A 72,089-nucleotide genomic window follows, 5' to 3' on the forward strand; every position below is an offset into this window, starting at 1 on the left:
AGGACCGAAAGAAGCTGCAGAGGGTTGTAAATCTAGTCAGCTCCATCTTAGAACCTAAGCCTCTGATGCTCTCTTTGGCACCTTGGGTGAAGTAGATATGCATCTGAGTCCGACTAAACGTCGAACATTATCTTTTGCCTCGCTTTTGGCTAGATGGTTAGTTCTTCTTAGGTGGAGAGATGTTACCCCACCCACTCATGCTCAATGGCTTAGTGATATTATGTCCTGTTCAGACCTTGAAAAGATTCATTATTCACTTCTCAATTCAGACATAAAGTTTCATAATGTGTGGGGACCTTTTCTTGAATACTTTCATAACTCCTCTTTAGATTAAGTTTATCCTTTTTTTTGGTACTACAATCCCTTACTTTCAGCTTTCTTTTTTCTGTAAGTTTTATGTTTTTTATGCAAATTACAATATAGTTTTGGTAGTAGGCATTATATTATTTTTAATATATATTTACAGCTCTGTGGGGTCCAATGCTCTGATTAATTTTTCTTTTACACATTGAAATGGTGGCCTGGAGTTTTGTAGATGGGGAGGACACTAACTTTATATGATTTTATTTTGGGTGCTTTTTCCTTATTGTTATGAATTATACATTAGACATGTTTGTTTTGAACTGTGTAAATCTCCATTTTGTTGATGGTTTTTTTTGTAATTGTATTGTAGAGACTCATAAAAAAATAATTAAAAAGTTCCTTACAAAGCCTTACAAAGTTCCCCAAGATAACTTTGGGCTACACCTTTCTACACTTATTCCATAAATAATAATCTGCTTATCATTATTCCCTCCGTGAACAACTTCACTTTTTCTAAAATTATACTCAAATTGTACAATTATTATACTCAATACTACAAAAACTAGCGGATATTATCCAGTCTATCGCAGATAAAACCCTCCCTACCATAGGGAGCATCTACATGGAGTGTTGTCACAGTTAAGCGGCATCCGTCATCAGGAATCCCCACCACCCAGGTCATCCTCTCTTCTCACTGCTGCCATAGGAAAGAAGGTACAGGAGCCTCAGGACTCACACCACCAGATTAGCAACAATCAGGCTCTAGAACAAAAGGGGATAACTTCACTTGCCCCATCACTGAACTGCTCCCACAACTTGTGGACTCACTTTCAAGAACTCTTCATCTCATGTTCTTGATATTTTTTTTATTGTTGTATCTTTCTTTTCATATTTGCATAGTTTGTTGTCTTCTGCACACTAGTTGAATGCCCAAGTTGGTGTGGTCTATCATTGATGCTCTAATGGTTCAGTTGACATTTTAGGCCAAGATCATGAGTATTGATGAAAGGTCTCAGCCCGAAAAGTGGACTGTTTATTCCCCTCCATGGGTGCTGCCTGGCCTGCTGAAATCCTCCAGCATTTTGTGTGTTGCTCCTCTGAATTCATGTTTCTGCTTCAAGTTAACTATGCCAATGCAGACACAGCATTTTCAGATTCAGATTGATTTATCACATGCATTTGAAACACAGAGTAAAACATACTTTGTGCGCTGCTTGGATTTCCAGCATCTGCACATTTTCTCGTTAGTAAAATGTACCTTTCCTCTTGACCTAATATTTGTACACACATTATGAAATATCACTTGTGATGAATGGGATCTTTGTAAATATATTTAATGTTTAACAGATCACGGCTGAAGTCAGAGTCGATAAAGGGATGACCCAAGATGACCCAAGGATGGGCTGTAGGCAGCCAGCAAGGGTCCACACATTCCGGCACAACATAGCATGCCCATCACGTCCATCACAAGCAACAGCAACACAACAACAAAACAACAACAGCAAAACAAGTCCCTTTCCCACACCATGACCCACTCCAACCCCAGGGCGGGCAACCTCCGGGCCTCTGACCACCAGCCCTTGGTTGCAGACAGTGGGCCTCCGTCTTTCAGTCCCTGCCGCAGACTCGCAGATGATGACCCAGGGGCTTCAACCTTTGGGCCTCAACCTCTGGACTCACCAGCTTTGGTCTTTCACCTTCAGGCTTGGATCTCCACACTCACCATTCCCTGGACTTCTACCTCCAGCTTCAACTTCCAGACTTCACTGACCTCTGGGTATTGACCCCAGGACACTGTAAATTGCCAATGCTGTCCTTGTTCAAACAAAGTTGTTCACATCTTTCAAGTATGGGAAAACACGAGCCCCTGTAAAATGGCTGAAATCAATACAAACTATTGAAGCAGTTCAAGCTTAGAAAGGGAAAGATATATTTTTGTAGCTGGGACTTAACAACATTGAACAGCTTGAGCAGATAATCAGGGCTAATAATCAAGAGAATAAAAACAACTTGTAGAAATGTTTGAGGCAATTGAGAAGTATTACTCTTTTGTATCAGAGGATGACATTTTCCATATCTGTCCTGCTATCACCTCGCCTAAATAATTCTCACAGTATGAAGAGAAATACTTAAAACAGATACCGTCAACCATTGGGAATGTTGTTTCCATGGCAATCGTCTGATAGTCACATCAGCGAGAAAAGCAAAATGTCACCTTGTGTCTAAGCTTCAGTTGAAAAGATCATTGTCACCTCATTTGGCCATGAGCCAGGAGAGCTCAAAAAAAAAATCAAAATTCCAGATGTTCATTGAGTTCACCAAGCAGAGGTAAACACATTTATTTGCTCTCAGAGCACGATAAATTGTTAGCAGTACCAATATTCAGATCAAGCTCCATTTTAATATGGTGCAAATACAGTAACCAATCAGGGCTGGTTATTGTAAGAAAAATCAAACAACTGGGAAACAATCATTTTCCTGTGATCTGTTAAACATTAAATATATTTACAAGGATTCCATTCATCACAAGCAATATTTCATAAGATGTGTACAAATGATAGGTCAAGAACAAAGATAAGCTGAAATAAACTACGGATTGAAGCGTGTGCACAATGTTCAAGGCTTCAAGTGCACATGTATCACAAAAGACATTAAGATGTAAGAAGAACAAAGACAAATTTAGCAACGTCTTTATTTGTAAGACCAGTTGAACAGCATTGTCATGACCAGAGATGTGGAAATGCACAAATGAATAGCACTGTGTAAAAGATAACAGGTTTAATTCTTGTGCCCCAAAGTGCATTATTAATGTCAGCAAGTGTTTCAGCAAACTGCCCAAAAATCAGTATGTTAGTACAGCATGGCAGAATGAGTCAACTTGGATACCAAATCAGAATCAGGTTTATTATTACCAGCTGTCATGAAATTTGTTAACTTAGCAGCAGTAGTACATGATAATATAAAAAGAAAAAAATAAGTAGATCTATTAATGTATATATATATATTATATATAATAGTATAAAGTATTAATATTATTTATTATATATATTTTTTAAGTAGTTAGATTAAAAATAGCACAAAACAGAAATAACATTAAAAAATGAGGTAGTGTTCATGGGTTCAATGTCCATTTAGGAACCAGATGGTGTGTGTGCCTTCAGTTCCTCCTTTCTGATGGTAACACTGAGAAGAGGGCATGTCCCAGGTGATGGGGGTTCATGAGTAAATGGACACCAACTTTCTGAGACACCATTCCTTGAAGATGTCTTAGATTCTACAGAGGCTAATTACCAAGATGGAGCTGACTAACTTTACAACTTTCTGTAGCTTCTTTCGGTCCTGTGCAGTTGCCTCACTCCACCCCCATACCAGACGGTGATGCAGCCTGTCAGAATGCTCTCCACAGTACATCTGTAGAAGTTTTCAGATACAGGAAACCAATCTGCATGTTACACCATCTATACAGATAGAGGCATAAAAATGATGTGAGCTGTAGATGGAGTAGAGTCTTGTTCTCAGGGTAGAAGTGTCAGATACCAGAGAGTGTGGGTCTAAGGTGAGAGAGGGAGCGTTTAGAAAATGTGCAAGGCAAGATGTGCCTGACCACACTGCAAGGGGAGGTGCTAGAAAGCAGACTGGATAGCAACATTCAAGAAGCATTTAGACAGGCAGAGAATGGAGGGATGTGGACCAGGTGCAGGCAAAGGAGATCCATTTAATTTGGCATCATAGTCACACTGCCATCGTGGGCTGAAGGGCCTGTTCCTGTGCTGTACTGTTCAATGCTTTGATGTTTCTAACACCTGCAGTGGTGAAAGGCTGGAAGTTGTGCATTTTAACATCAGAAGGCAGCATTTCAAGAAACCAGGTCACCAGCATCTTCTCAAGACCAACTTCTTAGGACAGTAACTTCTGGCCTAACAAACTATGTCCATATCTATAAATGAGCAAAGATAGAGAAACAAAGCGGAGAAGATTCAATTTCCATCCACTCTTCAAATGAGTTTGTTATCAATAATGGAGCAATCCTTCAATAGCTACACACTCAATGACTTAATTTAAAATCTCTCCTGGATTCCAACCTCCCCACCTTCACTCGTCCTCCTTCCCAAAGGAGTGAACATATTGGCATGGGTAGAAGACTGAAAAGTCTAGCAAATAAAACAGGCAAATTTGATCTCTTCTTGGTTGGCACAATGTAATGAGTTGAATTACCACTAGACTAGTGCCGAAGCCCATTTTTGGCAATGTATATAAATGATGTACGAAGGGATGGAAATCATAATTATCGAGTTGTAAAGCATAGAAATATGTGTTCAGACCCAGCACGCCTATGTTGGCCATCATGCCCATCTATAAGTGATTTCACCTGCCTGCAATAATTCTCATTCAAGTACCTGTCCAGATGCCTCTTAAATGTTCCGATTCCACCTCCTCTGGCAGCTCATTCTAGAAAATAACTACTTCTTGTAGAAAACATCTATGCTAAAGGTCCCCTTTAAACCATCCTTCCACCGTAAACCAAGGTCTTCTAGTTTTAGACACCCGTACCTTGGGAAACGAACTCTGGTTATCTATTCTATATGTGCCCCTCATACTTTTCCATACCTCTGTCATGTCACCTCTCAGCCTCTTTGCCAAGGAAAATCAACCCCGCCTATCCCCTTCTCTCCAGATATCTCAAGTCCTCCAGTCTCCATGGACTGAAGGTATGGTTGCTAAATTTACTGACAACATAATAACAGAACTAATTTGTGAACAGTTCATAGGAAAGCCACAAAAGGGATACAGACAGGTTAAATGAGTAGATAAGGATCTGGTAACTGGAGTACAATGTGGAAAAGACCTGAAAACGCCCACCTTTGGCAGGAAAAATAAAGAAACATATGGCACGAGATCGCATGAATCTGCGCTGAGGATGTAGATGTCCCAGTACATCTGGAGTTATTGAGTATAATAGTAGTCTTATTTACTGTAAGTAAGGGATGATGTTATGCAATAGAAGCAGTTCAGCGAAGGCACAGCTGGTTAATATTTAGAAAGGACAGGTGTCTTTTGAAGAAAGGTTGGACAGTCTAGGCTTGTATCCTCTGGAGTTTAGAACAGCGAAAAGGAAAATGATTGAAAATTTTAACATTCAAAGGGGTCTTGACAGGGCTGGTGTGAAGAGTATGTTTCCTCTTGAATCCTTAGCTAGGGAATTTATCTTCCTCCTATATATCCTATCAAGTATTTTCTCTGTCTCAGTGAACTTGCTTCTCATTGCTCCAAACCTAGAAAATGAATCCCAGCCTTCATTATCTCACATGACAGACCCACACTGCAGGCAAGTGGAAAATCCTGTTGAAACTTATCATGATGCAGTGGATCGTCAACACAGGAGATTCTGCAGATGCCGGAAATGCAGAGTGACACACACAAAACTCAGCAGGGTCAGGCAGCATCTATGAACAAACCGTCAACACCTCAGGCTGACACTCTCCATCAGGTCTGGAAAGGAAGGGGGAAGAAGCGGGAGCAAGAGGTGGGTGCAGAGGAAGGAGTACAAGCTAGAAGGTGACAGGTGAAGGGGGGTGGGTGTAGCAAGAAGGTGGGAGATGATAGGTAGAAAAGGTAAAGGGCTGGAGAAGTAGAAATCTTCTGGGAGAGGAGTATTGACATGGAGAAAGGGAATGAGGTGGGGTTCCAGGGGAGGTGATAAGCAAGCCAGAGCAGGGAATTGAAGAAGAGGGAATGGGGAGGGGGGTGGCGGGAGGAATTATCAGAAGTTGAAGAAATTGTTTATGTTATCAGGTTAGAGGCTATCCAGATGGAATATGAAGTGCGGCTCATCCAAACAGAGAGTGGCTTCATTGTGGCAGGAGTGGAGGCCATGGGCCAACATGTTGGAATGGGAATGGGAATTGAAATTATGATGTTTGGCCAATGGGAATCCTGCTTTTTGCGGATGGAGCAAAGGTGCATAACAAAGTGGACCCCAGACTACGTCAGGTCTCACTGGATACAAAAACCACACCAACAGATTCACAGTTAAAGCACTGCCTCACCCGATAGGACTGTGGGGGGCCTTCAATGGAAGTGAGGGAGGAGGTGAGTGGACACTTCTCCCTTTACACTTCCTTCTTGGTCTCTGCTGCATCTGTTCCCAGGATGAGCCTTTCCATTCCTGGACATCAGAGATGTCCTCCTTCTTCAAAGAACAGGGATTCCCTTCCTCCCCCACTTCCTCCCCCACTGATGCTGCCCTCACCTGCATCTCCTCCACTTCCTGGACATAAGCTTGCAACTCATTTGCCTGCCATTTTATTAGGGATAGAGTTCCTACCACCCCATGGGCCTCTGCATCCAACACATCATTCTCTGCAGCTCCTACCATCTTCAACAGTACCCTACCACCAAACATATCTTTACTTCCTCATCCCCCCCCCCCCCACTCTCCACAGGGATCACTCTCTTCCGGACTTCTTTGTCCATTCATCCCTCCCCACTGACCCCCCCCCCCCCCACTCCTGGCAAGAAGTGCTACACCTGCCCATTTACCTCCTCCCTCACCTCCACTCAGGACCCCAAACTGTCCTCCCTGGTGAGGCAACACTTCAAATGCAAATTTGTCAGGATTATTTACTGTATCCGGTGCTCCCAATGGGGCCTCCACTACTTTGCTGAGTCCTGGTATAGACTGAGGAACCACTTCATTGAGGACCTTCCTTCCATCTGCAAAAAGCAGGATTTCCTTGTAACAATGCAGCTGGGTCTAAGCACTACAGACAGAGACAGCGACAGGGTTGGTCAAATTACTTCAAACTTTACTTCAACAGGCAGAAGCACTCAGTACAACTGTCTTCACTTGTTCAGATTCGAACTATAATATACAGGCAAATTAAGAGTTCACTGAGAATATAACAAAAAGGCTTAAAATAAGCTGTCTCACAAGATCCAAGGCTTCAGGAGAAAATCAGGCAAGTCAGTGGACAAGGAAAAAAAGGGTGGTTTCCACAGGCCAGATCACAGGTAAGTCTCTTCATAGAACCAGCACAGGAGATGACTAACTTTAGTAGTTGATTCTAACTAGCAGAGCGAGTATCAAGACTGAGCAACTGGCAGACACAGCCACTAGCTTTCAAGACCTCTCAATCAGTCTCAGGTGTGTCTCGTAATCCAATTGAGATTCCTCCCAGTGTATCGGGGTGAGGATCTTCGCCCAGAAAGGTGACATCAATGGCTTGGAGGTGTCAGCGTCCCCTACTGGCCATTTCAGATGTTATGTTCTTGGTGGCCAACCATTTTAATTCCAATCCCCATTCCCAGTCTGACATATCTGTCCATGGCATCCTCTACTGCCATGATGAGGCCACTCTCAGGTTGCAGGAGCAACATCTCATATTCTATCTGGGTAGCCTCCAACCTGATGGCACGAACATCGATTTCTCTAACTTCTGATAATTTTCCCCCTCTCACTTCCTGCTTCAATTCCCCACACTGGCCCCCCCTTACCTCTTCTTTTCCTCACCTGCCTATCACCTCCAGCTGGTGCCCCCCTTCCTTCCCTTTTTCCCATGGTTCATTCTCCTCTTCTACCAAATTCCTTCTTCTCCAGCCTTTTCCACCTACCTCCTCCCAGCATCTTACTTCATTCCCCTCTCCCACCCACCTGGCTTCCCCTATCACCTTCCAGCTTGTACTCCTTTGCCTTCCTCCACCTTCTTACTCTGGCTTCTTCTCCCTCCCTTTCCGGTCCTGAGAGGAAGGGTCTCGGCTGAAACGTCAACTGTTTAATCATTTCCCTAGACGCTGCCTGACCTGCTGAGTTTCTCCAGCATTTTGTGTGTTTTCCAATTTCAATGTTTTCGGTGCAGCTGGAAGTGAAAGCTCGCCTCAAAAAGAACAGCAGAGAAGCAAATTATCAAGTACAGGACACAATAACTGCTTGTCAAATCAAAGTTGATTTGAATAACCACTCAAGCATGGGTCCTTATTATCTCTTGCATTTGCAAGTCCATTGACGTCAACACTGACACACACTTAACAGTTTAACAGGAGATCATTGCATGTGTGAGAAATGGAGCTGTTTATTCTCTTTTCTGCACATGGACAGTTCTGTGTTGAACAAACACTGAATCAGCTCATCAATGCAACTGAACCATTCCATCAGTTCACAGAACACACATCCTTTCTGGGTTCAATCTGAATACATCCACTTACAATGTTCTTGCAACAGAGTATATGGACAGACATTTTCCTGTTTAATTCATCATCCCCTAATTCTATGAACCCCACCATAAATTGAATGCTAAGTTTTCCTCGATCAAGTTTCCTACAAGAATGACATTCAGGAAGTGTTCAATAGCATGTTTTCCATTAGCTGACTTTGTTCACTTGCTCAGTCATCGTGCTGAATTGAGTACCCATTGTTTACCGTTACAACGTTGTTTATAATTCCATTCTACAGTATTCTGGGTGAGAGAGCAGGGTTCGACTGCGGTCTTTACAGTAGACTGGGGTGTCCAGCTGGCAGTCTGACAGCATCCTTTCTGAGGGGAATAGCTTCAATGTGATCAGTGACTCTGCTGAGCATCTCACAGTTCAGCCACACCATACCGGCCTGAAGATGTTAGTAAGAGGTTACATGACTCACCCTCATCTGCACCACTGATGCCAATCTTCATAATACACACCCCCAGTAATTTGTTTTCTCAAGTCCTGCACTCTTCAAATTTTATCTCCCCATTGGGCATACTTAATGTTTAATACTTAATATCTCATTTAATGTTAAGTATATTGATGCACCATCAATAACTCACGCCGAGACTTAGGAAGTGAGATATCGGCTTTTATTGACTGAAGGACAACACTACATCCTGGGGAAAATGAGGGAGAGCAGCAGGCCACAGTCGCCTTTATACAGGGGTCTGTGGGAGGAGCCACAGGGGCAGTCAGCAGGGTCTTGGGAGGAGCCACAGGAGCAGTCAGACAGGTATATCTAGTTCACCACATATATATAAATCTGGGTAAGCTATCTTAATGGCATTAACATAGGTCATTGATTTGGAACAATGGCTCTGTTTTTCTCTCTAAAAATGCTGCCTAACTTATTAGGTTTGCCCTGAGCCCTCTGCTTTTACTTATAGTCCTCTCTGCCTATATTTCCTCTATTTGCTGGACTTAATGAAAGAGCACAACAGCCTGTTTCCAAAGTGAACTACAATAAGAAATACTGGAACCAGCATGTAAGTGCCATTTTAAAGAAGGCACAACAGTGTCTCTACTTTCTTAGAAATTTGCACAGATTTGGCATGTCATCTTAAACTTTGACAACTTCAATAGATGCACGGTATACCAACTGGTTGCATCAGGACCTGGCATGGGAACACCGATGCCCGGAAAAGCCTACAAAAACTGGTGGATGCAGCCCAGCCCATCGCAGGAGAAATCGTTCCCACCATTGAGTACATCTACAAGGAGCTGTGCCTTAAGAAAGCATCATCAAGGACCCCACCATCCAGTATGCGCCCTCTTCTCACTGCTGTCATCAGGAAGGAGGTACAGAGGCCTTGGGTCTCCCACCACCAGGTTTAAGAACAGTTGTTACCCTTCAACCACTGAGCTCCTGGATAACTCCACTCACCTCAACACTGAACTGATTCCACAACCTACGGACTCAGTTTCCAGGACTCCTCAAATCAAGTTCTCAGTGTTGCTTATTTACTTAAAGTTCAAAGTTCAAAACGTATTTATTATCAAAGTATGTATCCAGTATACAACCTTGTGATTAGTCTTCTTGCAGGCAGCCACAAAACAAAGAAGCACAATGCAGTCTATTCTTTAAAAAAAAACCACACAACGCCATCACACACACAAAGTGTGAAAAAAGTAAACCGTGCAAACTATGAAAAGTAAACAAATAGCATTAACCGCGGAGTCCGCAAAAGTGAGTCCACGGACAGGGAGCTGCTGAGACTTTGTGACTCTGAGCCGCAGTCAGTTCAGCACTGAAGCGCCTTGATCAAATCATACAAATAGTAAAAAAAAAGTAAACAAAAATTTATTATTTTATAATAAAACTCATTATTATTACCTTTGATTTTGCACACATGATCATCTTTTGTCATGGGTTGCTTGTCAGTCTTTGTGTGTGGTGTGTGTAGTTTTTCACTGATTCTGTTCTATTCTTTGTTCCACTGTGATACCTTCATGAAAATGAATCTCAGGATTTACATTCTTTAATAATGTTTGCTTTGAACATTAAGGTCAGGCAGCATCTGTGAATAAAGGAACAGGGTTAACAATTTGAGTGAAAGCCTCTTCTTCTGGAGAGAAAACAATTCATTTTAAGTAGTAGGGGGAGTAGGAGGAGGGTGAATAGGACAAAGTGGATATTTCTGATCAGGTGGCCAGGGATACCATGCGGATAAGTTATTAATAAAGTTATTAGTTATGGCTGATAGGTTAACAAGGTTAGAGACAGCAAACACAAATAAAGGATCAGAAAACTTGGGTTGCCATGGTAAGTCAGTGGGTTATGTTTTCTTTTAGTGAGAGATTAATCAATTTCCTCTCAGGGGGATTTAAGAGAACCACTGCACTATTTTGAAGTGTACATTGCTGGCACATATTGTCTCATTCCCTGTCAAATACTTATCACTCAAAAAGCATCAGTGAAGTTGGTCGACCGGTAATTTTTACTTATTCTCTTTCTGGAACTTTGCCATGCACAAGTGGCGGAGTTGTTGCCTGTATAACTGGCTGTAAAGAACTCAGGGATACCATGAAGTCATCATACAGCATATAGAAATCTTGTGTTGGTTCTTCTTTATCATGGTAACATGAGCATTGGCATATAGTGTCAACAGTAACATCCCTGAACTTTACTATTAACATTATCACAAAATAAAACAACGTCATTTTTGATCAAATTGTTCCACCATGCTGTGATTAACATCCTGACATACTTACAATTAATTTTCAATTATACCTAATTACCTCATCACACAGAAGAATAGCTGGCTGATCATTTGTCCTGTGAACATTTCCATGGTGGAGATGGTGTGAGGTGGTGTTAATTGTATTTCCATGACAACATTTACTTTACCTGTTACACAACCTCAACACTTGGCTTCCTCTAATCATAGATTTCACTTACATTCAAACATCTGTTGGAGCATTTCCTTAAAAATGTCTAGAACAGTAATAATACACTAAACGTGAACATCAGCTTCTCCAGCTTCTGATGATTTCTACCTGCTCTCCCTTTTTTCCATTACCCAGTCTGGCTCTCTTATCCCTTCTCCTCACTTGCATATTACCTCTGCACACTGAGGCTGGTAGGGTGGTAGATGAGGACAAGAGGAATCCTATCTCTGGTGGAGTGTAGGTGAGGACAAGAGGAACCCTATCCTTATCCCTGGTGGGATGGCAGGTTCCAGCACATAGTTCTCCATAACTTCCACTATCTCCAACGGGATTCCATCACCTAGCACCTTTCCCTCCCCCCTCTCCCCCACTTTCTGCTTTCCACAGGGATCACTCCCTACATAATTCCCTCGTCCATTTGTCCCTCCCCACCGATCTCCCTCCTGGCACTTTTACCTGCCCACACACCTCCTCCCTCACTACCATTTGGGGTCCCAAACAGATCGTCCAGGTGTGGCAACACTTCACCTGTGAGTCTGTTGGGGTCAAATACTGTATCCACGCTCCCAATGTGGCCTCGATGTAGAGTGAGAGACTGTTTCACCAAGCACCTACACTCCACCTGCCAAAAAAAACAGGGATCTACCAGTGACCACCCATTTTAATTCCACTTTCCATTCCCATTCCGACATGTCATTCTATGGTCCCCTCTACTGTCGCGATGAGGCCACACTAAGGTTGGAAAAGCAACCTTTTATATTCCATCAGGGTAGCCTCCAACCTGACGGCATGAACATCGATTTCTCGGACTTCCAGGAATGTCCCCCCCCTCCCGCCTTCACCATTCCCATTTCCCTCTCCCACCTTACCTGCTCCTCCCCTTCCCTTTCTTCCAAAGCCTTCTGTCCTCTCCTATCAGATTCCAGCCCTTTATCTTTTTCACCAAACAACTTCCCAGCTCTTTACCCCTCCCCCTCCCTCTCACCATCTACCTTGTATTTTTTACTGACCTCCCACCGCCATCTAACTCTGACTTCTCAACATTTTTCTCCAGTTCTGATGAAGGATCTCAGCCTGAAACACCAACTGATTGCTCTTTTCCATAGATGCTGCCTGGCCTGCTGAGTTCCTCCAGAATTTTGTGTGGGTTGCTTGGATTAGCAGCATCTGCAGATTTTCTCTTGTTTGTGAAACTAACTGTTCCTCCTCTCTCCTCTCCAGTAATCTGCTCACTGTTGTTGCTTAAATCTTGGAAATATCAGGAAGCTTAATGACTACCGAAGCCATCAAGCCCATGCCATGGTTCCCTAGTGTTCATTCATTATCACCTCCACAGCAAGAGCCGTCAATGACAGATCACGAAGGGTATTGGACTCCACAGAGTTGGACGTTAATCACGCTGAGGTGGGATTTGGCCAGCTGTTTGTCCAGGAGCAAGGACACACACAACCTAAGATTCTCAAAAGTCATAGCAACAAGGTGTTCAGAGTGCAACATCGCAGCCAATGGCAATTAAAAAGAATGTGGGAAAGTAATCATGGGAAGTTAACTAGAATGGTAATTTAGGGCCACCCAGAAAAGCAAGAAAGCAGGGAAGAAAATATGAAGCCATGAAGAAAAGCTCTTAAGAAAAAAAATTATCATCCTTTAAAAGGCCATATTCTGAGGTCTCTTCTGTTCATTTCTTGTCACCTCATTATAGGATGTGGAAGCTTCAGAGAGGGTGCACAGCAGATTTACCAGGATGCTGCCTGGATTAGAGAGCATGCCTTATGAGGAAAGGTTGAACAATCTAGGGCTTCTCTCTTTGGAGAGGAAGAGGATGACAGGTGACTTGATAGAGGTGTACAAGATGATAAGAGGCATATATACAAGCAGAAAGCCAGAGACTTTTTCCCAGGGCAGAAATGGCTAACACAGTGGTGGGGGGGAGGAGTATAGGGGAATGTCAGATATAAGTCTTTTTTACACAGGGAATTGTAGGTGCATGGAATGTGCTACTGGCAGTGGTGCTAGATACATTAGGGACATTTGAGAGACTCTTAGATGGGCACATGGATGAGAGAGGGCTATGGAGGAGGGAAGGGTTAGATTGATCTCGGAGTAGGTTAAAGGGTTGGCCAATGACCCTGTACCATCTTCTGATGGACTTTGTTCCGTGATGTCAATTTTTATTAGCCAAAATAAATTTTCTTCATAAATAAAAAAAATCCCAAGAATAAACTGTGCTTTGCCTTTTCATTCTTACTGTAGCAGTTACTTAACTGAAGACTGTAAACAGGGGTTTGGCACTGTATGACATGCTCCAAAATAACAAAATTCCAAAGCTCAAAAGGGTACATTTGATCCTTTATTCAGAAACCACAAAAGACAAACAGCTAATGAAACTAAAACTAGCGATATCACCAAATTAGCAATCTAAGAGGTAGTGTAAGCAATCATAACGTACATAACAAAGAAAAATCACTCCAAGCCTACTCTGGGGCTAACTGAACTTAGACAAAGCGTGAATACATAACTATACTCATTTGCTTCTACCACACCCCAAAACACATGACAAATCACCCATAATAAATGCGCAAAGCAAATTACAATACAGATCGAAAAACAAACAATACATGGTTCTTGCACTTACATTTGTAAACAATGTGGTGAATATAAAATCACATATTTAAACACAATACTGTTGTTACCACTCATGTGGGCTCCTGACATGGCACACTACTACAATAATTGAGGGGCTTCATCTCCCAACTGAGCACCTCCCTGCCAGAAGTGAAAGAACCCTTTGCTGTGATCCTTCCCCACCAGGTCCTTACAGTGCCAGAACCAAACTGCAGAGCATTGCTCAGCACCTACTCCAGCACCTGGAATGTGCCAGTGGCAGCACTCCTCCATCAACATCGACGTGCTGGCAGACCACAAGTTTCAGGCAGATCAAAAGGCGTCTTTCACTGAGATGGTGATCTGCCAGCAGCACTTGATGTCCATTTCTATGTGTGTCCTTTGGGAACAGGTAAATCAGAGAGTCCTCGGTCTTGCACTTGCTCAGGATGAACCCTAATGTAGGCCGTTGCATCTTCCTCCACACCCCTTTCACAAACAACGGCCTGAAAAGAGGTGAGCACCATCTCATCCCCAGTACAGTCATCCCATGGGTAGTACGCAGTGGAAGTCACGGTCCAAGCATGCAGGAAGGAGCTACCATGGACCTCACTCAACCCACTTCCCAGTCAGAAACCCCTTGAGGGCTGATCTTCAATAATAAGCTTCTTTACATCTGCAATGAGCTGAACGGCTCACTTCCGTGACTTCTGATTCTAATGACGTTCTGCACACTTCATCATGTGACCCAATTTGCACCTCATAAGAACATGTACACAATGAAACCTGAGACCACAGCACAGCCCTGATGCCATTGGGCTTTGAATTTAACCTGATAATTCCTCTTTATGAACTACACTCCAGAGGGAACTTGAAATCTACAGTTGCTTCTCAGCTACCTGATCTCCTTCATGACATTTGCCAAATTAAGTCTTCCTTTTACCAGCTATTTTCTCTCAAATGGGCTTCAGGAATGACGTGTCAGCCCTTTGCCATTTGTTTTATTTATTTATGTCAGGCACAAGGATAAGCCCTGGGACAATTCTGAATGAGGTATCCTGTCTTCCCTCAATGCCCTTGCGTGTCAGAGGTAATAATTAGCTGGTGAATCACCTCATTAACTTCAGCTGCTCGCCTCTTTTAAATACTACTCTGAATGCTGACGATCTTGCCGATGGGGTTCAGCTGCTAGCAGTCACTACTGTTCTCAGAAAGACGTGCACAGTGAGCAGATCCCATTCCTAATTTGCTGAAGTGCTGATGAAAGGGTTTCTGCTCGAGGTGTTGACTGTTCATTCCCTCCCCATAGATGTTGCCTGACTTGCTGAGTTCCTCCAGCAATTTTGTGCGTATTTCTATTTTGCCATGCTTTTATACTTTGATTTCTAGAGGGCCAACTACAAATCCAATTCAAACATTCTTGGAAGAAGTTGAAATAGCATTGGAAAGTGTTTGTTGGAAGTTGGGAGAACATACAGCTGTTCACATTGAGGGGTGAGCAGCTTCAAGTTCTGAAGATCTATCCCAGCCCAACATATCGATGCAATTATGGAGGAGACACACTAGCGGTTAAGTTTCATTAGGAGTTTGAGGAGATGTACTGCAGGTGCTCCTGATGCAATTACTCTTGTAATTGTAAATAGTAATTGTAGTTGGGACATTATGGATTTGAATCCAGCAACAGGGGAAGTGGACAGCTATATTTCTAAATGATGCGTGCATTAAAGTGAACTTACATTTGATGGTGTAACACAGTCCTCTGCCTCAGGTTGCAAAGACTTTACGTTCAGTAGAGAGTGTTAAAGGATCCATGATGAGTTATTGCCTTGCATTCTGTCAGAGACACACCATAGCAGTGGAAGAAAGAGGAAAAAAGGCAGTCGATGGGAGACTCAGTGAAGTAGGCTGCTATGCTCTGGCTGGAACTGAGCTACTATACTGCTGTTGGGGCTCCACTTATCCAAGCAATTGATGAGTATTCAATCACATTTCTGACTAATAGATGGTGGAAAGTTCTCAATATTATTTAATATTTATCAGTTTGAATTTCTTTTTGTATTTGTACAAGTTATCTTTTGCACTTTGGTTATTTGTCTGTAGTTTTTCCATTGATTCTGTTGTGTTTCTTTGCCTTACTGTAAACGCCCACATGATAGTACATGGTGATCCTCATCGTACTAGAACATATTATCCAGAGTTAAGAAAGCTCACCGACGTCTCTACTTCCTGAGGAGGCTGAAGAGAATTAGACTGGACAACAATGCTGATGTCATTCTGCAGATGCAGAGTGGAGAACAACCTAACAAGCTGCATCGCCACTTGGTATGGAAGCTGTACTGCAGCAGACAGGAAGGCTCCACAATGGGGAGTCAAAACTGCCCAATGCATCACCAGCACCAGCCTGCCAACCATCAAGAGATATACACAGAAAAATGTTCAAAAAGGGCCAGTGAGTGGGATCATGAAGGATCCCACTCACCCTGCCCATGGACTGTTTGTTCCACCCCCAACAGGAGGCGGCTACGTAGCATCCACACCATGACCACCAGACTCAAAAAGAGTCACTTTCCCCAAGCAGTAAGGGTATTCAACACATCTGCCCCTAACCCACCCCTCCACACCCCCAATATCTACCAGTTTCTGTCAGTCATTTTATGTAGACATTCCTGTGTCTAATACCACTATCAATCTATGTATATAAGCTGTCTTTAATTACATTAAATAATTTTGAATCTTGATAATAAATTTACTTTGAACTTTGAAAAGTTGTGTAGGTCAGAAGATAAATTAGTCACTTACCTGATTAATGCAATATAAGCAGATATTTATTAGAGGTCAGAAGGTGAACTTGCTGCATGGAAGTTTAATATAATTAATGGTGGTGTAAAAGTGTGGTAGACACAGCTAAATATAAAAAGGAGCAATTCAATATCCTTTGTATCCCCTACATTCTGAATCAGGCACTACTCCCACCTAGTGTCTGCTTCTTCCATTTCCCTGAATGTAGACTGAGAAAACTCTTTGTAAAACAAACTCCCAATTTATTGAGCTGCTTTATTTCCCAGCCAAATAATATACAAAAGGGGCAGTTATACTCAGGACTCCACTTTCTCTGTTAAAATAAAGAGACACTTCAAGAAATTATTAAACGTGCTAAGTACTTCTTTCACTAACCTTTGTGATGTGCCTGGAGCCTAGTGGAACTTGAGCCTTTAAGCCTAATAACATGCAAGTCCATTTTAAGCTGATTTACGAGGGAGGGCACTTAGTTCCTTGGGCCAGAAAAATGTTAACTCTCACACCTCATCCAGAGTTGAAAGTGGTGGAGGTGGGAAAACGCGGAGCGGGCTTTGGTAGCTGGAAGCATCATCGGTCAACTCACAGTCAGTGAGTTAGTCCTGGAAAGGAGGTGATTGAGCAAAGGAGGTCATGATTTTGTGGGATACAGAGAAGCACTTCTGACAGATCTCACGCATTCAGTTCATCTCTGTCAACAGCTGGCTCAGGTTAGAACAGGACAGGGTCCAACACAATAGACCCGGACCCCAATCTACACAGAATTATTTGGCTCCTGCCTGGTTTACACATATGCCTTGGTCACCAGTGGAACCAGTTTGTAGGTAAGGGGGCAAGGATGAGCTAAGTTGGATAACTGCCCTGTTTGGTTCCAAGTTCAAAGCAAATTTATTATCAAAAGTACATCATACGTGTCACCATATACAACCCTGAGATGATTCTTCTTGCACGCATTTGCAGTAGAACAAACACATACAATAGGATCAATGAAAAACTGCACATATACAAAAACTGAAAAGCATCCAATGTGCAAAAGGTAAACTGTGCAAATATAAATAAACAATACTTAGAACGTCAGTTGTAGAGTCATTAAAAGTGAGTCCATAGTTTGTGTTCAGTGATCAATGTGGTGTTGAGGTGAATGAATTGCTCCTTCGGGAGCCGATTGGTTGAAGGGGTAATAACTGTTGGTGCTGGTTTCTTATGCTCACGTAAGGTAGCTATGCTGCTTGGTCAATAAGGATATTGGAACATGGTATTAATTGGATAAACACAGTAGAAATTGGTCAAACATCCCTTTGATCTTGCTCCACCATTCAAAAAGCTCATTCCTCTATTCTTCTATCTGTTTTTTCCCCAGCCTCGATCTAGGATACTGAATTCCAAATACTCTTTCCTCTTCCTTTGGTCTGTCTAAGATCGATGCCCCTAATTTAGAAGAAACAAAATCTCAGGAGGAAGATCCCAGCAGTCTCCTGTTCCTCCTGATTCTGAAACCTTGCCCACCCCACCCCCCCCCAGTCCAGACTTCCCACGTGGAAAAGCTCCCTCTCAGCAAATGATCTGTCATGCCACTTCAGATTCATGGATATCCCCTTGTACTTCTGAACTGAAAAGGGGACAGACTAAATCAGTTCAATCATTTCTCACAAGGCAACCCTTCATCACAGGAATCAACCTAACGAATGCCCTCCGAACCAACTCCAATGCAAATTTATCCCTTCTTAATAAGAAGGTCAAGCTGTCCTCCCTTTACAAAAAGCAGATCAGAAGTGAGATTTTAAAAAGAAACATCAATGCAATGGCACAAAACAGAACTGATCTCCAAATATTTCAAATATTGAAACTATTTTTTTTAAATGTGAACTTTGAGAACCGTGACATTTGACTTCATTTTTTCATTCATTTGAATTTAAAATAATAGATGTGGGAAGTAACTTCGAACTTTGAACATCCTTTACACTCAACACCGTGAAATCAATTTTAGCAGAATTAACTGATGAGTCTTTAGAATGTACCTCAGAGGAGGGCTAGAATCTTGGTAATTGAATATGATCAACTTTTAGATATCAAAGAAATATTGCTTGGATCAAATTGCTAGTTTGCAAAATAGTTTTATGCTCATTTAGGGTGACTATTTTGCACTAATACAAGATTAGTGCAGGGTCATGGTGAGAAAGCAAAAGGTCTGCCAGGGATTTTATTGAAAGACAGTAGCTGTAAAGGAACGTTCCTACTTCTGTATGTTACGTGGAATTTCTATGTTCTTGCATGTTTAATTCATATTTATTTTAAATGCATCACTTAAAATAAAAATGATAAAGAAAGCTTCCTTTGAGAGCAATTTTATTTATTGTGGCAATGTTTTCAGATGTCTGAAGCAGAATTTACTGATACAGAAAAGTCAAATTTCAGCTGTACTACAGAAATCAGCTGAAATTCGAAACATTATATCAATGAAACACTTTGTTCATACTAACCTGAGTGACAAATTCAATTTTTTTAAGGGACAAGAGCATCTTAGTCACTTGGAAATGAGTGTAAACTTCCTATCTTTCATCACACGAGTCTTGTGCTCCCTCTCCAGGTGAGGAAAAGTATTACTGCTTAAAACAACAAAGGAAAATTATTCCAACAGCAACAAGGGCCAACATACACTTCTGTTGTTACTTGGGCAGGAGGGCAGAAGATTGAATTCCTTCTATCAGAATTCAATCCTCTGGAAAGAAGATCTAAGATGTCTTTAATGCAGGAAGGTACCCAACAATGTTTCACAAAGGTATTAATTAAACAGAAGCAATTTATATCCTGCTAAGCAATTCATAGTAAGGTACTATGTGGAATACATACCTTGTTCACCTATGATCTACTATACACGTGCAGCGTCCCTCATCTGTATGATTTACCAAGATGCTGCCTTGATTAAAGAGCATATCTTATGAGGATTGGTTGAGCGAGCTTTGGAGCAAAAGAGGGTGAGAGGTGACTTGATAGATGGGTACAAGTTGATAAGAGGCATAGTTGGAGCGGACAGCCAGAGACATTTTCCCCAAGGCAAATAGCTAATATGAGGGAGCACATCTTTACGGTGATTGGAGGAAAGTATAGCGGGTAATGCCGAGGTAAGATTCTTTTTTACGGAGGTGGGTGCATGGAATGTGCTGCCGGGGTGGTGATCAGGACAGGCACATTAGGAAGATTTATGAGACTCTTAGATGGGCAGATGGATGAAAGGAAAATGGAAGGGCAAGATTGATCTTAGAGTAGTCTAAAGTGTCCGCACGATTTTGTGGGCCAAAGGGCCTGTACTATACCATACTGTTCAATGTTCTGACCAGTAATAACATTTAATGTCCAGCACCAACACTTAGCCCTCCTTTGCAAATGTTTACTCAGTGATAGAACTAAACCCAACAACCAAGCCCTTCTCAGAGCTGATCTGCCAGCATATGCAAAGATTTAGTACATGCCCTAGGTTCATTCCTGAGCAGATGTCTGCATAGAACAGAGATTAAAACGTTTATCTTCAGTTACAAATGGCAGCTTAGCCTTTAATCTCCACTAATATATTAGATTGGCTAGACGCTCCTCAATATTTTCTCTGAATTTCATTGCTGAGTCTGAGCAACAATCTAATCTTCTTTGTGCATTTAATGCAAAACTGTATCCACAGCAAATACCCCACCTCTCCCCTCTGGTCTACATTGGCAATGAAAGTTGTTCAGATTGAGGTGTGCACATTCAATAAACTGCATCTCTTTTTAAAGACAGCAAGATAAATACCACAAACAAAACGCTGGAGGAAATCAGCAGGTCAGGCAACATAAATGGAGAGGAATAAACATTTCATGCTTCAGGCTGAAACTCTTCATCAGATTCATTAGCAAGACAGTGACTATCACTGAATTACCAGCATGGCTATGCTTCCTAAAGTTCAGATCTGTGTTGTCCATCCTGCAAAAATCATACAGATCTTGTTAAATGATAGTGATAAATGACTGTGCACTGGACCAGTTATTATGAGGCATGGATTCAGATCTTTGCTGATACATCATATGAAACTAGTTTAAAAGCAATGCCCAAGATATTTTCCTCAAGTACACACTTTACATTTCCAGTAATGTCAAAACAGTTCTTAAATCATATTGTCTGGTACAACAATATGCAGAAATATTACAATAGAAACCACAAGTGGGGAGGGAAGGTATGTTTCCATTTTAATGTGTCCAATCCACCTTATGAGAAACTGATTTTCAGGCCATATTTTAATCTAAAAGAATGAAATATTATTTCTACAGTGAATGAACATATGTACTCACATTGGACTGTTTGGTAGCTTGTTCCTATGTGCACGTGTCCATAGGCCAGGCAATGCCCAGAAAAGGCCTGTAACTTTAACATTACTTGAGCTGGAAACTGAAACTTCTGTGATCCCAAGGTTCTCTGGAAGTTAAGAATGAGGCACAAAACTTAATGCTTAAGAGTGCTTTTCACTAAGTGCTACAAGAGCAGAAAATAAACAAGAAAAAGATACAGAGAAAACAAAGAAAAGGTAAACAACAGTTATTGTTGTCTCATACTCAGACTGGAGAGAACACAAATTTCAGTGATAATAGTTAATCTACAAAATAGCTAGATTCAAGTGGTGTAACACCTACTACTGAAAACCAAGAAGTTTCTAGAAAAATGCAGAAGCAACTTTGTCACAATTACTCTGAAATTCACCGAACAATTACACATATATCAGTGATTATATAAAAATACAAGCAAACACAGGAAAGTTATAACTACAAGAAAAACAGCAATTCTTCACACCATTCCAACACTTGCATCAAATGTAGAAAAGTAATTTGGAAATGATCTAAAGATTTTTCATAGTTTTTCCATTTGCATTTGTAAAGGCAAGTTATCTTCTTTAAAATTCCAAGCATGTGCCAGCACTATTTCCCCTCATTAAATGAGATGATAATTTCTTCTTTGCTTCAGTCAAGATTTAGTCAATTACCTTCACGCTCATTTTTTTTCTTTTAACTTCTTCTCATTTCCATTTCAGTCCCTCAGTTCTGCATCGATTTCCATGTCTCATTTATGTGCTTTTCTGGTTGTGGACACCACTGATGTTGAGTCAATTGCTCTCTACTAAAAGAAAGAGAATGGTGCCAGATTATAAGAGGACTGAATCAAACATTGTGGGGCTTCATTAAAATTGTAGATCCAGTAATTAGAAACATAAAATACACACACACACACACACACGCACACACCCCCCCCCCCACCTCCTGGTTATTATGTGCTACATACGTAAAAACCTTCTCTGAGGATCATCACCTTGCTGTGGTGAGTTCCTGAGATCCCAAGAGCTGAAGGTTCTTGGGTGTCATGCCAATGGACTCTGACCCCAATGTGTCAAAGACTATGTGACCCTACCTGTGCATCAGCTTCCCCCCATGTTAAAGAAAGTCATGCACAAGCATTCTCCACTAGGGAATAAACCCTTGGGAAAACATCATACTTGGCTCAAAGTTTAAGCATTATTATCACAGTAGTAAAATCTTAAGACGTATTTGTTGTTCAATATCTGAATCTAACCAAGATTTTAAAAATTTGTGGGGGCCGTTTTTGAATTTTTTTCAAAACTTTTGATTTCCCATTAAAGTACTGATGCTAGTTAATGGCATATTTCACTATCTGATAAGGTTTTTTTTCCATCTTTTTTTCTTTACCAAACAGCTTCGGCTTTGGTAATGGGGTTAGATATATATATATAAATTATTCATACCTCAACGTAAGAATTAATCTAATCTACATGAATATAGGATAAGGAGTTCATTAATATGATTCAAATATAATGTATTTGGTATTATTGTATCTTTCTTTTGTTATAATATGTATTTTCTTGAACTGTAACTATGAAAATGGACAAGAGAGAACCAGTGGATGTAGTATACCTGGACTTCCAGAAAGCTTTTGATAAAGTCCCACATAGGAGATTAGTGGGCAAAATTAGGAAACATGGTATTGGGGGCAGAGTACTGACATGGATTGAAATTGGCTGGCTGACAGGAAACAAAGAGTAGCGATTAACGGGTCCCTTTCGGAATGGCAGGCTGTGACCAGTGGGGTACCACAAGGTTCGGTGCTGGGACCACAGCTGTTTACAATATCCATTAATGATTTAGATGAAGGGATTAAAAGTAACATTAGCAAATTTGCCGATGACACAAAGCTGGGTGGCAGTGTGAAATGTCAGGAGGATGTTATGAGAATGCAGGGTGACTTGGACAGGTTGGGTGAGTCAGCAAATGTATGGCAGATGCAGTTTAATGTGGATAAATGTGAGGTTATCCACTTTGGTGGCAAGAACAGGAAGGCAGATTACTATCTAAATGGAGCCAAGTTAGGAAAAGGGGAAGTACAACGAGATCTAGGTGTTCTTGTACATCAGTCAATGAAAGCAAGCATGCAGGTACAGCAGGCAGTGAAGAAAGCTAATGGCATGCTGGCCTTTATAACAAGAGGAATTGAGTATAGGAGTAAAGAGGTCCTTCTGCACCTGTACAGGGCCCTGGTGAGACCCCACCTGGAGTATTGTGTGCAGTTTTGGTCTCCAAATTTGAGGAAGGACATTCTTGCTATTGAGGGAATGCAGCGTAGGTTCACAAGGTTAATTCCCAGAATGGCAGGACTGTCATATGTTGAAAGATTGGAGTGACTGGGCTTGTATACACTGGAATTTAGAAGGATGAGAGGGGATCTGATTGAAACATAAGATTATTAAGGGATTAGACACGCTGGAGGCAGGAAGCATGTTCCCGCTGATGGGCGAGTCTGGAACTAGAGGCCACAGTTTAAGAATAAGGGGTAGGCCATTTAGAACAAAGATGCGGAAAAACTTTTTCACCCAGAGAGTGGTGGATATGTGGAATGCTCTGCCCCAGAAGGCAGTGGAGGCCAAGTCTCTGGATGCATTCAAGAGAGAGTTAGATAGAGCTCTTATAGATAGCGGGGTCAAGGGATATGGGGAGAGGGCAGGAACGGGGTACTGATTGTGTATGATCAGCCATGATCACAGTGAATGGCGGTGCTGGATAGAAGGGCCGAATGGCCTACTCCTGCACCTATTGTCTATTGTCTGTATTCTTCTATGTAAAATTAATAAAAATATTGAAAAAGGAAGAAATATTTAAAGTAGTAAGAGTAGCCCAAATGATTGTACCCCTCTGTTAGTCAACAAGATAATGGCTAGTATTTCACTTTGGTGCCTTTCCTGCATTAATAACATTTTCTTCAATATTCTCAATCACAAAAATGTATCAGTCACTGCCTTGAAATTCCTAGTGACAGAACCTACATGGCCCTCTTGCGTTGAAAACTCTGCAGATTATAATCTGGTTGAAGCATTAAGAGAGGGCTGATCACATTGCTAGAGTCATACCATAGGCTCCCAATAATACTGGCAGGAATGAGAGGAATAGAAATGCAGGCAAGTCACGGAAAGGTGCTACAGCATAAGGTTACAATAGTAGGGGATTTTAATTTTCCTAACGTTGACTGGAATTCCTTTGTGCAGGGGGTTGAGATAGGATGAAATTTGTTCAGTGCATTCAAGAGATTTTTTGCTATAATATGCAGAAATAAATAAAGGCAATGTAGTACTAGACCTCCTGTGCTGTAGACCTTCTGTGATTGTTGATGACTGAAGCTGGAAGAGCTCAAAGCATCAGACTGATTCAAGGTTCAAGTTTATTTGTCACGTGCACATCAGACATACCGTGAAATGCCAACAGATACCATCTTCTCCATTGACCAGTACTGCCCTTCATCCCAAATTCAGAAATTTGCTCTGGAAGTCTCGCATAGAGCACTTTTTCAGTCCCACTCCCAATATATTCAGTTCCTCCTGTGGTTAGAAATGGACTGTTAGTGCCCAAAGACTCTCCTATTACTCAATAGGATGTGAGATCATGTCTCAAAATCACCACAGTCTCATCACCATCTGAAGCCACACTTGCGAACAAATCAGAGGATAGATAATGGAAAGCTAGTTACAGATCTCTTAGCAACCATGGAGGGAAGCCAGGATTGTGTATTTTAGTTCAATGCCTGATATAACACTGTATACAGCTATGAAATCAGTTAAATAACCTGATAACCAATGGAAGCAGAGCACTTGCATTTTGTTTATTAAAATATAGCAGCTCTGTGGGGGTAGTCTCCTTTCAGAATTAAATCACTGAGCATACAACTTGGAATTAGGCCAGGAAATTTGTTTCCTTCCACCTTGGAATCTTTCCATTAATGATCAACAAGAGAAAAAGAGAGAAGTGAAAGGATGTTATTGTGAAATGCAAGAGTAAAGGGGAACCACCAGAATTTGGAAATTTAAAAAAAGCACTGCGGATGCTGGAGATAAAAGCAGTAAAGAGCTCAGTCCTGATGAAGGGTCTCAACCTGAAATGCTGGCTGCCCACTTTCCTCTACGGATGCTGCCTAGCCTCCACTCTTGGTCTTTGGTTTTAAAGCAAAGTTTAAGAGAGGCTTGAGGGTTTCTGGACCGAGCTCCCAGCAGAGTGAGGAAATGTGACAGAGAAAGGGGGGAACGACGACGGTAACAAGGAAAGGCAAAAAGAGACAGAGAAGTTAGAAAATGGAGGTGACAGGAAGGCTTGGTGGGTGGGGCCGCATCAGCAGGGCAAGAGCCAATGCCAAAAGAATTGGAAAAGGAATTAATTACCAGTACTTGTACTGAGATGCAGTGAAAAGCTTTTGTCTGCATGTCATCCATAGAGATGATTTCAAACACAAATACATCCCTGTGATATAGAAGGAAAACAATGCAGAATTTAACATTACAGCTGCAGAGAAAACACAGTGCAGATAAATAAAGCCCAGGCCCCACGCCGAGGTAGATCGCATGATCAAAGGTTCATCTTTTAGCATACAAGAGGTCCATCAAGAATCTAATAAGAGTGGAATAGAAGCTATCCATGAGTTTAGCGAGATACATTCTTGAATTTTTTTTTTCATCTTCTTCCTGGTGAGATATGGAAGACAGAATGACTTGGCTGGAAGGGGTCCTTAGTTATGTTAGCTGCTTTCGTGGGACATTGGGAAATGTTTACAGAGTCAATGGAAACGAGGCTGGCTTGCATAATAGATTGGACTCTGTTTTAACTCTAATTTTTGCAATCAGAGCAGTTGCCACCAATAGCTATGGCCTGGAGAGGATGTTTCCTGGGGTGCATCTATAGGAAAATACAGCCAGGAAACAAGAAAATTAAACTGATGAGGATAAAACATACAGAGCTCAAGGGAACACAGATCCAAGACCTTCCCACAGCTTCACCCAAAACACTGTCTACACCTCCCACCTTCCCGTCAGTCAAAACATCTATTGGCTAAATCCCCCATATCAAATGCCCAGCAAAACCTGTTTAGGATCAATCATCTAATCCAGGATTTGTGGTGTCAAGCAACTTGATATTCTATATCCGGTCTAGAGGGTTAGTGCCGTCACTGACTACATTCCTACCAACTAATCCATCATGTAACTTTTATTATAGTGATTATGTTGTATCAGAAACGTGAGCAAGCCTGGTATAGTGGGCAGGTTTCCTCACTGAAGGGGCTGGAGACCTACAGAAGACTGTACTCACCACTCAGCTTATGAGGAGTTTCAAATTGGACTGCAGTTGATCCAGGAGGTCGGGACTTCTGTGCTTACATGGGAGTTCAAATTTCCAACAATTATGGGTGGTAATTGCAAGCAGTTGAGTCCAAAAAGAGAAACAATAACAAAAGTGAATGGGAAATAGAAATGAAGAGAAAAAGGGAACCAAAACTGAAGGAGAGACAGGTGTTTGATGTGACTGTGTTTAGCTTCATCTGCAACTGGTGTGAAACACAGAACAGTCGGAAGCAAACAGCACACGTTCGATCTCATGGAAAAGGATGAGATCCTTTTCAAACCTGATCAAAAGATTTTTTTTTTTTAAATCCTCTGGGGTACTGAGGTAACGTGAAGGGGGTGTTCAAAGAACCACCAGAGGTAACCAACAGTTCATCCATTTGAAACATCCAAGTCCCATTTCCTGAAACACTCGAGTTTTCCTTCTCCAAAATTTCATCCACTTCCCCTTTTTGTCACAGATTCTGCACCAACAGAACAGGTGGAAAACTCCAGCTTTTAAATAACTATCAGTGTGAAAAAATGTCCATTGTAGGAATATTGCAAAAACAAAATGAAATGGTAGAGAACCTCAGTGGGTCAGGCAGCATCTGTGGAGGGAAGTTGTCAGAGGATACTGGACATCTGCAGTCTATTGTGTCACCATTGTAAAGGTTTCCCTTTGAGTACGGGTGTTCTCTGCCCTGCTGGGTAACTAACCAAAGTGAATGAAGGCCAGGAAAGAGGAGTAGATGTGAATGTTTAATCACGACCAACTCTTTTCACCTTCATAATTTCCAACAAGTTGGTCACATCTTTAAACCTGTAAATAGTTTTTTTTTAAAGTACTGTACAGATTCTGAAAGTATAAAACAAACAAAAAAAAACTCTGGAAAATACTCAGCTGGACAGGCCGCATCCGTGGAAAGAGAAAAATTAAGCTTTTCAGGTTGATAACATTCCTAAGAACTTTTAACCTCCAGTGTATTAGCAAGAGCGACTTTTTAACCGCTTATTTTTGAAGGCGCCGCGGAAGATTTCACATCCGCACATACGTTACTGCACGTCTTTGGCTCTCTCGAAGATGTCTCCACAATAAAACTACTAGCGCCAAGACACTGATGCTACTTGGCTCCTTCACTATTCCAGCTGTGGGCTCTGGCTTTCGGCGCCCTCTACTTCCCCGGACTGTACTGCACTTAGTGCAGCTAGAGCTCGGCCCGCGACTGCCAGCCACTCAGGGAAGAATTCACGAGAGCCAGCCTCCTCGGAAGTGAAAGTTCCAAGAGGGAACCCGGCCTACCTGACACCCAAAGGTGTTGGACCGGGTCGACATGGCCGAACGCCAATTGTCCTGTAAGTAAATATCCTTTCATCTCTGGCATCCTGCGACATACAATAATGTGAAGTAAAAGCTAAACGACTCTTGCGTCAGGGTCTGGTGTAGCAATGGGCGTCACATTTAGCGAACTACTGCTTTTGACGTCCAAAGGCTAATACTTCTAACTGCCCGGGATTGGGATTATAATTAGCAGAGGAAGTTACAATGCTATTATGCTTTGCGTTGATTAGTAAAACTCAGGAATCCTTTTGCATCGTGGCACAAGCCTCGATGTTAAACTTACATGACTGTCTCCAAATGAAAATTGAGAGACTTTGATCCAACCCCGACTCCCGAACAGACAGACTCGCGTCTGCCCCTCCCGGACAATGCCGTAGGAAGAGTTTGTCTCCCCTCTCTCTTTCAACTGATGCCGCCTGCTGAGTGTTTCCATTTGTTTTTCTGGTCGATGCAGATTTCCAGCATCTGTAGTTCTTTTGTTTCTGTGGGTCTCCGGCGTTTCTAGCAGAGGGCAAGTGCGAGGTCTTTAGGAAGAGGAATCAAAAAGCCGATACTATCTGGAGGGAGACGGCAAATACGCGAGGTACAGGGGGGATCTCGGAAGTAGGCAGATCCGGTAAGTAGCTTAGAAGGAAAATTGCACTTTGACCTTAATTTCAAAGGGTTTAGAGAATTGGGAGGTTTGCTTACAGTTGGATAAGATGTCGGTGAGGCCTTACCTGGAATACTGTGTTCAGTCTAGTACCTTTACCTAAACAAAAAGATATTATAGCATTCCTGGAACACACACAAAATGCTGGTGGAACACAGCAGGCCATGCAGCATCTATACGGAGAGGCGCTGTCGACATTTCGGGCGGACAAAGGGTCTCGGCCCGAAATGTCGACAGCGCTTCTCCCTATAGAGGCTGCATGGCCTGCTGTGTTCCACCAACATTTTGTGCGTCTTGAGAATGTAGATGCATATGTAGGTGTTGAAGCAAGTAAATAGGCAAGGACCGGACAAGGAGTGAGGGAAGTGTGCTAAATAAGTTATCAGAGTATATACAGTATATGTCACCACATACAAGCCTGAGATTCTTTTTCCTGCGGGGATACTCAAGTCAAGCCAAGGCAAGTCACTTTTATTGTCATTTTGACCATAACTGCTATGTACAGTACATAGTAAAAATGAGATGACGTTTTTCAGGACCATGACATTACATGACACAGTACAAAAACTAGACTGAACTACGTAAAAAACACTGAGAAAAAAAATTACACTAGACCTCAGACCTACCCAGGACTGCATAAAGTGCACAAAACAGTGCAGGCATTACAATAAATAATAAACAGGACAATAGGGCAGTAAGATGTTAGTCCAGGCTCTGGGTATTGAGGTGTCTGATAGCTTGGGGGAAGAAACTGTTACATAGTCTGGTCGTGAGAGCCCAAATGCGTTGGTGCCTTTTCCCAGATGGTGGGAGGGAGAAGAGTTTGTATGAGGGGTGCGTGGGGTCCTTCATAATGCTGTTTGCTTTGCGGGTGCAGCATGTAGTGTAAATGTCTGTAATGGCGGGAAGAGAGACCCCGATGATCTTCTCGGCTGACCTCACTATCCGCTGCAGGGTCTTGCAATCCGAGATGGTGCAATTTCCGAACCGGGCAGTGATGCAGCTGCTCAGGATGCTCTCAATACAGCCCCTGTAGAATGTGATGAGAACGGGGGGTGGGAGATGGACTTTCCTCAGACTTCGCAGAAAGTAGAGACGCTGATGGGCTTTCTTTGCTATGGAGCTGGTGTTGAGGGACCAGGTGAGATTCTCCGTCAGGTGAACACCAAAAAACTTGGTGCTCTTTATGATCTCTACCGAGGAGACGTCAATGTTGTGTTCACATTCAGAGACAGGTTGTTGGCTCTGCACCAATCCGTTAGCTGCTGCACCTCCTCTCTGAAAGCTGTGTGTTGCAGTACAGTCGTGAGTCAGCAGAGTGAACAGCAGTGGACTGAGCACACAGCCCTGGGGGGGCCCCGTGATCAGTGTGATGGTGTTGGAGATGCTGCTCCTGATCCGGACTGACTGAGATCTCCCAGCCAGGAAGTCTAGGATCCAGTTGCAGAGGGAGGTGTTCAGGCCCAATAGGCTCAGCTTTCCAATCAGTTTCTGAGGGATGATTGTGTTGAATGCTGAACTGAAGTCTATGAGCAGCATTCGAACACCTGTGTCTTTTTTGTCCAGGTGGGTTAGGGCCAGGTGGAGGGTGATGGCTATGGCGTCATCTGTTGAGCGGTTGGGACAGTACGCAAACTGCAGGGGCTTCAGTGAGGGGGGCAGCAGGGTCTTGATATGCCTCATGACGAGCCTCTCGAAACACTTCATGATGATGGATGTGAGTGCAACAGGACGGTAGTCATTGAGGCAGGACACTGAAGACTCAGCAAATGTATAGGATTGTAACTATAATAGGATCAATGAAAGATCAAGTAGAGAATTGAAGACAACAAACTGTGCCTTTGAATGGAAATTCTACAAAAGCTAGTGGATTCAGGTCAGTACATCATGGGTAAAGCCCTCCCAACCATTGAGCACATCTGCATGAAACGCGGTCATAGGTAAGCAACATCGGAGTTCCCCCACCACCCAGGTCATGCTCTTTTCTTGCTGTTGACACCGGGTAAAAGGTACAAGAGCCTCAGCACTGACATAACCAGGTTCAAGGACAGTTACTACCCCTCAATCATCAGACTTTTGAACAAAAGAGGATTACTACACTCATCTGTTGAGGTATTCTCACAGCCAATGTTCTCACTTTAAAGACTCTCTCGTTATTTCATGCTCTTGTTATTTATTGATATTTATATTTGTATTTGGACAGTTTGTTGTCTTCTATGCTCTACTTGATCTTCTGTTGATCCTGTTATAGTTACTATTCGACAGATATGCTGAGCATATCCACAGGAAAAAGAATCTCAGAGCTGTATGTGATGACATATGTACTCTGATCATAAAATTTACTTTGAACTTTGTCTATTATAATGCAAGAAGCTTAACAGGCAGGATGTCCTGCTGAGGGTCCTGGCCTGAAACATCAACTGTACTCTTCTCCGTAGATGCTGCCTGGCCTGCTGAGTTCCTCCAGCATTTTGTGTGTGTTGCTTGGATTGCCAGCATCTGCAGAATTGCTCTTGTTTGAGGTAAGATGATTGCAGTTCATGGAGGGCACATGTTGTTAATAAAATTGATGCACCAGAAGCAGTCAGCAGGGGTCTGTGGGAGGAGCAGTCCAGACAGGTATATGTAGTTCACCACAAGGTAAGATGATTGCAGTTCATGGAGGGCACATGTTGTTTTGTAGCTTTTACAGGAATGTGGTTGAGGGATAACCAGGACTGGCAGTTCAGCGTTCCGGGGTACAGATGCTACAAGCCTGATAGAGATGGATGTAAGCAGGAAGGGACCGGTTGCATTTTTGATTAGCATAAAAGATAGGACTGCTCCACAAATTAAAGTCCTAAATTAAGCCAAGGCTAAAGGTGATGGCATCAGACAGAAACTTGTAAAAGTTGATTGGAAATCATAGTCATAGAACACTACAGTGCAGTGTTCAGCTTGGACTGGTGGCCCATTTCATCCGAGCTGGCCTGATCTCTGTCTGGTCCCACCTATCCACACCCGAACCAAATCCTTCCATACCCTTGTCATCCAATCAAAACTTCTCTTAAACATTACAATTGAACCCGAATGTACCGCTCTTGCTGGCAGCTTGTTCCACACTCACACCACCTTCTGAGTGAAGGTGTTCCCCTTCAATATTTCACCTTTCAGGTAGACGGACATCTGGCAAGTTGGAGCTGTTAAGATAGGGAGAGTTCAGGGAGCCTGTCCCTATCTGATTGAAGTACAAGGCTGTCAGGATTTAGGAACCCTGGCTGACAGGGTTGTTGAGAGATTGGTCAGAGTAAAAAGGAGGGAAGAGTCTGAGTAAGCAGCTAGGATCAAGTATATCTCTTGAGGAGTACATGAGGGAATTAAGGAGGACAAAATGAGGACATGAGATAGTAATGGCAGATGTAAAGGAGGATCCTCAGATTCTCGAAGAGCAAAAGGGTAAATAGAGAGAGAGTAGAACTCAGTAATGATTAATAAGTGGTCTGTAAAGCCACTGGAGATGGGCAAGGCCTTAATATTTCTCAACTGCATTTACCCTAAAGAACTTCAGGTAGGCTCTGGAACTTGGGGAAGAAAACAGTAATGTCTTGAAACATATCCACAATACAAAAGAGGAGAAATTAGCACACAAAGATGGATAAGTCCCCAGCAGTTGATCAAGTGTGTCCTGGGGCATCATGGGAAGCAGGGGAAGAAATTGCTGGCTCTCTGACAGAGATGTTTGAACCAGAAGGCTGAAGGGTGGCCAATACTGTTGCCTTTATTGAGGAAGCCAGGGAAGTACAGGGCACAGGCCAGTGAGTCCGACGTCAGTGATGGAGAAGTTACTGGAGGGGATTCTGGGACACAGGATCTACATGCATTTGGAAAGTTGAGGACAGGTTAGGGATAGTCAGCATGGCTTTGAAAATGGGAAATCATACCTTCCAAGTTTCATTGAGTTTTTTTTTTGAAGAGGTAAGCAAGAGGGATGTTGTAGAACAGACACAAGTACACAGTTCCTTTGAACGAGCCGCACAAGTAGAAAGGGTGGCAACAAAAATATTTGACCTGCTCACCTTCATTGATCAGGACACAAAGTGCAAGAGATGGGACATCATGTTGCAGCTATATGAGACAAACCACACTTAGAGTGTTGTGTGCAGGTTAGAAGGATATTAAGCTGGAAAGAGTGCAAAAATTATTTCTGGGACTGGAGGACTCGAGTTACAATGAGAAGCTGGATAGACTGTGAATTTTCTTTCCCTGGACAGAGGTACAAGCTTAGCTTCATTTGTCACATGTACATTGAAACAATGAAATGCAAAATTTGCGTCAAAGACCAACACAGTCCGAATATGTGCTGGGGGCAGCCCACAAGTGTTGCCATGCTCCTGGTCTCTATAGACCATGCTCACAACTTACAAGCCATACGTCTTTGCCATGTGGGGGGAAAGTGTGGAGCAGCCAGAGGAAATCTACACAGTCATGGGGGGAACGTACATATTCCTTACAGACAGCGGTGGTGGGAATTGACGTTGTAATGCATTGCTGTGCTGCCAGAAGCTAAGAGATGACCTTACAGAGCTTTATAAAGTGATAAGGGGCAGAAATGAGGTGAATAGTCTCAATTTCCCCCCTCCCCCCCCCCCCCCCGTGTGGGGGAGTCTAAAACTGGAGGACGTAGTTTGGGTAAGAGAGGAAAGGTTTAAAGGGACCCGAGGGTGGTGATATGCAGAATAAGTTGCCAGAGGAAGCAGTAGAGGTAGGTGCAAGTATAGTGTAATTAGAGAGATACAGGAATAGGAAAATTTTAGACATATGGGCCTAACATGTGCATATAGGATCTGGTTGGTAATGTGTTCTGCATGGACGAGATGGACTGAAGGGACCGGTTTCCACGCTGGATGACTCCGTGCCCAGATGGGGCAGATCTACAGGAAAATGCCTCGAATTACCCTACCACATAGCCCTCTGTTTTTCTAAGCTCCATGAACCTATTTAAGAGTATCTTAAAAGACCCTATTGTATCTGCTTCCACCACCGACTCCAGCAGTGCATTCCACGCACCCACCACTCTGTGTGAAAAAATTACGCCCAGCATCCCCTTGGTACCTATTTCCAAGCACCTTAGAACTGTGCCCTCTCGTGTTAGCCATTTCACCCTTGAATTTGGATTTCAACTTGGAGTGATACATCTTGGTATCTTTCCCTTTGGCCCACCAAATCCAGGCTGAATATCAACCATGTATTATTACTAATCCCACATCAATTGCAAATGTCCATCTATTGACCAATTGCAAGGCAGGATATCTAGGTGAAAACATATGTTTTTGTCTGTTTTATTCAGCATCAACCTGTCCTTTAGGATCAAGGATGACCCGTTTCCACTGTCGCCCTGTGGATTCTGAGGTGGCTAATGTTGTTTCAATCTCTGCCACAAGAAGGGAAGGAAGTCCCTGTGTAGGTCTAAGAGCACGTGGAGATTGGCCACCACTTCATCCCACTGAAGAGACTTAAAGTAATCAGTTCCTTTTTGGATGCTCTTTGTTTGCTTTCAGTGGGTTGACATGAGTCAGTGAAGATCAAAGAGTTGTCAAGTCATAGAGCATGAAAGCCAATCATTCACCCCAACATGCCCACCACACTGACCAGTGGGCAGGCATCGGTATCAATCCCATCTTTAAGCACTGGGGCCATAGGATATTCTGTCATTTTTTAAGGAATCTTTGAAGTGTTGTCTGTTATCTTCATGGAAGTTTCTCATGCCAAGACAGAACTCAGAAGTGTATTACCTATTTGGTGTCTGGTGTAAGATTTGAGCACAGTGTAGTTCAAGCCATGGGAGTTGGTCGAACATAATGAGAGCCTCGTTACTGGGAATATTGGAATAGGAATGGATCCTGAGTTGTGTTGGATCCTGACACTTTTGCGATCCAAAGGTTCTTTGGCAATGGAGAATAAGGCATAAAATTTATTGCTTACGATTTTTTTTTAAGCTTTACAGGAGCAGAAAATAAGAAAGTGGAGCCAAGAATACAAAGGAGAGACAATAGAAAAAGTAGACACGGTCTTCTCATACTCAAACTAGCGATAAACAAACTTAGTGAAAACAATTAACTGATAGTAGTCAATAGCCAATATGTATTCACCTGCTACAGAAACTTGCATAAAAATATAGAAACAACTGTACTGTAAAGACTGGGAAATTCACTGAACAATTACATATACACAAGGTGATAATATAAAATTACAAGCAAGCATAGGAAAAATAAACAAGAAAAATAACAATTCTACACCCCAATACAACAGGTGTTTCATTATTTAAAGCATTTTCTGGAGATTTCATTGGTAGTACCATGCTAGTGATCAGAGTTGTCAGTCTGCAGGTCATCCAATCTTCAAATCATAAAGGACGGTGTGAATCATTGCTTCTTGTTAGATCAAAAGCCTGCTTCTAAAATTGACATCTTGATCTTCAAGGCCTGTTTTTCACAAACAGCCAGAGGTTGGGCTAGTGCATTAGAGGTGTGGGTGTAGATTGTTATCAGTACCTGCCTTCATAGAGGTGGCCAACAGGATGTGGGACAGAATCCACATTTTCCAGTGTCCTCATCACAGATTTTTATCAACAGAGATTACTGTTATGGATGTTTGGAGATAGATCTACTCTCTTGTATGCACACATTGGGTAAGATTGTCAGATAAAGAATGAAGGGGAAGAACATGAATTAAAAGATTGTGAAAAGGAAGGAAACCAAGGGTGGAAGATCTGTTTAGAAGTTGTTGGAAACGCATAAGGTTCATAGTTATAATGGTTGAAGCTGTGCACAGCCCTGTGTAAATTTCATTGCACATCAACTTTATAGTTTATTTCAATGCATGATTAGACAAGACCAGGAGACACCTTTGCAGTAGATAAAGTATGAGACACAGTAAAGAATTTGAGAATGAAAGGTTGATAGTAATACAACAGGAAAAGGCAAAAACTAGAGGATTGTGATACAACCCTGTGGTTCCACACAGATGCTTATAGATACCTAGAATCTTCTTAAAAGAGGAACCCAATGCCTGTTGCAATCCAATTTCAAAAATATGACTTTGAGGTGCTGAAGTCATCTTCAGTGTCTCAGCAGCTATATTTAAGTATTTAATTCACTATTTGTGTTTTTTTTTTCTTCTAAAACATGAAAATTGAAGGAGATTGCCCTTTTTTTTTTGAGGTTAACATAAAGCTTACATACTGGTAGAGATTGACCAAGTATAAAAGCTCCCACCAATTCCATGACCAGCTTCCAGTCAATGAACAACCCCAGACTGGTCAGGGAGTTGGGGCTGGCGAAGCTTAGCACAGTCTGTGGAGCAGCAAGAAAACAGTCTAAAATGATTGCTTCCAGCCTGAGGCAGGTGCTGGTCCCACAGCCTCCGGAACTGAAATTAGCTTGGGTGATTTCTGTTTTAATCTTGCTCTTGTCTAGCATACTGCCTGCTGCTTTGTTTTACTAATCCATTATAATAAACTGTTGCTAATCGTTTTAAGTGACAGCAGGCACAGCTGCTGCTGACTTGCTCCGCACACAAGTGGCACGAGTCTGCAACTAGGCTTTACTCTTTTGGCAAGAAGAGCAATACAGCCCGCCTTAGGGCTCTGGTCTTCCCAGTGCAGATACATATCACTTTATATACCACCTGTTTATTTAATATCCAAAATGCTCACACCATTGCTTGTGTCATGATTGCACAAATGCCAGTAACTTTTTAACCGGGCAAAAAGAAACAAAACTTTTTCTGATTTGGAAGCCGGTGTTATAATTGTGAGTTTTCATACAATTATGTAGCTTGGAACCAGGCCCTTTGGCCCACTAATTAGATGTCCTCCATTTTACAAGTTCAAGTTTATTCTCATCTGACTGTACATATATACAACCAAAAGAAACAATGGTTCTTTGGACCACAGTGCACACACAAAAACACGTATCACATGCACTGCATAATACAAAATATTACCGTAAATGAATTAATAAAATATAATGTAGTTCAAGACCATCAAATACCCGTTTACCCCACTCTGACACTGATCAGAGTCACAAGAGGTTCTGCAGATGGTGGAAATTTTGAGCAACACACAAAATGCTGGAGGGGTGCAGCATCTATGGAAGGAAATAAACAGTCGATGTTTCAGGCCAAGACCCTTCCTCAGGACTGGAAAGGAAGCGGAAGCAGTCAGAGTAAGAAGGTGAGGAAAGAGGAGCAGTACAAGCTGGCAGGTGATGGGGAAGGTAGTGGTGAGGGTGATCATGTGAGAAGCTGAAAGATGATAGGAGGAAGAGGCAGAGGGCTGAAGAAGAAGCAATCTGATTGGAGAGGACAATGGAATAAATGGAGGGAGGTAGAAAACCAAAGGGAAGCGACGAGTGGGTCATGAGAGTGGGAAGAGAAGTGGTGAGAGTAACCAGAATGGGAAACAAAGTGGGGGGGGGGGGGGGGGAGAGGTTATCAGGAGTTATAGAAATATACAATTCATACATTACTTGAGACCTGAAGAATAGTCTCGGCCTGAAACAGACAGACAGACATACTTTATTGATCCTAAGGGAAATTGGGTTTCGTTACAGCCGCACCAAGAATAGTGAAGAAATATAGCAATATAGAACCATAAATAATTAAATAATAATAAGTTATATTCATGCCAAGTGGAAATAAGTCCAGGACCAGCCTATTGGCTCAGGGTGTCTGACACTCCGAGGGAGGAGTTGTAAAGTTTGATGGCCACAGGTAGGAATGACTTCCTATGACCTCAGTGTTACATCTTGGTGGAATGAGTCTCTGGCTGAATGTACTCCTGTGCCTAACCAGTACATTATGGAGTGGATGGGAGACATTGTCCAAGAACTTGGACAGCATCCTCTTTTCAGACTCCACCGTCAGAGTGTCCAGTTCCACCCCCACAACATCACTGGCTTTACGAATGAGTTTGTTGATTCTGTTGGTGTCTGCTACCCTCAGCCTGCTGCCCCAGCACACAACAGCAAACATGATAGCACTGGCCACCACAGCCTCGTAGAACATCCTCAGCATCATCCGGCAGATGTTAAAGGACCTCAGTCTCCTCAGGAAATAGAGACGGCTCTGACCCTTCGACAGCCTCAGTGTTCTTTGACCAGTCCAGTTTATTGTCCATTCGTATCCCCAGGTATTTGTAATCCTCCACTATGTCCACACTGACCCCTTGGATGGAAACAGGGGTCACCGGTGCCTTAGCCCTCCTCAGGTCCACCACCAGCTCCTGGTTATTCCATCAACTGGTTATTCCCCTCCATGGATGCTGCCTGACCTGCTGAGTTTCTCCAGCATTTAGTGTGTTGCTCTCTAATGACATTGTATTCCCCCTGCATTTCCATCAACCCATACCCAATTCTACACTTACCTACTGTACACATGGGATAACACCTACAGCGGATGCTTAACTTACCAATCTGTCCATTTATATGGAGGGAAACCTGCACCTCCAGAGGAGACCCATGTTGTTTCAAGGAGAAAATCTGCAGATGCTGGAAATCCGAGCACCGCACACAAAATGCTGAAGGAACTCATCAGGCCAGGCAGCATCTATGGAAAAGAGTACAGTCAATATTTCGGGCCGAGACCCTAAAGCAGGACTGCTGAAGGGTCTCGGTCCTAAACGTCAACAGTACTCTTCTCCATAGATGGTGCCTGGCCTGCTGAGTTTCTCCAGCATTTTGCGTGTGTTGCTTGTGACGAGGAGAACAAGGAAAAACAACAAGGTCGAGATTGGACCTGGGTTGTTGGAGCTGCACTATTCTGATGCCAGGCTGTGTTATTTCTGAGGTCGTACATTGGATGAAGATCTTTTCCTGCAGAGAACGCTATGCTGTAGCCCTGAAGCTAGTAGTTGGTTTATAGCTGTCACGTGTACTGAAGTACAGTGAAAGGGTTCTGTTTGCATACAGTCCAGGCAGACCATTCTACACACAAGTACCAAAGGTTAACAAGAGTTCAAATTATCAAAGTTCATGTATGTCACCATATACAGCCCAGGGATTCCGAGAAAACAGAATGGAAAATATGGTGTTACTGTTAGAGGAAGTGCAGTGCAGGTAGGCAAATAAAGATTATTAGGCATCAACGGAGTCCGAACAGATGCAGATTACCAATTGTCCGTGTCATTTTTCTAGGTGGAAGATTCCCAACCCTGCAGGTGAAAATGGATTTCTGGGCCTTTGTCTTGTGGTTAGAGGTGACTTTATCATATTTTGATACCACATTCTCTGTAAACCAATGTAAGATAAAGGATGTGGTTGCAGATTGCAGTCACTTGAAGCTCTCTGAGGTCCCTCCAGACCTGCCTACCAACATAACAGAACTCAACCTCTCCCACAACCAGCTGAAGCGTTTGCCAAGCTCTACACTATCCCGGTACAATCAGCTTCAAACCTTGCACGCTGGGTACAATGACATTCCAAAACTCGATGAGGGCCTCTGCAAAGTTCTGCCACTCCTGAATGTGTTAGCGCTGGAACACAACCAGTTATCAACGTTGTCAGTACATTACTTCTCATACTGCAGCAACTTGACCGAACTGTACTTACTGTCCAACAGAATTAAGCAGACCTCAGAGGGTGTTTTTGGCAGCCTTCAGGTAAGATCCTCATCTCGGCTGTTAATTTTTTTTCATTTTGATACATAGAAGGAGCCACGTATGCCATCAATCCATTCCAGATCTCAGAACAATCCTATTCCTCCACTAATTTTCCCTGTGATCTACCCTAATTGAATTTCCATTAGCTCTCCTCTCCCTGTGCCCTGTGGATATCATCTATTGCCCAAGCACACAGTACAATTTACAGCGGCCTATTAACCTACCAACCCAAGCGTGCCATGGTACCTAGTGCTCTACTTTAGTTTGCTGGCCAAAAAGCAGAAGAACTGTGGTTTCTTTGAAACCACGAGCCAAATTGAAATTTCAGCCTGTTTTTCAGAGCATCTTCCCAATGCTGTTATTAACCTTAATGTTCCATCTTGTGGCTGCAATTCGGAGTTGCAGTGCCGTTCTTTGCCACATTCCTTTCCACCTGATACCACCAGATGGAGATGTAACAACCATTCGTTACTCATTCGTTCACTCATTTTGTACCATGTTGTATGACGTGGACAGTCATGGTCTTCCCATGAGCATGATTGTTCTTGGCAAATTTTTCTGTAGAAATAACTTGTCATTGCCTTCTTCTAGGCAGTCTTTACAAGACCGGTGACCCCAGCCATCATCAATACTCTTCGGAGATTGTCTGCCTAATGTCAGTGGTTGCATAACCAGGATTTGTGAAATGCACCAGCTGCTTATACGACTATCCACCACCTGTTCCCATTTGTTATGAAAGCTCTAATAATCTGCTCTCTGAACATTGAGAAATCCTAATGGTTTGGAACATGGCTCAATAGATGATGTTTGCCATGTTCCTTTCCAAGTCCTCAACTTCGTAGGGATCTGCCTAGTACCCTGCAAGCAAAGCTCAGAAAGCAAGGTCCTTGTCTAGTTTGTGTAAAAAAAAAAAGAGACCATGAGATCAAAAGACATAGGAGCAGAATTTAGCCATTCGACCCATCAAGTCTGCTCCTCCATTTCATCATGGCTGATTTATTATCCCTCTCAACCCCATCCTTCTGCCTTCTCCACATAACCTTTGACATCCTCACTACCAGCCTCCACTTTAAATCTACACAGTGACTTGTCCTCCATCAGTGTCCATGGAAATGAATTCCACAGATTCCCTATCCTCTGGCTTAACAAATTTCTCCTCATCTGTTCTAAAAGTATGTCCCTCTGGTCCTAGACTTCCTCCATTATAGGAAACATCCTCTCCGTATTCACTCTATCTTGGCTTTTTAGTATTCTAAAGGTTTCAATGAGATCCCCTCATTCTTCTAAACTCCAGCGAGTACCAGTCTAGAGCCATCAAATGCTCTCGTACTTTAAGCCCTCCAGGCTTTACAAGAAGCTCAGAGACCTCGGCCTTCACCCTGCCTTGTGCAGCTGGATCCTGGACTTCGTCAGATTGCCGACAGGTGGTAAGAATGGGCTTCCTCACCTCTGCCCCTCTGATCCTCAACACAAGAGCTGTGTCCTAAGCCTCCTCCTTTACCCTCCGTACATCCCTGACTGTGTTGCCACCCACAGCTCCAATCTGCTAATTAAATTTGCAGATGACACTACATTGATTGGCCTAATCTCAAATAATAACGAGGCAGCCTATAGAGAAGAGGCCATCACCCTGACACAGTGGTGTCAAGAAAACAACCTCTTCCTCAATGTCACAAAAACAAAGGAGCTGGTTGTGGACAGAGACAGGCTCACCCCTATTGACATCAATGGATCTGGGACGGAGAGGGTGAACAGCTTTAATTTCCTTGTAATACACATCACCGAGGATCCTACGTTGTCTCTACCGGCTGTATGGTATGTACAGACCAGACTCTTTCACCTCAGACAGTTGAAGAAGTTTGGCATGAGTCCCCAAATCCGAAGGACCTTCTACAAGGACACAATTGTATTTCTAAGCTATATTGACTGATCTGTTGTGTATCTTACTGTATATACCATTTATTATAAATTTCTATAATTTGCACATTTAGACAGACTTACGAGGGGTGATTGATAAGTTCGTGACCCAAGTTAGGAGGAGTCAATTTTAGAAATCCTAGCGCATTTATTTTTCAACATAGTCCCCTCCTACAATTACACACTTAGTCCAGCGGTTGTGGAACGTACGGATCTTGGACCTCCAGAAAGTGTCCACTGATGGGTGCTTGATAAGTTTGTGGCCTAGGGTAGGAGACGAGTTGTACAGCTCTCATTACATGCACGTACAGGCAAACTCTGAGTGATTATACAGAAAGTTTGAAGTTAATAACTCATCTCCTTCTACCTTAGGCCACATACTTATCAATCACCCCTCGTAATGTAAAGATTTTTACTCTTCATGTATGTGACGGAGTAAGAAATAAAGTCAATTCAATCTTGTCATTTCTGGGGTCAATCTTATGAACTTCCTCTGGACCCTTTCCAATGTCAGCACATCCTTTCTTAGATACAGGGCCCAAAACTGCTCACAATCCTCCAAGTCTGACCAATGCCTTTTAAACCCTCAGCAGTACACCCTCGCTTTTATATTGTAGTTCTCTCAACATGAATGAATGAAAACAGAGTTTGATGATAATGTAGTGAAATTTTATGTTGTTCTAACTAGACTGTGTTTGTCCATCAGGAATTGAAAATCCTGGATTTATCTCACAATAAACTGGTCTCTGCCAGTCTGGGAGTTCAGCAGCAATTACCGAAGCTGCAAAGACTGGCGTTGTCCGCAAACAAAATTGTGCAGTTGAAATCAAACGATTTTGCCATCCTTAGCAATACCACGTTGTACCAGTTGGACCTGTCCTTCAATAAACTAACTCAGGTAGAGTATTTTGTGCTGGCCGTTTATCCATTGCCACAATATACACCTTATAAATTTAATAATAAGATGTTTCAGCAACAATACAAGGTTTAGATTCATAAGCATGCTAAAAAGAGAGCAAACATCATGATCTGAGAAGGCCAGGTGTATTTGGTCTTTGCTGCTAGAGAAATTGAGTACAAGAGGACACTAGATTGACATTCCATCTTGAATATATACAATTCTGGTCTCCCTGCTTAGAAATAATATATTTATGAGAGTGAGTACAATATTTATCAGATAGGTTCCTAGCATGGGTTACTTGTCCTTGAGGAGAAGTTAAATAGACTGGCCCTATACTCTGATGATTATTTGTTGTAAATGCCTAATTCTTCTTAAGTGCCTAACACCAACTCTGAGCACTGTGCTTTGCATGATTGAATTCAACAGAAATAATATCTAAGCTTGCATTCCATACATTGTATGCTGCCACATGTAATTAAGTCTGTGTGCATATCAAAAGAGTAACTTCTTGTCATGATATTTTGCATTTATATTACGGTATGATGGCACTCAATGTGATTGTGTATTTCTATGCATAGAGGATAGATCTGCACTGAGATTTTAAGAATGTGTAACTTTGTACAACAAAAGGAAAACCATCTGAGATCGTTAATGTGAGAAGTTGGCAAGTAAATTAAAATATCAGCATCAGTTATGAAGTTAGGTTGAGCGAGCTAGGGCTTTTCTCTTTGGAGTGAAGGAGGATGAGAGGCTACTTGATAGAGGTGTGCACGATGATAAGAGGCACAGATCAAGTGGATAGGTAGAGACTTTTTCCTAGGGCAGAAATGGCTAATACTAGGGGACATAATTTTAAGGTAATTGGAGGAACGTATAGTGGGAGGGGGGTGGAATATCAGATAATTTTATTACACAGAGTGGTGAGTGCATGGTTGGTAATAGAGGCAGATACATTAGGAACATTTAAGAAACTCTTAAATAGGCACATGGATGATAGCAAAGTGGAGGACTATGTAAGAGGGAAGGGTTAGATTGATCATCAAGTACTTCAGAAGGACAGCACAACATTGTGGGCTGAAAAGCCTGTACTGTGCTGTATATTCTATGAATACAAATCAAATTAAATATCCTCTTTTTTCTCTTTACTAGTTTGAACATAAATGTTTCCGCACAATTGGAAGTTTACGCAGTCTGGTTTTAGACGACGTTACTCTGCAGCATAGTGTCACCAAGCAACTTTGTGAAGAATTGTCAGGAACAGATATTGCCACACTTTCTCTGAGGAACACACATCTGAAATTAGAGCAGAGTACTTTTGCTGGATTAGCAAAAACCAAGTTAATATCTCTTGACCTGTCCAACAATAAGTTAACCACGCTGCCAGGCAACTTGTTTCAATGGTTGCCTCACTTAGAGAACCTTTCTCTTGAAGACAACAACATCAGACATATTGGCAATGAAACTTTTACTGGATTAGGTAATTTAAAAAGTTTGAACCTTAAGAAAAGCCTCAAAGGACAGGACATCTCAGACAAAGGACAATCCAGTATTGATGACTACTCCTTTCAAGGGTTAAGGAATTTAATCCATCTCAATTTAGAAGATAATGCTATTGTAGGTATAAAGAACCATACCTTCTCTGGCTTAGTAAGTTTGAAATACCTGAGCATGTATAGCTGTTCGGTGGATTTTAGGACAATAAATAATGAAACTTTTCTGTCCCTTACCAAGTCTCCCCTCATTAACTTAAACCTGACAAAAACAAAGATTTCAAAGCTTCAGGCTGGTGCATTTTCCATCTTCAATAGGCTGAGGAAACTGGACCTAGGCCTCAATTCTATTTCTCAGCCCCTTACTGGAGAGGAATTCCAAGGGCTGAATGCAATAGAGGAGATATACCTATCATTTAACCTCAAACTGACTTTAACATCATCGTCCTTTGAGAACGTTCCTTCGATAAAAATCTTAATGCTTAGCAAGTCAAAGATTTCAACACTGAACTTCCAACCTTCACCATTCCATCTTCTTCAGAATCTCACAGTCCTTGATCTTAGCAACAATAATTTGGCTAATTTACATAAAGATGTTTTCAGTGATCTCCTGCGGCTTCAGGTATTAAAGTTACAACACAATAACTTGGCACGTCTCTGGAAAAGTTTTAATCCCGGTGGTCCAGTTCTTTACCTTCATGGTTTGAAGGAGCTTCGGATACTTGATTTGCAATCAAGTGGATTAGATGAGATTCCAGAAAAGGCCTTTCAGGGATTATTTAAGCTAGAAACTCTGGATTTAAGTTTGAACGACATAAACTTTCTTCCAGATCATGTATTTGATGACTTAGAATCTCTCAAGTCCCTATATTTGCAGAAAAATCTTATTACCTCTGTTGCAAAAGATGTTTTCAACCAAGTGTTTAGCAACTTAGCAGCTCTCTACATGGGATTTAACCCTTTTGATTGCACTTGTGAAAGTATTTCCTGGTTTGTTACTTGGCTCAAGAAGACCAATAGCAGTATCCCTGGCTTGAAAAATCAATATATTTGTAACACTCCTCTGAGTTACCACAACAGTAGTGTTGCAGCTTTTGACACCTCTCTCTGCAAAGATCACGTCCCATTTAAGAGTGCTTTCATAATTAGCATTAGTGCTATATTTATATTTGTATTCACTGTGCTAATGGTTCATTTCCAAGGCTGGAGGCTGGAATTTTACTGGAATGTTTCTGTTAATCAGATGTTTGGATTTAAAGAAATAGATCATTTAGAAGTCCAATTTATGTATGATGCTTACATCATCCATGCCAAAAATGACAGCGAGTGGGTCAATGATAACCTGATGCCTTTGGAGAAATGTGAGCAATTTGAATTCCAATTTTGCCTAGAGGAGAGGGACTCTGAAGTTGGAATTTCTGAACTGCAGTCCTTTGTGGACAATATAAGCAGAAGCAGGAAAATCATCTTTGTCGTGACTGTGGAGCTTCTGAAGGATCCATGGTGCAGAAGGTATGCTCATTTTAATTACTCATTTTACAGAACGTTATAAAGTGCTCGCAACACAGCACATTCAGCCCAACTGGTCAGTGCTACGTCATTTACCACCCTCATCATCTTGCTTTCTCCCCCATATTATTCCCTTCAACTTCTTACTCAAGTGGTGTATTCCACATTCAGACTATTTTCAGCTCCATTCCAGGAAACTTCACTGGAATTTCCTGTTAATTTCATTAGTCAATCTCTTATATTAGTGGGACCCAGTGCAAAGATTTTCTCAAGGTTGATCTTATCAACAAAATGGTGAAGACTCTGATCAGGTAATCACGTAGTTTTACTTTTTCTGCAAGAAGTCCCAATATGTTAAGTAAGGGTGTCAAAGGTTATAGGGTTGAGGGAGATAATATATCAAATGGCAGACAGATTCAGAGGGCCAAATGGCCTAATTCTGCTCCAATGTCTTGTGGTCTTAAGTGTCAAGGATATAACCTATGAGGTCCAATTAAGTTGTAGTCAGTCTGTTTAGACTTTCTCCTGTGCTTCTGTATCCTTTTAAAAATAAGATAATTCTGGGCAATGCACAAAGCACTGTGTGGTGTTGTCATTAATTACTCTGTTAATGGTGGGATAGGGGTAGATAGTGAAAGGGTGCTGAACGTATCTCCTAGGACAGGGGTCCCCAACATTTTTTTATGCCATGGACCAATACCATTAAGCAAGGGGTCCCTAGACCCCAGTTTGGGAACCCCTGTTCTAGGAATAGAAACTGAGGAAGAATTAATCTATTTGAAGATTGAATGGTACAGAGGAATATTTCACCACTGCCATCAGATGAGCATCGATTCCTCCCCCCCCCCCCCCCCCCCAGGATAGAATGTCAAATGCCAGAAGGATTTTCTTTTAAGATCAGAGGGGAGAGTTTAAAGATGTGAGGGGCAAGTTTTTACTCAGAGAATGAAGCTATCAGGAGTAGTTGTGGAAGCAAGTAGTTTGGTGGGCTTTAAGAGGCTTTTAGGTAGACACACTAAAATTAAGGGAATGGAGAGATCAGAATCAGAATCAGACTTTAATCACCAAGTACTTATGCACATACAAGGAATTTACTTCCGGCAGATGTTGTCTCTCTGCTCATAACAATAATAATGATAAATATAAATGAAAATATAGATTATACATACAGGTAGTGCAATCCAAGTAATAGTTAGCCGACAGTTAACTGGCAGTTAACTGTTCAGCAAAGTGACCGCAGTAGGGAAAAAACTTCTCCAGTGCCCATTAGTCTTAGTCTGGAGGGATCTGAAGCGCCTACCAGACGGAAGCAGATCAAACAGTCCTTGCGCAGGATGGGAGGAGTCCTTTATGATGTTTCCCGCCCTCTTCTTCAACCTGGAAGAGTACCGGTCCACAATAAGAAGCTATTTAGTATAATTTGGTATCAAGATAAGCATATCATGGGCTGAATATCATATAGATGAAGCCCATATTAAATAGAGTAACATTTTTCTCACACTGTTGATCGGGGGTGGAGGGTGAGACACAGTTATATAATCCGAGTTTACTACGACTTTCATTCCAACCCCAAATACTCCTTTATCCTTTTTATGAGTAAAATGGGAATTGGCACTCAGTGAAGTTGTCAGAGTGTTTGCATGAGTACTGCGACACATAAGCCTTAAATCATAGCAGATGCTCCTCTTTTAGTGCAGACACATTACAAGGACTGAGTCAAGAGAGAGTTTACTGTGTGCACTGCTTCGTGTGTGAGTTTTCAATTACCAACATTAGCTCCCTGAAAGTGATAATCAATTTGAATGTGTAAGTTAACAATTAGTACTCGTATTTTTCTCAGATAGAAAATACCGTTATACAATAAAGATTGTGATTACTGCTTTGATGAAGTTTCTCTGTCTCTCTACTAACTGCAGGTTCAAGGTCCATCATGCAATGCAGCAAGTGATTCAGCAAAGCAGAGATTCCATTGTTTTGATCTTTTTGCAAGACATCCCCGATTACAAATTGAACCAGATGCTTTGCCTCCGAAGAGGAATGTTTAAATCACACTGCATTCTTAACTGGCCTGTCCAGAATGACCGAATATCAGCCTTCTACCAGAAGTTTAAGGTTGCACTTGGCTCAAGCAACCGAGTACAGTAATCTTTTTACAGATATATAAAACCAATGATGATGACTCTAAACTTCGGGTTAAAAATTTAAAAAGGTTTGTCTTGGGCAAAATTAGCATCAAATGTGATCCCCCCCCCCCAATTTGCTTTACAAATTCAGTGATCAAATTTCTTTTCCAGTTACATTGTACCTGCTTGAAACTGTTGTCAAAGTGTCAATGGACAGTTTTATTTTGCTTTACAAATGCATTGGAGGTTAACTAAGGAGGTTAATCAGCAAAACATTTGCTTATCTCAACACAGAAATCTCCATTCAAATTGAAACCCCGCTCCCCAGATGGTTAGACATTGCATACAATTCTGATCACCAAAAGTGGCTTTTGGAATGATGTGGAGCTGAGGAGAAATCAAATAAAATTTTCATCATTTCATGAAAGCAGCAAGATTGAATCTTCTGAAACCAAGAAAGAGTTACCTTTGGGAATATAATTTATCTTTTCTCTTGTAAATGGGAGGCAGGCAAGGCCAGTATTCATTGTCCAGATTTAATTGCCTCAAAGGAGATAGAAATAGGTCTATTCAACTGCTACAGTCATATAGCAAAGGTCCTCTCTGTGTGGATTTGTAAGAAGTTCCAGTGGTGAAGAAGGAACTTTGGTATAGTTCCATGTGGGTGCCTCGGAATGGCGCTGACAGACTCCCATATTCCTATATATGCCTTACGGTCACATGGATTGAAAACTTGCTGTTTCAAGAAATGTTGTCATAGGAACTGGGCAAGTTGTTGCAGGTGGTGGTGAAAGTGAGTGGTTAAGGTGAATTTGGGTTGGTGATGATAAAATCAATTTCAGCATCAAGCTACTGAAATGTAAGTGAAGTTTTTATTTACAAACCTGACCTTTTGGTTAAATGGGGTAATAGCTTTGGGAGGGTCAGGGAGAATCATTGACTGTCAGATGCACAATACTTCAGTGCCTGTTTAATTACATTTCTAGATTATGATTATCTCGGGGATGTAGATGGTTGAGGATTTGATAATGATAATGCTATTTAATGTCATGATAAGGTGGTTTTGGTAGAGATCATTGTTTAAAAACTGTTCAAAACATCTCTATATACTATGTTATGTTTTGGATAAACATTGATTCATTGTACATAAATATCTGTGAAAATACCCTCCATTAAGACTTCTTGTTCTAATGTTTCTGTTTTGAACTTGTATTTTAAGTATTAAGTTCCCCAAATTCCATAATTGTCTCTGATCATAGAAGCAAATGTAACTAGTTTGATCACCCATCCATCATACTTGTGAATGCTGCTGTAAAATTGCTCCATTTTTCTTTCATGTGTGCTTACTGATTTTGAAACAATCTTTATAAAATACAGAAACACTCCACTGTATTGTGCCCTGAAATCTGTGCAGCTGATGTCTGAGTACCACCATAAACTGCAAAGATCTGACTGATGTTGACCAGGACTCATAGCTTTGTCAATGTTCTGCTTAGAACAGAAGCAGTGATATTCTTGAATGCTCGGAGATAAGGTTAAGTAAGGTTTGGAGAAATATTTACACTATGAATGACTTTTCCCCTTCAATTTTTGTTCTCTCTCCTCCAGTTGTTCTTGAGATAAAGTTTTCTTTGTTGACAAAGCACAAGAGTTTGAAACAAAGTAATGGCAAGGGCACAAGTCAGTTGCCGTGACTTTGTGCTTCAGGCCAGCTGGATATTAGCTCTGAATCGATGCCTGGCTTTACTTAGTGGATCATCCTTCATATGTCAAACACCATTTTCCTGCCATCTTCCCCAAGTTCTTTGATGCCTTTCATATCCAGCAATCCAACAGTCTTTACTTTGAATGACCTTCATGTACCTCCAGTGTGGAGAATGCCAAAAGTTCATGACCCTTCTCAAAGAAGAATGTTCTCTTCATTTCAGACCTAAATGGTCTTCTCAATTTTAAAACTTTATCCCATCTAGCCATTAGAGTCCCTATCCAGGGGAAACGTCCTCCCATATCCACCCTGTCATGCCATTTTGAAACTTGGACTGCAGTCAGTACTGGTGTTGAAAATAATTCGTAGAGTTCATTAATGAAGTTCATCTAAACTGATCCCACAAAATCACATTGTTGTACAAGTCTGACTTATTCATCCCAGACAGTCCCTCGGGCTGAAGGGTGATTTGCTTCCACTCCATTTTGGAAGCATACCCAGGTGTATTATTTTCATGTGGAGTGGCTTTTGTACCCAAACTACCACATGGTAGTGACAGAGCAAGATCTTTCCTCAGTGACAATTGGAATGTACTGCACAGAATTTGTACACCTGCACATGGACATAGTCACAGCTAGAACCATCTGCTCAACCCTCACATTCACCCACCCCAATCATTTATATTAATTACCCTAATCTCATTCACCACCATCACTCTTACCCACTTCTTTCTTTCATTCCCTTCTTGCTTCCTCCACTCTTTCACCTCCCCCCTCCCACACCTCCTTAAAATGGTGCCCCCCCCCCCAGTGTTCTGTGTGGGGTGGTGGGTTCTGGAGAATGATTTCCCAGCCCATGGAGATTGATTCAGTCCATTGGAAGTGGGAGCATCTCACTTCACCACTAGCTTCTCTGATGTCCTTCTGGCAGAGACAAGGGTTCCCTACCCATTAGTTTATAGAACATAGCTGATTACAGACAAAGGGCCTTTTCCTGTGCTGTACCGAACAAAATACCATGTTAAAGTAAATCTCTCCGATCCATATCCCTCCATCCCTCATATTCAATGTGGCTTATCCAAAACCTCTCAAAACTTAACGTTCTAAAAGCTGATCCCTGAAAGTTCGTGAGCCAAATAACAATGGCAACAAACGCTATTAGTAATTTACCCAAATCAGTCTGCTGAGACAATAAAAACTCATGGGGAAAAAAAAACTTTTGTATTTGGTGTAACACCATGCCTTTTGTGGGCTTTGGGAAAATAAAGAATGATTTCAAATGCAATGTAAAAAAAATTTAAAAAAGCAAAAAGGTTGCAAATGCTGGAAATCTGAAAGCAACACCTATTGAAAAGAGAAAAGAGTTAATGTGAACCATCAAGGTTTTCACTGCCTCCTTGTTCCTGAACTTCAGATTTATCACATATGCATTGAAACATATAGCAAAATGTGTCCTTTGCATTAACAACCAACATATTCATGGATATGGTGGGTGGAGCCAGCAGGTGTGACTACACATTCCAAAGCAAGCCCATTTTCCAGCCTACCCCCCATTCACACATACAGGCAGGCTTGCAACTCCAGGACACGTCTCTGAGCCTCCAGTCTTTAGCTCCAGAACTTGCAGCACTCTTCTCACCAAGGAAGGACTAGAACCAATATTGCTATCAAATCATTGGTGTCATTGTTGACCTCTATTTATCAGATGCTGAACACTAGCTTCTTACACCTCTAGACCTGTCATGAGTCCTGCAGGCCTGTGCAGCAAGCAATGGAGTGCTGGGCTCAGGATTTCTAGAGAACCACTATTTTGTTAATGGTTATCTCAACTAGAGTTGTTAAGACCTTGTGCTTTCAAGTTTTTAAATCTTGTCAGGTTTACTTTGGCATGGGTTTTCCACTTATGGATTATTTAAAGTGGACTCCTGGTTAGCACTTATCACAGGGTCCTTGTTCTGAGAATTATTTGTCTTGTGGTGTTGCTCAGCTGAGCTACCAATGTTCTGTTGGGATTCCTATGTATAACTCTTGTTCCTGTCTCTACATGAGAGTCTGTCATTCCTCCATACCTGGGTTCAGCCAACGCACAGTGTCAAGACCATGAACCCAGTCTCCAATACAGAGACAGATCTTGTTTCCTTCCTGTCATGAACTACCAACCCACACTTCCCTCCTATTTCCTTGCCAAGATCCATTCACAGGACCACCCTGGAAGACCTGCCTTTCCTTGCCCCAGAGATTTCAATTCTTCCTACCTCTTCCCAATTTTTTTTCTCTGACCATTTCTGATGCCTTCCATCATTTTTGAAGATTCTTGGTTCGAACTTGTTCATTTCTATTATGGACAATCAATCCTTCTACACACTCCCACTCAATGATAAGGGTCCCCCTCCTACAATATCACTCTCCACCAACAGGCTGAAATGTTTTCTCACATTCAACAGCTTCTACAGCTCCATTCATACAGAGTCAGAGCACTACAGCAGGGAAGCCCTTCAGCCCATCTAGTCTATGCAAATTTATTCTGCACCTGGACCATAGCTCTCCCTACCCCTCCCATCCATGTACTTGTCCAAATTTCTCTTAAATGGTGGAATTATACCTGCCTCCACTTCCATTGGCAGCTCATTCTACTCTCACCACCCTCTGGGTGAATAAGTTCCTCTTCATGTTCCACTTAAACATCTCATCTTTCACCCTTAACTTATGTCTAGTCTTACCTAACTTCATTGGAAAAAGCCTGATTTCATTTACCCTGTCTATACCCCTCAAACTATCAAATCTCCCCTCATCCTCCTGCACTCCAGAGAAAACTTCTAACCTATTCAACCTTTCACTATAACTTAAGTCCTCAAATCCTAGCAACATCTTTGTAAATTTTCTGTTCTCTTTCAAACTTATTGAAATCTTTCCTGTAGGCAGGTGACCAGAACCGCACACAATACTCCAAATTAGACCTCACCAGCATTTCATACATTTCAACACAACATCCTAATTCCTGTACTCAGTACTTTGATTTATGACAGCAAAATATGTCAAAAGCTCTTCATGTTTCTGCCTACCTGTGTCACCTGTTCCCCCAAGTTAAGTGCTGTCATATCTGTTACATACCCTGTAACTGGGTGTCTAACCAGCAGAGAAAGAATTTGTTGGAGTCTGGTGGTACTATACTAAAGGTGTTTATTAATTAAAAAAAAGCAAAACCATATCAATAATGCAAATATACATATAAAACAAGTTAGCAGTAATAAATCTAAAAGTGTAGGAATAATGATAATAATCAATAAACAAGCTCTATCAATGTCTAGAGGTAAATAAATTGTCATAGAAAAGTATAAAGTTCAGTTCAGTTCATGAGTGCTGATGTAGTTATGGTTGTTGTATTGTAATCAGAGAGAGAGAGCGCGAGTGAGATGCAACAGCTACAGTCAGGCAAACCTTACTTTGCTTTCTTAATCTGTCGTATCAGTGTGGTCATTCAGTTATGACCTCTCCGTCCTTCTGCTAGACCGTTCTTCTGTGGTGGACTCATTACTCTGGCATGAGTGGACACACACACATAACCCCCCCCCCCCCCCCCACCAGCCCTGCTTTAACATTGAGCTTTACTGACTGATCTCCTGGTTCGGTCTCCGAAGCCCCCACCTTTCTTGTGGGTTCCAATACTCAGTGTCCACTGGCGTGTCTGGAGGGTGTCTCTCCAGACCTGTTTTTTTATCCTTACCAATGGGGACTCAGCTATCCATCACTCCTGAATGACTGTGTCCATCAAATAAGGCCGCTCCTTCAGTCCACTGAGGAATGTTTATGAGCAAACTATTGTCCTTGCAGCGAAACAGTAAATAATTCAAAAAAAGGAGTCACAATACGGTTAATCAGCAATTTCCCCCTCTCTTATCTGTCACAAATGTTCTTGCTTGTTTTTTGTCTCTTTCTCATGGTCAGCATAGCAACAGTAATAGTTTGTGGTTCTCGGGGGGGATGGTTAACTCTTCACCCCATTGTCCATCAGGTCTGTTCATCACTCATAACATATCCAAGCTATGTCTGACTATATGGCCTTTGTTTCATTTCTACGCAAGGCCAACCTCATCTTTTTCTGTTCTCCAGTGCTGATGCTGCTCTACATCCTGCTCTTAGATTCAGGTGGATCCTTCACAGTCTTTCCAACTTCTCCATCTCAGGGAATCAAGATTGTACCTTCTTCCAACTAACCAGTTCTGATAAAAGGTACTCAAGCTGTAATGTAATTCTTCTCTCTCCACTAATCCAGGTGTTTGCATTTATAATCTTAGATTATCACCAGAAAAAGTAGCTGCCCTTATTTTCCCTTTGATATCAGGGTTATTAACATCATTTTTAAAAATGGTAAAAATTTTATAAAGTTGTACTTCTGTGATTTTTCACTATTTTTATACATTTGACAGCTGTTTATGCATTACTAAATATATTAAATGTTTAGCATACAACTTTTGTTGGATTTCTTCCATGAAGAACAAATGTGACTTCCTTGTTAATTAACATACTCAATAAAAATTATTTTCAGCTGCAGTTTTTGCTCCATCCCTTCCACCCACTTGTTATCACCCCCTTTTTCTTTCCAGTCTTGAAGAAGGGACCTGAAACATCAACTCTCCATTTCCCTCCATGGATCTTGCTTGACCCATTGAGTTCCTCCAGCATTTTGTGCACTGTATCAACTCTATAACTTCTCCTTCAAGACTAATGAAAATCATAGGGTCAAGCTGGGCAGATCACTGGGGGAAGTGTATCCATCAATAAGTTTAAATAATGGTTAATCATGGATGCCAGTAGCAGGGAAATCTAGATTTAACATCCAAGGTCACATGATTTCAATTTAGGGACAACTGCTTGTATTTATGTTGCACCATTGATGCTAAACAATGTCTAAGATGTTGCATTTGAGGCAAGAATGTGATAGGTGAAGCCAGGAGAGTAGAGAAAGGAATCTGACAGGAGGGGAGAGTGGACCATGGAAGAAAGGGAAGGAAGGAACCAAGGGTAGATGATAGGCAGGTGAGAAGAGTCCAGAGAAATTGATACTCATGCCATTGCGTTGGAGGTTACCCAGACGGAATACACGGTGTGGCTCCTCCACTCTGAGGACCCCATTGTGGCACAAGAGTGGTCCACGGACCGACATGTCGGAACAGAATTGGGAATCGGAATTAAATTATTTGGCCACCAGGAAGCTCTGCTTTTGGCAGATGGAGCAGAGGTGCTGAATGAAGCAATCACCCAATTTATGACAGGTCTCACAGATGTAGAGGAGGCCTTAACAGCATCACAGATGAAGTGTTGCCTCAACTGGAAGGACTGTTTGGGCCCCTGATGGAGCTGAGAGACGAGGGGAAATGGGTAGGTGTAGCACTTTCAAGGCCAGGCTATTGAAAGACAGTGAAGGGACTGACAGCAAGAGAAGAGCTGTGGATGCAGGTGGGAAGGGACTGAACCCAGAGGCAATAGAATGGAGTCGAGATAGGAGGACATGAATTCAGTGAGGCAGGAGCAGGCAGAGACAATGGACATACCCAGCCAGTCAGATTCAAGAGCGTCTGAGCTGAGGCAAATCAAATGAAATTACAGAGACTCCCACATAACGAAGCCGAGTGTTAACCATCTCGGTGAAACCTCCAAATAATTGTTGTCGCTGATAACAAAAATAACTAAAATAATTGGGCCTAGTACACATGCACTGTTACAACTCGAGTATTCCTTTTATTTTACTTGTGTACAGAGTCAGTGTTGATATGTGATCCAAAGTTTATTTTTCTGAATAGGTAATTCCTTCCTCCCAAAACTATTTTCTTTTTAAATTACACAGTAACAGAGACATTTAAGAGACCTTGATTGTTTAAGACATTAGACATCTTTTTCCAAAACTCAGAATACAGAGAGGAGGTGCAGCAGCTAACAGACTGGTGCAGAGCCAACCACCTGTCTCTGAACGTGAACAAAAGAGATGGTTGTTGACTTCAGGAGGGCACAGTGACCACTCTCTGCTGAACATCGACAGCTCCTCCGTAGAGATCATTAAGAGCACCAAATTTCTTGGTGTTTACCTGGCGGAGAATCTCACCTGGTCTCTCAACACCAGCTCCATAGCAAAAGAAAGCCAAGCAGCATCTCTACTTTCTGCGAAGGCTGAGGAAAGTCCATCTACAACCCCCACCCCCCCCCCCCCCCCCACATCCTCACCAAATTCTACTGAGGTTGTATCAAGAGCATCCTGAGCAGCTGCCTCACTGCCTGGTTCAGAAATTGCACCATCTCAGATCGCAAGACCCTGCAGCGTATAGTGAGGTCAGCTGAGAAGATCATAGAACAGTACAGCACAGTACAGGCCCTTCAGCCCACAATGTTGTGCTGACCCTTAAACCTTGCCTCCCATATAACCCCCCACTTTAAATTCCCCCATATACCCGTCTAGTAGTCTCTTAAACTTCACTAGTGTATCTTCCACCACTGATTCAGGCAGTGTATTCCACGCACCAACCACTGAGTAAAAAACCTTCCTCTAATATCCCCCTTGAATTTCCCACCCCTTACCTTAAAGCCATGTCCTCTTGTATTGAGCAGTGGTGCCCTGTGAAAGAGGTGCTGGCTGTCCACTATCTATTCATCTCAATATCTTGTATACCTCTATCATGTCTCCTCTCATCCTCCTTCTCTCCAAAGAGTAAAGCCCTAGCTCCCTTAATCTCTGATCATAATCCATACTCTCTAAACCAGGCAGCATCCTGGTAAATCTCCTCTGTACCCTTTCCAAAGCTTCCACATCCTTCCTGTAGTGAGGTGACCAGCATTGGACACAGTACTCCAAGTGTGGCCTAACCAGAGTTTTATAGAGCTGCATCATTGGGGTCTCTCTTCCTGCCATTACAGACATTTACACCACATGCTGCATCTGCAAAGCAAACAGCATTATGAAGGACCCCACACACTCCTCATACAAACTCTTCTCCCTCCTGCCATCTGGCAAAAGGCACCGGAGCATTCAGGCTCTCACGACCAGACTATGTAACAGTTCCTTCCCCCCAAGCCATCAGACTCCTCAATACCCAGAGCCTGGACTGACATCAGCTTACTGCCTCTGTGCCTATTGTCTTGTTTATTATTTATTGTAATGCCTGCACTGTTTTGTGCACTTTATGCAGTCCTGGGTAGGTCTGTAGTCTAGTGTAGTTTGTGTTGTTTTACGTAGTTTCAGTGTAGTTTTTGTATTGTTTCATGTAGCACCATGGTCCTGAAAAATATTGGCTCGTTTTTACTGTGTACTGTACCAGGAATTATGGTGAAATGACAATTAAAAAAAATGACTTGAAGAAAGAGCCACACAGTGATTATCCCAGCCCATTGATGCTCCAGACCGAATGTTCTTTCTCTGGTGTTTATGATGGAGGTCACGGAACAATGCGAAACCTACCCAAAAGCTCTTGTCTTTACTAACTTCAAAATATCATTAGCTGGCCGCTGGAAGTTTCAATTGACTTTAGCACCGTTTATTGCGAATGGCGATTGACCTTGCCAGTAAGGAATTCAAACAAACAATTTACAATGATCAATTATCCGTTTACAGTACTGTTCAAACTTCAGAACAGTGTGAGTGACAGGAGCTCGTGCTGCCCTCCTTGTACACGAGTAAAATAAAAGGAATACTCGAGTCGTAACAGTGCGTTACGATACCATTCCTTAGTTGCCGACAGAGGAAAGATGCAGCATTAAGGATGAAGCTGCCCTGCGGTTCGAGCCCCCACGAGGTGCTGCCGTGGTCCGGGGTGGAGCCTGCACCAAGCACAGGAAAATTCGGTGAGTGTGTTTTAAAAAAAATACCGAGGTGTGTGGCTAATAGTGACCGAGATGGGAAGCACGATGTCGAAAGACTGTTCCACACTCATTAAGCAGGGGTTGCAACCTGGGTTACACGGACCCTCGGTTAATGGTGGAAGTCCGTGGCATTAGTTGGGAGCCTCTGGCATGGTATGTTTGTATATTAGGGTCCAGAAAGGGGCAAGTACGTTGGGAAGTGGGTGACTGTACCTCCTGACGTACGTTTAATAGACCTCAATAGAAGGCTTGGAGGTGGTGTTATCAGAAAAAGGAAAAGGAGGGAAGACCGTATGGTGGCCCGAGTTTGTTCATTGGAAGGGCGGTTAGACGAATCCCATTGGAAAAAAAACAAAAGCTAGGTACGGAAAAAATGCAAAAAGGACGAGCAAAGATTGTGTCTGCTCCAAGGGGATTTTAAAAAACCGATTTAAACGGTACCAGAATCCGAAGACGAATGAGATGACTACAGTATAAGCCTCCGTAGCCCCAATTACCATTACCAGAGTCCACACCAGCAGCTGCCGCCGAAGTATCCGCGACTGTCACCGCCAGCCAGTGCTCCAGCATTTCTACTACTACTTCGAAAGATGGAGAACAACCGGGTGCGGGAGGTCAGGTGGCAGAATGTACGAGATTTCACTACTCCAGTTCGGGTCTGTACTCCATGCGCGCATTTCCAAGACCGGACGCGCAACCGGTTGAAATTTACAGACCATGGTCCAGCTCTGAATCGCGGGCTATTTACAGAGTCGGCTCTTGATCCCAAGGAGAATCTAGAAAATTTATTCATTCAATCGAAATCCTCCATAAATCCAAATGTAGATGATATCTCTGTAGCAATGGAGGCTGTTTGGGGACGGTTCAATGGAAACAAGTTAGAAAGCATATAAAATGGCCAAGACAGATGTTAATCTGAACGCACTCAGGGCTAATTTACTAGAAGTTTCCCTCGCATTGTAGATTGGCATAAGATACACCGTGTCGTGCAGAGAAAATGTTGATGAATACACTGAACGTGTGCATTTTGAAAATATTTTGTCTAACCCTCAGAAATTGGGACGCCGCCTTGGTAAACTTGTATTCTCTCCAAGCGCTACCTCGCAGGGTTGGGGCAGTGGTCAAGGCAGAGGGATGAGAAAGAGATACCCGCCTATCGCGCCTCGGCAACTTCGAAAACAAGTTAGCTCCAGCCTCCACCACCACCAGCTCAGCTGACTACAGTACATAGTTTAATAATCCATTCGGACACCATCCCCAGCCGCCAGGATAGAAGTGCCATACCTGTATCCTGCCCGTCGAAAAGATTTCTGGGTCTGTTATTCTGTAGAAGGATGTCAAGTAGTCTGATTGACACTGGAGCCACTTTTGCTACATTCCGCGCTTCCGACTGACCACAAGCATCTCCAGGTGATGAATCAGTAAATGTCGTGGCACTCTTGGAACTGCAAGTTTCTCTACCCCTTTCCCGCAAGGTCGCTTATCAGCTTTTTTGGACATGAGGGGGAACGTCGGTCTCTAATAGCACCAGAATCGCCGATTAATTTATTGGGCCGGGATCTTTGCAAGTTCTCCAGAAAGGATACAACTCGAGGGGCCCCGAGACAATTGTTTCTGCTTCATTGGAAGATTCAATAAGAAAACGACTAGAGTTCTGGTGGTGGAATTTCACTGATGTATTGACTACACTAACTATGGTCAAACAACTGTTGAAACTATCAGAGGCCCGTGGTGCTGGAGAAATATCCCCACACATGACAGCTGACTGGCGCACGACTCTCCTCTGTACAACACATTATTCCGCAGAGGCTCTGGACCACCGGTATGAGGGGAAAAAAGCGAAACAATTGATCCAAGATCGTAACAGCCTGTCATTCACTCGTTATTTCGCCCTCTTCGTGGATCCCGAAGGCGTTGCTGCTGTTGTAAAGCTGCCACCCACGCTGAACTGTTCTGTTTTAAAGCAGCCCAATGTTAGTTCGCACGTTACCCCGCCTTCACCATCAGATCGCTCACAGCATTTGGGACCCTGCATAAACCATTATTCCCAGTCGGAGGGAACTCTCAGTATTTCCCCAGACAACTTTTATTGGTACAATAACCATATTTCCTATTCAGCCGAGTTCGAACATCAAGTTTATAAGTCTCTCCCGGACAAGTTTTGACAAAGTGGGTTGTTTGAGGCATGTTTTGGGTGGGGCTTGTCGCCTACTTTCAACAAAAGGGCGAGGCCATTGACAGTTTGCCGTTACCAGTCCTCCAGAAGGGACTGCTTGGGTCCACTGCTTGGGTCTGACCGGGTGTTGCCAACAATGGATTCTTATCTCTGCCGAATTCAGTTGCCCCTTCAGAACCTCACTTCACGTCAGCTGAAACTTTATAGGTCTCTCCGCGCCGGTCCTCGGTCTGCTAGATTACGGCAAACTTTTCCATCTGTTTGTACACGCAACCAGTTTTCTCGCTCTCCAGCAATATTTACTCAACGACATGGCTGTGTCGCCACCCACAGCTCCAATCTGCTAATTAAATTTGCTGATGTACTACACTGATTGGCCTTATCTCAAGTAATAATGAGGCAGCCTACAGAGAAGAGGTCATCACCCTGACACGGTGGTGTCAAGAAAACACTCCCCCAATGTCGCAAAAACAAAGGAGCTGGTTGTGGACTACAGGAGGAATGGAGACAGGCTAACCCCTATTGACATCGATGGATCTGTGATTGAGAGGGTGAAGAGCTTTAAGTTCCTCAGTATAAACATCACCGAGGATCTCACTTGGTCTGTACATACCGGCTGGGTGGTTTAAAAAAAAAGCACACCAGCGTCTCTTTCACCTCAGATGGTTGAAGTAGTTTGATATGAATCCCCACATCCCAAGGACTTTCTACAGGGGCACAATTGAGAGCATCCTGACTGGCTGCATCACCTCCTGGTATGGTAACTGTACTTCCCCCTCTCCAGAGAGTGGCGCAAACGGCCCAGCGCATCCGTAGATATGAACTTCCCACTATTCAAGACATTTACAAAGACAGGTGTATAAAAAAAGGGCCCAAAAGATCATTGGGGACCTGAATCCCCTCCAACCACAAACTGATCCATCTGGAACAGTTCCAATCCGGGAACGGTACCGCAGCATTAAAGCCAGGACCAACAGGCTCCAGTACAACTTATTCCATGCTGATACAATTGTAGCTCAATGCTACATTGACTGTCCTGTTGCACATACTATTTATTACAAATCACACATTTAGACGGAGACGTAACGTAAAGATTTAACTTGGCGTGTATGGGAAGGATGCAAGAAATAAAGTCAATTCAATGCAATGTAATGCCCTTTCTTCCGATAGCCTAGTAATAAAAATATTTATTACTTTTTAAATAAATATCCCCGTGTTGAAGCAGCACATCTCCCCTCCTCCGGTTCCACGCAAACTGCTGAGCTGTTTGCTTCCAAGAGCTTGGAGCCGCTGGTGTTGCCAGCGCAGCCGCAGCGGATCTTTATGGGCATGTGGTACCCGAGCGTGTCCAGTCTGCCATCTCTATGGGCATGTGGTACCCGAGCGTGTCCAGTCTGCCATCTCTATGGGCATGTGGTACCCGAGCGTGTCCAGTCTGCCATCTCTATGGGCATGTGGTACCCGAGCGTGTCCAGTCTGCCATCTCTATGGGCATGTGGTACCCGAGCGTGTCCAGTCTGCCATCTCTATGGGCATGTGGTACCCGAGCGTGTCCAGTCTGCCAATTCCTTTTCAAATTATATTGGCAAACATTCAATTTCAGTGTGAAACACCTGGAACTGAAACGATTTCGTGGACTAAAGCACAGCGTGTACAAAGCTCTAACGGCCTCTGGCATCACCCTGATATCATCCTATGGCGCCCTCAGCTCTCCTCCCCGGGCTTACCCGTACGTTACATGATATGACACGTGGGAAAAGAGGGAATGATGAATATGGTCGAAAATGAGTTGTATGTGCCATTATTGCCGGCCTTACAGAGAAAAGTAGCAATCAACTGTATGTTTCGCCAGAAACGCAATCCTGGGAAAACACCACCGGTACCAGCCGCTGTTGGACCTTACACCATTCGTGCATCTCCAAATGAACCTTCTGCAATTACCCAAATGTATGGGTTATACAGTAGTTATGCGCTTGTATGTTTTATTTTCTCGGTGGGTAGAAGCGGACCCAGCTCGTAGAAATGATATGTACTGTCGGTAAACTCCGATTACGAGAACTTATTCATAGGTTTGGAATCCTCGAAATGATCTTGAGTGATAAAGACCCACACTTCACAGACAAGGTAATACAACTAATGAAATCATTATAGTACACAAAAATCTGCAGATGCTGGAAATTCAAGCAACACACACAAAATGCCGGTGGAACGCAGCAGGCCAGGCCGCATCTATAGGAAGTATAGTTGACATTTCGGCCGAGACCCTTCGTCAGGACTAACTGAAAGAAAAGATGGAAAGAGATTTGAAAACGGGAGGGGGAGGGGGAAATCCGAAATGATAGGCGTCAGGAGGGGGAGGGGTGAAGCTAAGAGCTGGAAAGTTGATTGGCAAAAGGGATACAGAGCTGGAGAAGGAAGAGTATCATAGGATGGAAGGCCTTGGAAGAAAGGGGAGGGGAGAACCAGAGGAAGATGGCGAACAGGTAAGGAGTTATTGTGGGGGGGGGGGGGGGGGGGAAGAGGCCTGGAACTGGGGCTCAGACTTGGACACAGAGCCGGGACTCTTCTTATTACAAACGCGTCACGATTCCTACCTTACATCGAGCAGCGGCAGACAGCCAGCAACTCAACTGGAGACAAAAACGACTTAATTCACTAAGCAGCTATATGAACAGAAGCAACCTAGAGTCCACGATAGTCGGCAGCTCCGATAATGGTCCTGACTTCCCACACTAGCTGGGGTCATGTGTTTCTGCCGAGACGGTCCAGTGAAGGAATAGCTAGACCCTGCAGTTATTTATGTTGCCAGCCCGAAACGAGAATCAGGTGCCTCAATTAAGGCGCCCAAGGGAACAAGGGAAAACAGAAACAACCGGACTGCGGAGTCCACGGACTGGACTGTGAACTGGAATGCGGAGTCCACAGACCGGACTGTGACACACCGTGGCCCTTTAAAATCAATTAGCATTGGACTTCTTGTTGGCCAAAAAGAGTGGTGCTTGTGCTGTCGTTGGCCAGGAGTTTTTCCCTGATGTGTCTGAGAATATCACCAATTTAGATATGCATGTCTGAGTAGAAGCAGATAAGGTTAGGGTGATTGAGAAAGAGATGTACCAGATTGCATTCTCACCTCGGGGAACCTTTTAGCTGGCTTCACTCTTTTCTCGGGGGCTGGGGCAGCTCCATTATACAGTGGGCAATGGGAACTGTATTGTTAGTGTCGAGCCGGAGATGACTCTGTGGAACGTTAGCTCAAAGAGCAGCTGCCTCCATCAGGATACAGCAGCCAATCACCCCTGATGAAACAGTCACATAGTTTCAGAGACTCTATACCAATGAAATTCAGTAAGATTTCTGTTGTCCTCTAGAAGACAACGAGAAGGGAGTGTGGAAGGCATGTTAAGGGAAGTTGTAGTCAAGCGAGGCCTTTGAAGTGAAACTACCAGAGACACCTCTGCTCACTACAGACAAGACAGTTTGAACTCAAGCCAAATGAGTGAGGCCTCTATAGTGAGACTTCTCCAGAAAGGTCTTCCTAAAACATAGCTTCCCTGTTACAACACGCACCTGACCACACCAGCCTCTGGAGTTTAGATGCTCTAATTCTCCAGAATATGGGTAGCTGGTGCGGCCCCCTTTAAAAATTCATGCCTGCTCCACTAATGGGAGCCATATTTTGCCACCAGGATTTTAATATTCATGGCGCACCTGAACTCAGATGTCAGTTCAACTTTGGATTCTTGTCTAGTGTCTAGATAAGAAGCCTGCCTTCGTTTCAGTCTTGATTCTAGTCTCAGACACTCCAGCACTTGGGTCCTAACCATCCTCACCCAGGTCTCTCATCACATTCCCTTTACACAACAGAGGGTGCTGGACCAGACAAGATAACAGGAGGATGTGAAACATACCCAAGAAGTGACACTCTATTGTCCTTACTAACTTCATCAGATGTATGCTCAAAGTTTTGATTGACTTTAACACCTCCATTATGAATGGCATTTGATCTTGTGAGTAAAGAATTCAAACATATACAATTTACAATAATCAATATCCGTAACTGATAAGTCAGTCCTATATAAAAATAGCAGTTTCCTGTTCAGACTTCAGAACAGTGGCCCAAGCTGTTCACCTAGTATGCAAGTAAAATAAAAAGAATGTTTGAGCTGTAAGAATGTGGGTGGTCTGGGCCCAGTTATTTTAGTTATTTTACTATCAGCGATGACAGCTACTAATTCCGTCTAGACCTGAAACCATTCGGGAACATGACCTTCCCCGTTCCTGACCTCTGATATGTTCAGACCCCAGCACTGGTACCTGTCTCTTCAGAGCCCTCAGCTCTGAAATTCCCAACATAACTTATTTTTCTACATCTCTACAGTACCTTGTAAAAGTATTCAGCTCCGAACCCTTTGTTCACATAAATACAAATGTTTGTAAGTATTACAACCAGGGATTTTGATCAATTCAATTGGGAATTTTTATTTGTGAATCACATGCTCCTTTTTTTCACAGCAGAGCGCAAAAACTATGGAAAATTGTAAAGCATGAAAAAGTAAAAATTCAAAAACTGAAAGGTCAGCGGTTCAGAAGTATTCATCCTTCTTTGCTCAGTACTTAGTTGAACCATCTCTCACAGCTATTACAACCAGTAGTCTTTTTGTATAAGTATCTATTAGTTTTGCACAAAATGATGGAGCTAGATTTGCCTATTCCTCCTTGCAAAATTACTCAAGCTGTGCCAGATTAGTTGGGGAGCGGAGGTGAACAGCAATCTTGAGGTCTTGCCAGAGATGTTCAGTCAGGTTAAGGTCAGGACTCTGACTGGGCCACTCAAGGACATCAATGTTCTTCATTTAAAGCCATTCCACGGTTGCTCTGCTGAAAACCGAATTTCCTCCCCAGTTTAAGCTTCTTGGAAGGGATTTCTCCGTATTAATCACCTTTGTATTAATCCTGACAGATCTCAAGACCCTGCTGCTGTAAAAAACCTCTCCATATCATGAAGCGACCTCCACCATACTTTACAATAGGGATGCTGTTAACTGGCTGATGTGCAGTATTAGATTTATGCCACATGTACCACTTGGTGTGGAGGCCAAAAAGTTACACTTTAGTCTCATCCAATCACAAGACCTTCTTCCACATCCTTACAGTACCTTCTAAGTCTGTGGGCAAGGATATATATTTTTTTGGCCAGGACTTCTTCCTTGCCACTCTCTGTAAATACACTTTTTGTGCAAGGCCTTGGAGATTGAAGCCATGAACTTCATTTCCAGTTGCAGCCACTGAATTCTGCAGCTCACTCAGAGTGACTGTTGGCATCAGAGTAGCTTCCCTTACAAGTGCCATTCTTCTCCAGCAACTAGGTTTAAAGTGGCTGCCTCACCTTGGCAGTGTGGCTGTGGTTTCGTATTTTTCCACTTTTTCACGATGGACTGCACTGAGTGCCAAGGTATGTTCAGGGCCTTTGAGATAGTCTTGTACCCATCCCCAGATTTGTGCTTCTCTATTATCATTTCCCTGACTTGCCTTGAATGCTCTTTTGTCTTCATTTTGTTTTGGTCTGTTGAAAATCTACCATACTGTTGGACCTTACAGAGAGAGGGGTATTTATTCAGCTGATCCTCCAATTCTCTACATCAACAAATTGGGTGAGTTGGTAAGGTAATATATAGTACTGCACATAAGGAAAGTCAGCATAGTAATTACAAAAGGGATGAATACTTATTCAGCCTCAAAATTTTGCTTTTTAATTTTTAGTAAGTTGTTTTGGTTTAACATGATATGATGCACACTGTTTTGTAGATTAGTTCAGAAAATTCTACTTCAATAGATTTTAAATTTAGAAAATAAGACTGTAAAATGTGATAATAGTTGTGGGGTTGAATACTTCTTCAAGCCATTGTATCTCCTTCTTCCCTTTTGAAATTCCTTAAAATTTACTTTTTTGGTGAAGCTATTGATCATCTGCCCAAAAGTAAGTCTCTTTCAACTGAGCAGGGTGGGATTTTGATACAGCTCAAAATCAAAGACAAAGTAAATTTATTATTGAAGTATGTACACATCACCAAGCACTACACTGAGATTCATTTTCTTGCAGGCATTTTCAAGAAAATAAAGGGTTACAATAGAATTAATTTAAAACTATACATAACTAAAGACTAACAGTCATTGTGCAAAGGAAAACAAATTGCACAAAAACATAATAAGTAGTGCTGACAATTAGAGACCGTTAAGTGAGCCCATAGGTTGTGGAATCAGTTCAGTGTTGGGATGAGTGAAGCTATCCATGCCGGTTCAGGAGCCTGATGGTTGAAGGGCAATAACTGTTCCTGGTGGTGTGGGACCTAAGGCTCCTGTACCTCCTACCCAATGACAGCTCAAAAAGAGAACATGGCCTTCATGGTGGGGGTCCTTGATGATTGGATGCTGCTTTCTTGTAGATGTGCTCAGTGGTAGGGAGGTCTTTGCCTGTGCAAGAACAAGGTGTGAAAGTGAGATCTTTGAGAAGAAGTCAAAAAAAAGTTGAAAACTGGGGAAGTGATGGAAACCTAAAGGAGGGAGGCGGATGTGAAGTTTTGCATCGGAGCATTTGGAGTTTTGCATCTGCTTAGACGAGGGTGTTCAGCACTTAAGGCTGCCTTTTTGCTGAGCAGAGATTTGTTTTGAATTAGGAAGGGGGAAGTCAGAGGAGACCATTGAAGTTTAGCACACTGTGGGTGGCATGGTGACCCAGCAGTGAGTGCCACTGTCTCAAGGCTTCCGAAGTAAATCCTATCCTGATCTCCGCATTGAGTTAGTATGCTGTCCACATTGTTCTCCAGCGGAGGCTCCACTTTCCTACCACATTCGAGAAGAACACTAGTAGCTAATTGGCATTTGTACATTATTGATCAAAGGTAAGTGACAAAAGGGTACCTGACTGGCATGTAAAGGAAAATACATTCAAGACAACAGAGAGATAAGAGGAAAACATGATTGTCGGGATTGGCCAGCATGGATGGGCGGAGTGTTCTTATTGTTAATAGCCTAGCATGCAAATGAGTAAATGCCAACACCTAATAAGAGCACGGGAGACCCTTGCCGAAGTTGCAATTGAAGATGCAGAATGAATAATGCGGTTGAGATGGGATGACACTTCGGCTGTCTATCTTGCATCTGCAGACAGTCCAGGCTAATGGACCCTACCCCGAAGCAGCATTTGGTGCCTCCCACCACGTTTAGTGATTGATATTCGTGTCCTCCAGCTGCTGCTCAATGAACCATTAGAGACAGACAGATGCTGGAGGAAGTCAGCAGGTCATGTAGCTATCGTGGGGTGGAAGTAAATGGACAGTCGATGTTTTGGGCCGGGACTCTACTTCTGGACTGCGCCGGCAGTCGGTTTCCCTCTGCCTGCCCCGCTGGGTTCCTCCAGCTTCTTGTTTTGTTTGTTGCTCCAGATTCCAGCATCTGCAGTCTCCTGTGGCCTGATTACGCGGCTCTAATGTTTCAACCCGAGGACAGAAAACATCTCAGTGCATTCCTCCGTCTGCACGGTGAGCGAAGGGAAACAAAATCCCGCAGAAATGCCTGCGCGGAATCCTTTTGCTCGGCAGGTGGCTCTCTCTGCCCGAGGCTGACGCGCCTGCCTGCTCGCGATTGTACGAGTTCACAACGTCCGTGTAAAGGCTGATTTATACTTGTGCGTACGAGCTACGCCGTAGCCCTGATGCTCAATTCTGCGTCGCGCTACGCCGTAGCCCTGATGCTCAATTCTGCGTCGCGCTACGCCGTAGCGAGCGTGCGTTCGTGTGCGCCAAAACGCTAGTTGGCGGTGGGGTCTCTATGCGCATCGTCATCGCACCGAATGAGTGGAGTTTAGCTGCTCGAATATTTGTGTTATGCCGTAGTATGTATTTTACTGGCATACTATTAGTGGGGGTAATCACGCCAATGGAATGTCTGCATTACATGAGTGCCTTAATGACTCAAGAATGAAACAAGCAAACTTTTTTTTCAGTCCTGCTGAATGATCTCAGCCCGTTACTTCGACTGTACTTTTTTTTTCGTATGTCAACTGTACGTTTTAACTCTACGCTCATCTTGTTTTCTCCAGTCTTGCTGGAGGGTTTCGGCCCGAAACGCCGACTGTACTTTCCCATAGATGCTGCCTGGCCTGGAGTTCTTCCAGCATTTTGTGTATGTTGCTTGGATTTCCAGCATCTGCAGATTTTCTCTTGTTTCTGAAAGGAAGTGAAGTCTTAAGTTCTTAATTAAGAGTCAAGGGGGAATGCTTCTCGTTAGGAAGGCAGCCAGAATTAAGGAGGGAGTAGTTTCACTAGCATAATTTAAAACAATTGTCGCCTCAAGCAGCCCTGGTCAAATTGAAGTCATCGTTTTTTTCTGGATTCTCTTTCCATTGACTGAAATCATACAAAGTCTGAAGGAAGACAGCTGTGGTTGGAAAAGGCCCCAATACATCAGTACTGGAGATCCATGGGGCAATTTGCCATCTGCTTTTATTCAGTTAATGACGCTCTCTCCTGGAAAGAATTCAATTCCATTCATAGGTTTTTAGTGAATAAGGTGGTGGAACGTTCCCATATGTAACGTGGGCTTATAAATGCCAAGTTGTGGCTACCAACTTGATGAGCGAGTTAACCTATCTTTGTGTGGTAATGAAATGAAGAGAAAATCCAGGAGGCACTAAGCAGATCAAACTATATCTCTGGAAAAAAGAAACAAAGTTAAACTTTCGGGTCAGATACTGTCACTTAAATCACTCTGCATTCAACATCATATGGTCATCATTGACTAGAAAGTGAAATGGAGCAACTACATAAACATGGGTATGAGCAGTTTAGAAACCCTGTGGCCAGTGACTCATGCCCCCCATGTCATCTACGAGGCATAAGCGAGGAAGGTGTGATGGAAAACACTCTACTCAATGAATGAATATAGTTTCAGCCACAAACAGCACAATCTGAGATGAAGCAGCCAGTTTGGCTGGCACCCAATCCACCTGTTCCAACCATCGGCCCCTGTAGTGTGCGGTTATTGAATCACTCTGCATCGGCATGCAGGGGACTAGAAACCTAGCTGCAGCGGCCACAGAAAGATAGCTGCAAGAGCAGACCCGAGAATCTGTATTTTGCACAAGTAATTCAAGTACCCTGCCCTGCTTCCCTTCCAAGCTATTCCAGCGTTGCCAAGAATGTGATGAAAAACTATACATGGTTGGCCAAATGCAGCCACAACCACAAAACAGCTCAACACAATCCAAGACAAGGTGGCCAGTTTGGCCAGCGTCCATCAACCATTCCAGTTTACTGATGCCTTTCATGGGCATACACCTCGGCAACTTGCATCACTTCCCCCAACGGCAGTTTCTGAACCCACCATCTCTACTACAGAGAAGGACACATGTGGACCCCCATCAGCAGGCTGGGCTCTCATAGTATCCTGGCTTGGCCATATAGTGCTAAATGTAAAAATCCTAGAAGTCAGTATTTTTTTTCAGCACTAATTAAACTCTGAGAATGCTTTGCAGCTTCATAAATGATTGGAATGGAACATTCCAGGTGCAGGTCAGTGGGACTGGGCAGAAAAATGGTTCGGCACAGCCAAGAAGGGCCAAAAGGCCTGTTTCTGTGCTGTAATGTTCTATGGTTCTATTCCTAAGAAGCACTATACTCTTCATTTGCTCATTAACTCTGCTGAAGGCCTCTTTCAATTAAATGTTTGCTCCTGAACTCTGTATTTTCAGAAAACTTGCTTCTATGTCCTTTAATCAACAGAAGGTATTACTTTCTTGGAAGATTTTCTTTGACAGTGTTCAGAGGAATTGAAACGATTTTTTTTTTAATTTCACAGTTTCCAAACTAATTTTGTGTAAGAGAGAATAGTGGAGTCTGGTTCATTGGGACATATCGAGATCAATACATTTTGGCCCAATTAAGTGACTGCCCCAGTTAGCCGGTTTCGTGGAAATAGTTATAAAGGTATAAAAAGACAAACTACCATTTAATTGAGTAACAAATTATGCATTTAAATGAAATGCAGAACAAATTAGAACAGCACCAGTGCTGCTGATGGTTATCCGTCAGATCTGACGTTGGCAAGGAACCAGTGCAGGAGAGTTTTTCAAGTGGAAAAGCCATTGCACTGGGGCAGTTCCATTTTCTCAACCTCAGACGTCTGGGTCTAGTGGGATCAGTACATGTCATGGTGGGGGCTTCCCCAGCTGCAGTGGATGACAGCTACTTCCTCTGCGCTTCATCATGCCCTTTGCTCTCCACGTAGCTTTACAGAACCGCCTTCGTGGTTTGGATCTCACTATAGATCTCATCTGCTCAGTCTGCCAAAGCTGACCTTGCATGCCTGTCCTTATCTCACCAGAGTGGGAGAGCCACAGGCTACCCTCAGCTGGTTTAGCCCGCATGTCAAGGTGGTGTACCAGGATGTTGCTGCTGTCTCATGCAAACAGTTACTTGGAGCCAAAGCTGAGAACTGAGTGTCCTGTGGGGACCAAAGCTAACATTCAGGATGATTGTGGATATCTTCAAATTCTTCCTGTTTACTAACTTGATGAAATAGAGAAATTCTTTCATTTTCACTCCCGGCCTTTTCTCGCATTTCCAAGTTGGAATGCTTAAAACCGCAGTGAGAAAAACAGTTTTGAATTGTTGTACTACCTATTTCTCGCCAGCTATAGTGACAAAACTCTCTGATTTTTGAACAGCAATACACAAAACTGGAGCAATTTAAAACCCTTGGAATCTAATGAAGGTGGCATGGGGGAAAGGAATTATACCTAAGGCATGGCGAAGGGCGGAAGGGATACTAATTCCCAAAGAGAAGAATTCCTCAACAATCAGTCAGTTCTGCCAGATCAGTCTCCTGAATGTGGAAGGAAAGATCTTCTTTGGTGTTGTGGCTCAAAGACTCTCAGCCTTTTTGCGGAGCAACAACTTTGTCGACACGTCAGTGCAGAAAGCAGGAAGACGTGGTTTCCCAGGATGTCTGGAGCACGCAAATCTCATCTGGCACCAGACACAAACTGCCAAGAAAGAAAAGAAAGACCTGCATGTGGTCTTCCTAGACCTTGCCAATGCTGTTGGGTCGGTGCCTCACGAGACTCTGTGGGCAGCTTTCAACTTTTTCCAGGTTCCAGAGGGCATCACAAAGCTGATCAAAGCGTACTTCCAGGATCTGCAGTTCTGTGTCACAAAACAAGATAACACCACTACATGGCAGCACCTTGAGATAGGCATAATGGCGGGCTGTACCATCTCTCCTCTGGCATTTATCATGGCAATGGAGCTCATTATCCGAGCATCACAATGGGTGGTCGGAGGGAAACGCTTGAAGAATGGGCTGCATCTTCCTCCAGTACATGGATGATATGACCACAATAACAGTAACAAAAGCATGCACCAAACGCCTGCTGGATAAACTCCAGGGAAACATCAAATGGGCACGAATGGAGATCAAACCCAGTAAGTCTCGCAGTATCTCAATTGTCAAAGGCCGACTCACCGACATAAGGTTTCGTATCAATGCTGAGCCAATTCCAACTGTCCTAGAGAAGCCCATCAAAAGCCTCGGACGTTGATACAACACAGACCTCAGAGACACCAAGCAGGTGGAACAACTAAGGCAGGATACGATCAGTGGCCTCAAGCTTATCAACAACACGGCTCTCCCAGGGAAGGTGCAGCTTTGGTGCTTTCAGTTTGCACTGCTGCCCGACCTATGTGGCCAGTTACTATCTAGGAGGTCACTATGTCTCATGCAAATCGGCTGGAGAGGCTGGTGAACTCACATGTGAGGAAGTGGCTTGGGCTACCAAGATGTCTTAGCAGCACAGGACTTTACGGGAATGGAGACCTTTCTCTGCCAATTTCTAGCCTGGTGGAGGAGTACGAATGTGCCAAAGCAAGGCTGGAAATGACACTCAAGAAATTCGGGACCCAATCGTAAGAGGCGTTGTTCCTGCTCTAGCAACAGGGAAGAAATGGACCCCAGCCACCGCAGTACTGGACGCACAAGCCACCCTCTGACACCGGGACAAAGTGGGCTATGTCCAACAAGGCAGAGGACGCTTTGGCCTTGGAGTGATGAAACCTACCTGGCAAAAGGCTACTACAACTGAATGCCAGCACCTGATGGTGGAGGAGGTGCGCCAGCAAGAAGCAGCCAGATGTGCCAAAGCAATATCCCAAGCCAAGCAAGGCTGCTGGACGAGGTGGGAGGATGTTGAGAGGAGGAAAAATCACATGGAGTGAGCTGTGGAGCATGGAGTCAAACAGATTGAGCTTCATCATCAGAGCAACATATGATGTCCTGCCCTCCTCTACAAACCTGAATCTTTGGCTGGGAGAGGATCCAGCATGACCTCTGCGCAGTTCCGGCATCCCTCAAGCACGTCTTGGTTAGTTGCAAGACCAGCCTAACACAAGGCAGATACACCTGGCGACACAACCAAGTGCTGAGGTGTTTGCCAGCTGAAGAGTTTTATAGAGTAACCACCAACGCCAGGCCTCTCAATGCCCAGACAACGGTCCCACAGCTACCATCCTTCATCTGGGAAGGAGCGAAATCGGGGGCTAACCCCTTGCCTCACGACTCATGCCCGCTGAGTGCAGCCAGGGACTGGGAAATGTGTGTCGATTTAGGCCGGAAACTTACCTTCCCATCTGAAATTGCAATGACTAACCCGAGGCCTGACCTGGTCCTTTGGTCCAGCTCCTGTCTTTATCATTGAGCTGACGGTCCCCTGGGAGGATGCTGTGGATGGGGCTTACGAATGGAAAAGGCTGCAATATGTCAGCCTTGCAGTTGAAGCAGAGGAGCGAGGCTGGATCAAGTGCGCCCAGTTGAAGTGGGGTGCAGGGGCTTTGTAGCCAGTTCCACCGTAAGGCTGCTGAGGGAAGGAGGAGTCAGAGGGCAGGCCCATAGGAGGGCAATCAAAGCACTTGCTAATGCCGCCGGAATAAGCAGTCACTGGCTGTGGCTGAAAAGAAGGGATGCTGTCTGGGTTGCCAAGTGACCATCTAGAGACTAACCATGTGACACACACCCAGGCCTGATCAGGCTGTGGTGGGCCTGCCTTGGCTGAGGGTGTCTTGTGATAAAAGGCTGAAACACCCAGTGATGTTGAGGTACACAACCGAAGATGTGTCGTAATGGTGGTAACATCATCTAGTGGTAATCTTTAAGAACTACTTCCACTCAAGTCAAGTGTAGTGCAGAAACTTTAGGGATTGTAACATCCAGTCCTATTAATCAAACTGATGCGAGTTAGAAA

The 72,089-nt window shown here is 43.0% G+C and overlaps 1 protein-coding gene and 1 long non-coding RNA gene across 3 annotated transcripts; one reads left to right on the plus strand and one right to left on the minus strand.

Moving 5' to 3' along the window:
* Positions 1-3,414: 3,414 nt before the first annotated feature.
* On the minus strand, positions 3,415-28,258 carry LOC140728976 (uncharacterized). Of its 2 annotated transcripts, XR_012099225.1 has the most exons (6): positions 28,126-28,258; positions 24,605-24,733; positions 21,839-21,972; positions 21,153-21,276; positions 10,379-10,562; positions 3,415-4,240 (listed from the first exon to the last, which is right to left on the minus strand). It is a non-coding gene; the product is annotated as an uncharacterized lncRNA (long non-coding RNA). The 2 variants fall into 2 exon arrangements; XR_012099226.1 differs by lacking the exons at positions 3,415-4,240; positions 10,379-10,562 and adding an exon at positions 19,198-19,436.
* tlr3 (toll-like receptor 3) lies at positions 27,655-48,456 on the plus strand. The gene is made up of 5 exons (XM_073048158.1): positions 27,655-27,856; positions 38,667-39,130; positions 41,754-41,945; positions 43,098-44,950; positions 46,864-48,456. Exons 1-5 carry the CDS (start codon positions 27,835-27,837, stop codon positions 47,090-47,092), a joined length of 2,760 nt encoding a protein of 919 aa, XP_072904259.1. The 5' UTR covers positions 27,655-27,834; the 3' UTR covers positions 47,093-48,456.
* Positions 48,457-72,089: the final 23,633 nt, after the last annotated feature.

This window comes from Hemitrygon akajei, chromosome 6 (genome assembly GCF_048418815.1).
Source record: "Hemitrygon akajei chromosome 6, sHemAka1.3, whole genome shotgun sequence".
NCBI lineage: Eukaryota > Metazoa > Chordata > Chondrichthyes > Myliobatiformes > Dasyatidae > Hemitrygon > Hemitrygon akajei.

Bases quoted from the DNA above. Each gene is read 5' to 3' on its own strand.
- tlr3 (XM_073048158.1), top strand. From the start codon at position 27,835: ATGGCCGAACGCCAATTGTCCT. The intron at 27,857-38,666 runs GTAAGTAAATAT...TCATTTTTCTAG, and splicing joins GGCCGAACGCCAATTGTCCT to GTGGAAGATTCCCAACCCTG. The intron at 41,946-43,097 runs GTAGAGTATTTT...TCTCTTTACTAG, and splicing joins CCTTCAATAAACTAACTCAG to TTTGAACATAAATGTTTCCG.